This window comes from Leptosomus discolor, chromosome 12 (assembly GCF_034619465.1).
Source record: "Leptosomus discolor isolate bLepDis1 chromosome 12, bLepDis1.hap2, whole genome shotgun sequence".
In the NCBI taxonomy this organism is placed as follows: Eukaryota; Metazoa; Chordata; class Aves; order Leptosomiformes; family Leptosomidae; genus Leptosomus; species Leptosomus discolor.
The window spans coordinates 11,153,308-11,205,155 of record NC_141402.1 but is presented as its reverse complement, the minus strand read 5'-3'; the positions used below and the strand labels follow the sequence as shown (position 1 = coordinate 11,205,155).

The 51,848-nt window shown below is 49.6% G+C and overlaps 1 protein-coding gene across 1 annotated transcript; it reads right to left on the bottom strand.

Annotated features, from left to right (window-relative positions):
- Positions 1-14,877: 14,877 nt before the first annotated feature.
- CRACR2B (calcium release activated channel regulator 2B) lies at positions 14,878-41,671 on the bottom strand. The gene is made up of 17 exons (XM_009955470.2): positions 41,444-41,671; positions 39,834-39,945; positions 36,913-37,084; positions 34,323-34,469; positions 33,927-34,017; positions 33,695-33,787; positions 30,501-30,688; positions 29,753-29,824; positions 29,275-29,329; positions 25,002-25,081; positions 21,793-22,087; positions 21,471-21,612; positions 21,161-21,242; positions 18,559-18,673; positions 16,796-16,903; positions 15,978-16,054; positions 14,878-14,962 (listed from the first exon to the last, which is right to left on the bottom strand). The coding sequence occupies exons 1-17, from the start codon at positions 41,654-41,656 to the stop codon at positions 14,878-14,880; spliced, it is 2,127 nt and encodes a 708-aa protein (XP_009953772.1). The 5' UTR covers positions 41,657-41,671.
- Between the last annotated feature and the right edge of the window lie 10,177 nt (positions 41,672-51,848).

The window sequence follows — 51,848 nt, the reverse complement described above, 5'->3', positions numbered from 1 at the left end:
AGCGTTTGTACAAAACTTGTTTTGCTTTGAGTAGGCCGTTCCTGTTCGCACTTCATGTCGTGTAAACAAGCAAAAGTCTCTGGAGTCAGCCCACAGATCTCTCCCAGGCAGCCCGCCTCAGTTTCAACTCCACAAAGATCTTATTTTAAAAGCAGCTGAGAAGGGATGTGACAGTGGGAACTAAGGCTAATGGTCTTATTGCTTCAGCCGTATTGCTGATTAGCTCAGGACGGGTGCCAGCCATGCCAGAGAAAACCTCTCAGTGTGTCAGCGATAGAGCTGGTCCTAGGAACGGAGCAATGCACTCTGCAGAAAAGGGGACATCGTGCAGCCACAGAACGGGGCAACAGCAGCTCTCACCTCAGCATGGCAGCTAGAGAGACACTGGTGACATCTTCAGGAGCCTCCTCTCCTAGCCAGGACAGCCACCTCATGCGGGAACTCCCTCACACCTGGAATAACCCACTTCGCTAACAGCAGCACCAGGAACAGCCAAGAAGTCTCTTCTGACCATCGGTCCTTACATATCCCTGACGTACATGTCCCCGAGGGTGTTTTGGAGGGATCATCGAGTGCTTTGAGGAGTTATATTCCTCTCCAGAGCTAAAAACACTTTACTAGAGTCAGATCAAATATCAAGCACAGTCAAGGGCAAATTAAATGACATTTCATTTCCCAGAGCTGTAAGTCCAAGTCCATAGGAGCTATCCCTCTCCTGTTGCTATAGGAGCAATGCTGGAAACAATGCTCAATCCACGCTGCTTAAGGCGGCCTTGAAAAGGACCATTCTTCCGGTAAAAATCAAACAACCTTCAGCCAAAAATAAAACATTCCTCCCCCTTCCGCCTGGCTCTTGTGTAGCGGGTTTTAATGACTCCACCAAAACCATTTATGCAGCTGGTTTTAGACCAGCCGGCAAACTTGACAGGGAGGCACCAGCATGTGAATAAATAACAGGGAGGCAAGGGCTGTCCTCCAGGCAATTACTCACTGGCCCTTTGCCAAGGCTGGGGGCAGGGGAAAAGACAAAAAGAAGTCCCTGACCCCAAAGCACACGCCAACAAGCTCTGAAGAAACCCCCCACAGCCCCCCCAGGTCCCTGAAACACCTCCCTCCACCGGCCTGTACACAGAGCTACACGCAGAAGCGCTGGGAGCTGGGCCTGCTTGGGTCCTCTCCGCCGCTTCAAACAAACACGCAGGCCAAGAGCAGCTCTGCGGGAAGGGCACAGAGCTATCACCAGTACAGAAACTTTGGCAAGGCTGCCCCAGCCTACCATCCACTTCACTTAGAGCTGGCAGGAATATGTCACTGGAAAAGGGTTCCTCTAACAGATGCCAGCACAAACCAGCTGGACTTCAAACCAAGCTGCAGGGGATTTCTCCACCAACCCACCCGCCAGTTGCCCTAGCACTGTACGCACAAACTTCATCAAAGGAAAGCTAAAAGGAGTTTGAAACTTAATCCTCCCCGTGCCCTCACCCCCTATCTTGGAGGTCAATTTTCAAGTCAAGAGGGACCATATCGTCTCATCTGATCTCCTGTTATTTTAAAGGGTAAAACTAGTTTGTTCTACAAGCCTGGGACACCCTGCATTAACCCTCAAATACCAGAAAGACTCAAGAAGACTTCAGGAGATGAGAGAAACCACATTCTTTGCTCCCTCGGGAGCCTCTCCAACGTTACTGGCACATACTCAGCACTCAGACTACTTCTTTGAGCTCCGCAGAAAGCAGCAGAGCACTTTTCTCTGTGTGTAAGAGACAGGAACATGGCAAACAGCCGGCGTTGGGCAGATTCATTATCCATCTCTCGATGCACGCCATGCTATTAGCGAGCAGGAGGGGAAAAGCACTCCACAGCATGGGGCACTTGTAAGTTATTTAAGATGCTCAGTAAGTCCTTAAACATTAGAAGTAAAAAAATACTCAGACAAAATCCAGGAACGACACAGCCAAAAGCTTCTGAAGAAACTGTGTAACTCCCTTCACTTTGACCTGAGTTTCGGTCAGTACTAAAAGCCCACCATGAAAATGAGGTCCTTCTAGGATATCAAGGCATAGAGGAACCCAGAAAACAAAGGTCACTTCTTTCTTTTGAAGAATTTAGATAAAAATTCAGGCTGGAAGTAACCAGGGCAAACCTGGCACAGAAAATAATCCTCCTCTTACTGACCTCGGATGAAAGGGCGTATCAGCACTGACTGCTCTGGTGCCAGGGCCACCTTCCTGCCACTCCGAAGACTCCCTGCTGCAGTGGTAAATGCACATCCAGCAGCAGCATCTGACTCGATAACCACTACTGTGCACAGACACAGGAGAACAAAAAAGACTATTTGGTCAGGGTGATACATGGTGAGGGGACCTGGGCTGGCCAGACATGGCTATCAGTGTCAAAAACCTGGAGGATACTGCTGATCTGCAGCGGTTATGCCCTTCATACCAGCTTCTCACTTATACACTTTTCAATATACTGTTGATAAAAATTACACTGATATAACACCAATAATCTAATTTGGATACTCTCATTGCTCTCATCTAAGTTGGCTTCCCCCTCCCTTCTTTTTTTTTTCTAAAAACGTGTTAAAATTCCTGATGAAGCAGAAAACAATAAAACCCCTTTTTTCTACAAGGGGTTTTTCTTCCACGTGGAGACAGATGAGCCAAAGTAAAGCTCGTGACACCAGTGAAAGCAGAGTTTTTCCTCTGCAACCGTGTCTGCTCTTCCCTCCTTCCAGACTTCTTGCGGCACGCTAGTGAGCCAGGATCCACACTTCCCCAGTGCCCAACCAACTTGGAGGGCAAAAGGCCTGCTGAAGTCAGCAACCCGGATTTTTTCCTAGTGTAAGCACAGCGGTTTAAGTTCTTTTTTTTCTGACTTGGGACACATCACACACACCGGAGGCGAGCCCTGGAGAGCACACAATGGACAGAGTGGGCTTTTGTCAGGCTCTCCGGAGCCCACTGCCAAGGCTGAGCACAGCCTCACTCCCCACGTACAGCACAGGAGCTCAGCAGGACACTTACACTGTTTCCCCACTCAGAAGGGGGAAAAAACCAGCAAACTGGGACTCAAAGGCATAGAAACCAGCCTGACAGTTCCTCCTCCCCAAATAACAGAAAGAGGTCCTCCTGACAATGGGAAATTTGTCCTTCCAAAAACCCTGTGAACAGGCAAGGTGAATTGGAGACCACATCCAATCTCTCATCTCACCTCCAGCAGACCTCTCACCCACGCCCAGCCTCCCAACAAAGATGGAAGAGGGTGCAAAGATGCAAGGTGGAATCTGCAACTAACCACAGCTTCCAGCTCACTGGCAGCTCAACTCTTCAGCAAGTTGTACTTCCCCACGGGACTGGACTCGTCCCTTCTACACTGGAACAGCCAAACCCACAAGCACAAAGCCCAACACTTTCCCATACACACATCCCTTGCCCAGAGCACTCAACACAAGCACTCGAGACCCCTTCTTGCTCCAGAGCTGGCTGCTCCAAGGCAGTGTCTGTGTGCCCGTCTTCTACGCTCGCCGTACCCCACTGTGACAGCACACACAGCTCCTCACCACCTCCCTGGGAGCTCTGCATGCAGCTGACAGTGACCACAGAGAAAAATAACAACCACCTCTGTTTCCAGGGCAACACTGCAGGGACACACGGGATATGAATTCCCCCCTTCCGGATTCCACCAACCCTAGGAAGAAATTCCGACAAGCCATGACTCACGCCTGACTCCTCCAGCACTTCAGAACTCCTGCTCACTGACTGGCATGCCAGAAATGCCAGCATGGCTGGCATCTGCCAGCTGGCTGTGTTGGCATATAAATTTGACCAAAACCGTCCTTTCCCCTTATTTTCTTTATTGTTGCAGTGTGGTGGTCGCTGAGGATCAGAGCACTCCCTGAAAACACAACCACACAGGCATCGCGGCTGTTGCTCTGGCAGATAACAGGTCAGCAAGGCTCAAAACATGATCCACTTCACACAAACCAAAAACCTCCCCCCTAGAAATTCCTACCTCAAACCACTCTTGGTCCCAGTTTTAACTGGAGCTCATTAGTGAAAAAGCCAAAGAATCCACTGCTGGCAAGTCACACATTTGTATTTAAAGAGCTGCCAAGGATGCTTCCGTTAACCTCCGCAGAGTGTAATTCCTGGCTGTGCTTCCCTCTCCCACCAGAGCAGTATCCCACCCCCTCTAGCAGCTACTCATGCTTACATCCTTCTATAGGAGAGCCAGCTACGCTTTCAGGCCCACGCTGAGCTTATTGCAGCACCACCTGGAATGCACCTACCGAGGTGTACAGCACTTTCCCAGCTCGGACTGGAGAGCCATAACCACCCAACCAGCAAGAGAAACTTAGGCTGGAAACAGGGACCAAGCTGGTCATACCCAAATGTGGCCCAGACCCCAAAATACACCTCTTATTCTGCCATGCAATGCCAGGAGTGCAAACCAACAATGGTCTTTCTTCTGTCTGCTTCTCTACAAGTGTTCCAGTGCAAGGCATCAGACATGCTTTCACCTTACCCATTTGTACAGCACAGCCAGATCTTCCTCTCACGCCATCTCCAGAAGGTATTTGTTCCTCTCAACCTGTCCCTCTCCTACAGTGGCAAAGACATTTTGGAAACACGCTGCAGATTTCAGCCCAACTCCACAGCTTCTTAGGAGTGTGCACCTCCCGCTTTGCAGCTACAGGGACAACCTCCACCAAAGCACAGGCACTTAGAGCCTCACAACTCTTTCCACTGCCCCAGCTCCACACGGCTCTGTTTAAAACCAGCTCCCCATCGCTCTGTTTTCTCTCCTATAAAAGGAAGGAGAACCTGGGTTGGAAAAGTGAACTTTGCTCCTTTTGCCTTCAGATCTGCTACCACCAATAGATAAGAAATCAGGGCCAATGCCAAACGTTTTATGTCACCCACTTCTGGCTCTGTCTTTCCGTAGGAAGCCTCATTACCACTGCCAGGAACAACCCACGGGTCTGAGCAACATCCCCTCTCGCACCTCCCACACATCTCATTTCCACCTCGCGCAGGAGGCCATGCTGCCTCCCCCACCTCCGCACTCCCTCGCGCGGATGCACTCACCTCCAACACGCACGCTCAGTGGGCAGAAAAAGCGCGGCCGCCACAGCCTGCAGGGGCATAGGCCATGCACACCGTGCAACCCGCTGCACGACAAACACCGCCTTTGGTTGGCTGTACCCTGCCGCCAGCGCCTGCATGAATGTAAACAGCTGCCAAGACCCTGCCTTCACCTCCGCACCGTGTAACTCCTGATGTCCTGCCACATCCCACCAAACCAGTATCCTGCCTCCAATAGTGTCCAGCACATGACATACATGTATATAAGCATCAATAACTCCATGAAGACCCCAGCTGGCATGTCATGGCAGCTACTCATGCTTGCATCCTTCAGAGAAGCAAGCTACACTTCCAGGCCTGCATTGACCTTATTGCACCACTGCCTGAAATGCACCGACCGAGCTGTACAGCACTTTCCCAGCTTGGACTGGAGAGCCATAACCACCCAATCAGCAAGAGGAACTTAGGTGAGAAACAGGGACCAAGTGGTCATACCCAAATGTGGCCCAGACCCCAAAACACACCTCTTATTCTGCCATGTAATGCCAGGACTGCAAAAATCCTCCTGCTCATTCTGCCAAGAGTTTTATTACTGTGCAGCAGCCAGGACGCAGGACGGATAGGACTGATGGAATTCCCGGGATGCCAGGCTGTTGAGATCAGGAGCAGAGGAGTCTGGCAGGCGGACAGAGCAAGGCACCAGCAAGAGAGACGCCCATCAGCAGTGCTGCTATTACAGTGCTGATCCTTGCCAAGAGGGCCTGGCAGCGAACCGTTTTGTGCCATGGGGAGGGACGGTATGAGGCGCGCTCCGCAGAACTGACAAAACACCTCATCTTCATCCTGCAGCCCTGCCGGTCCTCATTTCTCCCTCCACACCCTGGCTTCAGGCATGGGGTGGAAGGGAAAAGCACATTTCTCAGTTTGGGAAGATGGTCACCGTCCTTGGGGAAAGCTCTGGAAAATGCATGTGCAAGAAAGAATGGGGGGGAAATGGGGCAATTTTACAAACAGTGACACTGTTCATTTCATTTTGGCTTTGCTGTGGCGAAAGGGAAATCATGTTCAGGGTCTGAAAGTCAGGACACGCAAGTGAGACAGAAAGGGAGCTGCTCTTCACCTTCAGGATCTTTTAAACAACCAGGGAGACTAAGGTTTCTGTTCCTCACAGCCAGGGAAGCTGAGACAAGCTGCAATTTCCAGCAGTCACCCTCCCTCAGGCTTTCCATGACCTCAGCTGTCAGTGCACATGCTCAGGGAGAAATCGAGATAACCCAGTGTCATGCCCAAGAGCAGAGAGTAGAGGTGGGAGTAGGAGAGCATCTTCTCAGGAAGTTCAAGAGCAAGACTGATGAGGCCACTGGGAATAGTGGTAGTAGACTGGGAATGAAAAAGCAAAGCTCCCCCTTTTTGTTTTTCAGAGTCAGTCCACCCACCTTTTATCTTTCTAAGCTTCTGCCTTAAACAGAAGGCACAAGAAAGACAGAGGGACAGCATGATTGCTTTATAAGTGACCAAATCCACTGGAAACGTCAGACAGGATGGTTTGCCACGTACAGGTGTATGTGGTGATAGAGATGTTGCGTGTACAAATACAAGTAAATACATTATTTTCCTCCTACGCATACCAAGTAGCCCAACGCATTCCTTAGGACAAAAGCCAAACTTTGTAGAAGCAACGAGTGAATATACCTGTGTGATGACCCAACTAGAGGAGACACAGCTCACCAGTCAACCCCTTCAGGGCTGTCTCAAGAGCAAGGGAGTTGTCGCCTGGCCTGTGTATGTGCAATGGGAACACACAGAGTTGTGCTAAAACTTTTATTAGCTGGGAATAATATAATATGCCTGCTGGACACTTCCTAATGGGGATAGATAGCTCTCCATCAGCCAATCCCACCTAGCATTTTTGCTTGACAAGGGAATACAAGCAGCTTTCTTCCACCCCCTTGCTGAAGAATCTCTCACACTCATCTACACAAGCTTTCAGAGGCTGCACTGAAATACCCTTCTCAAAGCCAAGACTTCATCTGTGTGTGCTTTACTATACTTGAAGAGAAGCCTCAGAGTCCTGCCCACTTCCAAACTGGTGTAAGACTTACTTCTGCAGAAGGGGGCCAGGGAGCTAAAGCATTGGAGAAAAATCTTCTTGGGTCAGTATTCCCTGCTTACTCAGAAGATGGCTTTTGTATTAGATCCAAGAGGAGAGCCACAGCCCCAATCGGCCTGTCAAAGTTCCTCTTACTTACAGCTCTGCTCTCTGCATGAAGAACAAACCCTCCTTTAACACACCTGCCTTGAGATGGGAGAATGAAAACTTGACTGTTAAGCTCCCATAAAACGTACCGCAGGACAGACCAACCACCTCAGATTCCAGAGTAAAGTGAGCTGTCACACATGGGACATTATCTCAAGCACATTGAAAAGGCATGTTCTTATTGTTTACTGGAGTCAACATACAGCAGGGACTGCCAGGACTCTTACCAGGCTACTGGTGGAGTCATTCTCCTTCACTGCAGGAGGACTCCACCAAGAAGGTAAGCCGTTATTTAAAAGAAGCCACAGGCCAATCAATATATGCAACAGTTTGGAATAAAACATGCTTTTTGCAGAAACACAACATATGAACAGAAAGACATCCAGGTTGGGAACTCAAAGACATCATCAGGAAACTACAGAGCAAGGATGTCATCTCAGGAGTTACATGGACGAGCTCAAAAGCTGCCAACTCCTCCGACTCACAACCCAAGCTTTCACCAAGGACACCTGACTCAATGTACTGGTACCTAAGAGTGGCTGTAGCAAGCCAGAACCCAGACCCACCTATGCAAACCAGCATTATACCTTTGACAGGGACCTGTCACCAGATGCCTCAGGTAAAGTATAAGTGATGCCACCCCAAACACCGCCTAGCTTCCAACAATTTGCAGATGGTGAACTGCTGTCCTAGGCACACAAACACCTCCAGAGAATCTAAGTACACTGAAACTTTCACATAGACTTTTTCTTGTCTCCATTGAGCTCAGCAACAGCTCAGAAGAGACTCTCGATCACAGGCAGTCATCTTTGGTAGTAGTGAGAGTCGCACAGCAGGACTGGGATGGATGTTTGTCTGACTGGTGACACACGACAAGACCCTTCAGCCTCAACACCACCAGGCAGGAGATACCCTGTCACACCAAAGGCTTCCCTAAGAACCTAGGCAATGGCCTCGCAGCTGGAAAAGGAAATGCCTTTTGGCAAAAGGGACTTGTTTCAAAACTGTTTTGACAAAATGGCCACCACTGGGCATCGCCTCTGATGGGTGATGCCATTTTAATTACTCCTTTTTCTAGCAGACACCATGAGAACTCTCAGAGCAAGCCAAGAAGTGCTGCAGGGGAACAAAGGAAGTGAAGAAGCATAATTTAAGGGATGCTACAGAGCAGCCTGAAATAAAGATATGTCATTGCCAAAATCTAACAGGATACTGCAACAGTTGATTACAAAAGCCCTCAGGAAGTCAAGATTTTTTCTAATTTACACCAGTTTACATTCTTCAGGAGATGACAAGGAGCAAAGGCTATTGGGAAAGATTCCTCATGGCAAGCAACACCGCGGTCCAACAATAATCCATCGCCACCAGCTTCCCGTCGGACTTGGCTTCCAGAAAATGAACGGAACGGAACGTCGCCTGAGTTTTGTGGTAAACAAGGGCTCGCTCCCCCCCTCCTCCGCCTCCAAGGGTCCTACAAGCCCAACATAAAGGCCAAGTCGTATTTGTACAACAGGGAGACTGAACAACAGGCAGAGGGAGGTAAATACAGTTTCCACACGATTATGGCAGCATTCAGAACACCTTTCCTAACGCGCGGGCACTGCGAAGGTTCTGACACCCCCACCGCCCGCCGCAACAAGTTTAAACAATTTTTTTTTAAAAAAAAAAAGGCAAAAGCCAAGCCGCTGTGAACCTGGGCGCTGCCGGGGAAGCACAGCAGCGCTGCGACAGCGCTGGCTTTCACCGCCGCCGGCAGGTACAGACCGGCCCCGCACGGCCCCAGCGGCGATCAGCGCGGCCCCGGGCAGCGCTCTGCTCCCCTCTCCCCGGCCGGGCTGTCAGCGGCCGCCCCCGCCGTCGCCCCGGCCTCCCCATGCCGCCCCCAGCCCCTTCTCCCACCCCGCTTCCCAACGGCAGCCCGCCCGCCCTCCCCGGGCGGCCGCCATTTCGGGGGCGCCCCGCCTCACCCCTCCGCAGCGAGCCGCGCCGTACCGGAGCGAGCCGCGCCGCCTCACGCCCCGACCTGCCGCGCTCTGAGGCAGGGAGGGAGGGAAGGAGGGAGGGAGGGAAGGAGGGAGGGCGGGAGGGCGGCGCGGCCAGCCCAGCCCGGGACGCCCAGCAGGAGCCACCGCCCCGACCCCACGGGGCGGTTCCTCGTCGGGGGGCGCCTCCCTCCGGCACCGGGCCCTCCCGCACGGCCCGGCCCGGCCCGGCCCGGGCTCGCCCGTTGTGCTGCTTCTCGTTTCCTGCCAAACAAAACGCCCCGGGATTCGGCGAGGTGCGAGGTCTGCGGGCCGGGGCGGCTGGTGCTGAGCCAGCCCGCCAAACCCTGCCTCTGGCGGCAGTGACCCTGGCGCTCGCGACCTGGGCCTGCCGCCGGCCTTTCCACTGCCGCTGGCCGCACATTGCAGCAAACTTGAGCCGGAGCTTCTTTCTCTTCTTTTTTCTTTCTTTCTTTCTTTTTTTTTTTTTTTTAAGGCGTCAGACCTGCTCGTTAAAGAGTTTTCCATGAAACGCCCTGTAACTCAAGATCAAGCCCTGACTGGCACATTGCCTCATCCTTCCATTACCTCATTTCAACTTCAGCCCAAATACCTCCATGCTAAGCAACAGCCCCGCAGAGAGACCCTCGGCGGCCTCCGGGGTTTGGTAGGTGTGGGTGCGAAAACAAGGGATCTGAGCCGGGAGGAAAGGAAAAGGGCAGTTTAGGGCCTCCTGGGTGGTTGTGTCAACGGCAACATGTCCCCTCCCCTGCCCACGTGCGCAACTCAAAATCACTTCATCCTTCCCCATGAGCAAACCAACTCCCCGCTTCTCCGCCCACCGGGATCCCACCCGAGCTGTAGCTGAGAGCCCGGTGACCACATCGAGCTTTGGGGGACCAGCTCACGCACGCCGAGAGGTTTCTTGCAAGGGGCGTGGGGCAGAGCCAGGAGGCAGCAAGAGCCCTCCGTGGCCCTGGGCAGCCAGCCGCACTGGGTGCTGCCTGCTTGCCGTGTCCAGAGGTTTCAGGTACAAACAGGAGAGAACGTAACCCCCCTGCACTGGCAGATTTGGGTCAGCCAGTGGGCATGATTAGGCACAACTGCTGCCAGCGTGGCACTGTGTGCTGGCAAAAACCTGCGGGTAAAGGTGGGAGACACCACAGGACCCCCCACCTCCCAGTCCTCAGCTTATTACTGGAGTTGTATATATTTACTGGAGATACATGTTTACCTTGAAAAAAAAGCTGGTTTTGCCTGGTCAGGTCTCCTGCAGACTAGTAATTCCAGAGACAGCGCACAGCTACGCTTGTGCTGTTTGCAGGAACGGGGCCTTATTAAACCACCTGGCTTGACAGGCCTATAAAGCGTGCCTTGCAGGGCTGAAGAGTGCGGAGCCAGGTTATTGTAGCTGCACCAACTGAAATTTCCCTGTGACACATAAACAGCCAGATAAGTAACGAGCAAATTGACGGTGGCTCAAAGAGGTAATGAAGCTCTGAACTGCAGGAATGTGGGTCAATTGGTGCTGAGCGGGAGATTTCCAAATAGAGCATTTAAAGGTGTGTAGCGTGAGCTACGAGATATGTTTATACCTGGAGCTTAAGTACTTGGTCAATATATATATGGACTAAGCAATTAACAAGTCAAAAAAGCATGAAAAGACACAGAAGAAGGTGGCAGGACAGAAAATAATGTGTGAAAGACTGCATGGTCCCCATAGCAGGAACTGATTAAATGCATGTAAATGGAAACTGTCCCTTGGAGTTCAGGCTGCTGGAATAAAAGGGGTAGAAGAAAACAACATCCCAAACCTTTGCAATTCCTGCATTTAACCTGAGGGAAACCCTTTAATAGTGTGTCTTAATGCTCTCTCTTCAGCTCTGTTTTGGCTTTTCAAAGAGATGCTGTCAGGCTAATCCTGTTATGCTTGTCCTTAGCATATCAGCAGGAAAGAGTCAAGCGAGAGTGGAGTCCGCGTGCAGAGCTTTGTGGGATCGCAGCTGCTTATCAGGGCAGCTGTTTTTTTCGCCTTTGCCCCTACATCCAATTGCGTACCCAGCCACACTGTGGTGTGTGCCAGGATAAGGCTTCCCAGGCTATGAGTACTTTCTTGTGATATGATTCCAAAATGCCCTACAGGTTATGTGCAAAAAAGTCACCTGTCCACTGAGAGACTGCAGCCAAGCCCCTGGGCAGAGTCTGTTTTGCATTCTCCCTCGGCTCACGCCACCTCAGGATATCCCCATTATTTGCTTTTTATTCACGCTGCAGTTTCCAGCAGTCCCTTGCTCCCAGGGCTTCTGTTCAGAGGCAGGAGAGATTCTGACAAAAACCAGGGGGCTGCAGTGAAATTAGCAATTTTGTGGAAAGTCTGGTCTAGTTTGGGGCTCGTCTCAGGTTTAAAGACTGTGTCTGGATCTTCCAACAGGCCAATTAAACATTGTGCAGAGAGACAACAAAAGACCACCCAGTAGCAAAAGCCACCCTGGTGCTTACTGTGATCCGAGCGCAACCTGCTCAAACTCTGTGCTGCTTTGTCGGGGTTGAAACAAAAGTCCACCCTGTTCCTGCTAAAAAAAGATGTTACCATGAGCTAGCTGTGCTATCAAGCTGTAGCAGGGGAAGTGAGTAATAATTTCTTTGGTCAAAGCTGCAGAGAGGTTAGTTCTGTAATGCACAAACATCCAGCTGGAGCCATGCCAGGGCACAGGGATTAAAAGCAAACAGATTGCTAACTCTAGTGAAAAGGGTGCGTGGGACATTATTGAAATAAATGTTTGGTTCTACAAATAGAGGGACAAGGTGAGAACATGCCCTCTCTGGAAGCACTACACTGCCCCCAGACACTGGGGAAGCAGCTCTCCTTTTTCTCCTTCCCTGATCAGCTGGACTCTGGCTGCTTGAAAGAAGTAAAAAAAAGAAGACTGGAGATGAGATGCTGCTGTGCTGCCTCCAAGACAGGGGTTCCTGATCAACTCTATCCCTACTGATAAACCTCCCGTTTGTATGCCATGGGGGACAGGCTCCTCAGCACTCCCTGCTCAGTGAGCCGGGGGGGCTGTGCTGCTCTCAGGGACTGAAGAAGAGAGGCTGGATCTCCTGTGGCACCTGAAAAAAAATCTCTCAACACAAGCATTTGTAAGACAGCATTTCTTTATTGCCTGTACTCCGCTTGCACACAAAGAAAACGTGCTTAAGGTTGTACATTAAAAAACCCCATGTGGTAGTTCTTGCCGTTGCAGTATGACAGCGCTGACAAAGGTGATACAAAGACTGGCCCGTGCCCATGTGTCAGCTGCGTTTCACACCTTTGTCTTTCACGTGCTCCGTACCCAGTCTGGGAGGCACACGTCCAGACCACGTTAGCAGGCTGGCTACCGCTCTCCTCCTTCTGCGGCACCTTCCCAAATCCTGCTGCTGCAGGTAAGTAAATGTTAGCATTCCTGATGTGTCTCAACCAAAGATGGCAGTTCTTAGTCAGCACTGCTCCTCATTAGCCTGCAACTGGAGCATGATGCAGAGGAATCATTGACAGCAGCTCCCCCAGGTCACGTAGTGGGTTTGACCTGTTCAGCAAGTGATAAGGTCTGTGCTTCTTGTCACCCACATTGGCTAGGAAGCCAGAAAGCCACGTCTGTGTTCAGATTACAGGTGCTTTCTGAAAACAGAGAGGATTTCCCTGCCCAAACATTGTGTCTTGCAAACACAAGCAGTTCCGCTGGCAGCGCTGCTGGTGTTACTCCAGACTCCACACCAGCAGCCCTGGTTCCTTCTGGACCTCTTTTAACTTTCTGATTCCCAGTCTCTGGAAGGCGTTACTGCAGTTAAACGCAGGGTGAAGCCCAGCCAGCCAGCAGCAAGGACTGAGCAGGAGCTTATTACTTTTAGCTATTCCTTTTACTCAGGAGTCCTGCTCTTCCGGAGGAAAACTTCCTTTTTCCTATCAGGAGTAAAGGGCACTGGGAGGAACCATGGAAATTCTTCGTAATGCTGACAGGCTGTCAGTGACTCAGAGCACTTTTCCTGCGTGGGATATTCCCAGAGAAATTTGTGCAAAAACCAGATATTCAGACTAATCGCCTCATCCCGAGAGGAAAGACAGCGGATGAATGGAGGCCTTCCCTCTGCTGCAGGGTTAGCTGACGGCTTCACACCTGCAGCGTCGCATCTTGCACCTGAAACGTCAGAGTCGCATATGGAAAGAGGCTCAAAAAAGAAAGGGAACAGGGCGTTACAGAAAAAGCTCACTCGGTCCCACAAGGCTTTAAGAGCAGCTCAGCTACAAAACAGAAACCATCACACCCCAGAGAACACTAGGCGCTTCAGGCCCAGGCACAGCAGCACCCATGCTGAGAGGCGCAAGTTTGGGGCCAGTTCCTACGCCAGCCCCCGCCACCCCTCGCCCTGCTTTGCCCCACTCCTTAATGACAAGAAGGCCCCTTCTCCATGAGAACAGGTTCAGTCCTGCTCTTTCTCAGGCCCCTCACCAGGAAGGTGAGGTTATTGCACGAGGCCACCACAAGAGAACAGCTTCACCAGGTACGTTTCACACAGGCAGCTGCCTCGTGCTTCCAGGCCAGGCACACTGGAAAGCACCATGGTCACGCTAGCAGGGTGGGCTCTTTCAGTGCTGCAGGTAACTAGTTGGGTCCTAGTTGCCAGATTCTTCAGGAAAAGGTCAGAGAATGGGAGGAAACAGGCAGCGTCCAGCCTTAGAACAGGCTTTCTATGGCCCCCCCAGTACGTGCAGCGCAGCTCCCGCAACGGGGTATGAAGTGGCAGCATGTGCCAGCGCCTGCAAGTCCCAGGCAACTGCTCTGTGTTCTGTAAACAGTAAGAGAGGGACAGTGACAGGGTCCATTAGGGTAACAAAGCGAAGAAAGCCATCAGGATGGCTCCTTTTATCAGTTCATACTACATCCACTTACAGAATCAGTTAACTACAATATTGGCAAGTCAAATCAAATTTCATAGTAAATACAGGGCCTGATCCAGATCTTACAGAAACTGATGGAGGTTTTCCTGCTTACCACAGCAGGCTTTCAGCTGGGCTTTGATGCTACAGAACCAAGAGGAGATGCTGCTCTGAGAGGACGGATCGCTACCTACAGCTAGCCCAAATTTAAAATTACTTCTTTATCTCTTACACTAAAATTCTATTTAACACAGCACCCACTGTGTCCTCCGCTCTGCTGCTAGGCCACTTCTCTGCTAGAAGGAAGAAGAACAAGACATCATCCTTCTACAGGGAAGCGACCTCTCCAGACAGAAGGCTCAGTTTGTGCTATTAGCCCAGAACAGCCGAATTCCCCCAAAGAAGCAGAGGCCTCCAGAGACCAGGGCTGCGTGCAGAGCCGGGAGATGGAACAGCGCAGATCGTGGGCACATTTGGGCCTGGTTTAGTGCCTTGAAATTGCCAGATGGGGAAAAGCTGCCGCTTCCCCAAGTCTCTGCAGAGCTGATAGCATCAGATTCGGCTTGCTCAAAGGGAACCTCAGCTTCACGGAACAGTGTTGGCACGTGTCTCTTGCTGACACATTGATGTGCCTTATGTGCAGCACCCTTTCCTCCTGCTGACATCTTCCAGCTGCAGGGCGTTCTCCCTCTGCCTGTCTTCTTGTGTTGTCAGCAACCTGGAACAAGCAGCACAGATCAAGAACGCAACCTGGTTACTGAGACCTTTCTGCCAAGGTATTTGGCTCTGCCCGTTGCTCCCCATCAGCCAGGGACACGTAGGACTGTAAAAAGGGACTGGCCCAAAGACTGGGCTTCTCTGGAATTTGAGCTAGATAAACCACACGCAGAAAATGAGCATGAATTTTTGGGGAACATGGTAAAAAGCTGGACACATACAAGAGGGGATAGCATGGCTTAATAGTCAGAACACCAGACCAGGGCATGACTGGTCTATGCCTTATCCCCAAGTTCCCACACTGATGGCAGAATCCCGGGCTGTTTGCTTCACCTGTCTGGGCCATCTTGGGCAGCAGCATGGTAATAAAGTGTGCTGAAGGCACATGCTACAGGAGACACACTACCTAGCTGGTTAATGAACAGCTAAGTCCTGCTGTGCATGGAACAGGAAAGATGCAGCAGGAGGTGAAGGGATAAAAGAAAACAAAAGGATACTTTTCTTGCAAGATTTCAAAGACTTTTTTCAAAACTACTTGCTTTTTTAAAAACTAACAATCTTAGAGCAAACTTCTTTCAGCCTTACAAAATGTCTTATCTCTCTTTAAAAATACTGCCACCAAAATACCACGTTCTGTATAACACTTAATACGATAAGGAAGAAAAAACCCTTAGAGATGCGTGCGGACTTCAAACTGAAAATGCCAACTTAAAATCCGTGACAGTGCACAAGGTTTTTGTGATGAAACATTCAAATTAAACTCCCAATCTTTCAGCAGCCAGCTCTGCCGGATGAAGCTCTGCACACGATAATGTCCAGCCTACACTTGGTGCTCTCCAGGCACAGAAGACAAGGACCTGGAGTCAGTGGAAACAGCATGTTGCTCCCGGTCTTTTTTGTGACAGGGCAGAAAGTCAGTCTCTGACAACCCCCTCTTCTCGCCCATTCCCCAGGAGAGCCCACACCAACCACCTACAGCTGGGGAAATACCCCAGGGTGATGTTCTCTTCACTGACCTGGCCATGTGCAGCATGGGCTCCATGATGTTATAGCCAGTCAGCGCGCTGCACTCGTAGAAGACAGCCTGGTATTCCTGCCGGAGAGCACAGCAAGCGCCCGCGTTGGCTGCCAGCTCTCCCCCACCATTCACCCCCACCCCTGGAAGTGGGCCTGCCCCTGCCACTGGGAACTCTGCTGAGAGCAGTTGGGACCAGGAGGGTGGCTGTTACCAGCCTGCTGGGGTGCAGACCCTGCTCACCAAACCAGGAAAACAAGATGCTTTTTCAGCATTGGGGGTCCAGCCAGAGTGTCCCAAAGGGAACACTGGGGGAGTTATTTGGGAAAACATCTGCCCAGGGTACTTGGATTCACTCACCTTTGTGTTGCGGAGTCCAGAAGGCGAGGAACACCTCTGAAACCCTGCCTCCCCCCACCCAGGGACCAAGGTACCGGCAGGCATGCAGACATAGGGAGCGAGGAAGGAGGCAGGATGATTTTGCAGAGCATTTTGCATTAGGGGAGTCCTCAAATGGGAAAACAGCCATGCATCCTCCCCTCAGAAAGACCGAGCATCACTGTAAGGATGCATCAAGCCTCAAAAGAAATACATGAGCATGCCTCAAGGGCCATTGCCTGCCACATGCTGGCCACCACCTCATCCTCCCTGGTACCAGAGGGACCTCAGTACATGTTTACATTGGAGAAAGGGGTGGGAGGGGAAAGGGAAGGTACCATACTGGGAAATGGCTCCAAGAAGGGCTTCCTGCCAGCCAGGCTTCCCTGCTCGCAGCTGGAGGGAGCAGAGCAGGTCAAGCAGCAGAGCACAGAGTCACACCTTTGCCAGCCTTTCCCCCTCCACCTTGGGCACATTCCGGGCGTCTCTCTGGGCAGCATCCATTTTATTTCCAAGCAGAAAGACCACAGCTCCATCCTCGATACCTTCCTACAAAAGAAACAGAGTAAAGCACCCTAGAGACTCAGCTGAGGGAGGGAAATATCTTGGAGCAGATCCTGTTCCAGCTCAGGCAAACAAGACCTTCGGTGGCAGCAGGATCAGACCCTTTAGCTCGTTAAAGGACCATTCCTCAAATAACCCCAGGGATTTGTGGAAAGAAGCTTAAACTATGGGAATGTATTTCAAATGTTTGGTATGTACAGCTGGGACACTGAGAGAGGGGAGATAGGACTTAAGTTCCTCTTTGGGAAATAACAAGCCTAAAGAAAAGCAGTTTGCTGCTTTTTGGGGAATTTAAGTTCAGGCAGAGCTTCTGAAGTTCAATAATTTTTGTGTGTACATGCAGTACTATTTGCCTGATATGCTGTCCCGAACTCAACAATCCCTTGCTGAAAATCCACTGGCGAAGCAAGCTAAGCACCTTTCAACTCTTGTACAGGGTCTCTGTAGGAACTGTTATTTCTAGGCAATTCCTGTAGCTCATTACCTTTGGTAAAACTCCCTCTAGTTCCAGTGGCTCACTAGAACAACACCAGAGTAAGGACTGCAGAACGGGGCTCGAACTTGTCTGCCCTGGATGACTTACAGTACCTGAACAGCTTCAAAGCAAGATAAATACTAAGGTGGGGAAAGGAAACAAAGAGAGATTATTCAAAGTTACAGATTTTGGGTGCTTTGATTTTCCGTGTGCTCAGTTTAACCTTCCTGAAAGAAGCTTGATTTTCAGAGGCTGGTTAGTTTTGAAAATCTTTTAGAGTCCAAAGAAATAGCTAAGTGGTGGTTTGAGGGTGGGTTGTTTCTTTTTTTCCAACAGGCCTGTGGAAGTTAATAATATTAGAAAGCTCCAACCTATGCTTACTCATTTCACTTAGATCTTGGTTTTTGAGACTCGCACAATCAAAACAAAATCACCCTTGACAATTTCCTGTCAGCTCTGAGTCATCTACACACAACTTATTTAAATTATACAGGTATATTTGTCTCCCCAAGCAAATGCAAGCCACAGATGAATGGGTTTATTGAGTTTGGAAATAAAAAGCAGGCGGGCAGACTACAGTATTAATACACAGTCACCAAATTAAAAAAAATAAAAAAGAAAAAAAATCAACTGTTGAAGCAAATGAGCTAAAAAAAAAAAAAAGCTGTTACTAATATTTCACTCTCATTTGGAAACCTCAAAGCAGAGTCTGGATGTGATCATGCAAAGCACTGTGCTTGCATGCTGCGGGTCTGAGCCGGAACACACCAGGGCCGTCTGTCTTTCCTGTGCGTAGGCTGGACACCAGGACGTCTCCTTACCCGAGCACAGGTGTGATGTGACCACGTTGAGGAGACGTTGCCAACACACGAGCTGCTTACAAACGCCTACCACTGGTTTGGCAGGTCCTGCCACCTTCTGCCATAGAAACAGCCATCCCTCGTTTAATGGGCTACCGCTGGCTTTGCTATCTTCATCAAGAAGCCCCTGGTCCCAGACTGACTACCACAGGCAGTACCCATAGCTTTGATAATTCATCCTCCTGAGGTCAATAGGGCCTCCTGGGGCCTCGGAGGACGTCGCTGCCAGACAGACCGTTGGAGCTGGTCTGGAGCAAGACAGCGGCAGCACCACCAGCATCGGAGAGCGGAGGCCCCGCTCTCACCTGGACACTGCTCATCCAGTTCCGCACCGCTGTGAAGGAGCACTCAGCCGTGATGTCGTACATCACCAGAATCCCATCCGCCTTCCGGAAGTACTGCTTGGTGATACTCCGAAACCTGGGCCCAAACAAAACCAAAGGCGCTCTCAGAACCACGGCTGTGTAGTGACAAGAAACAGAATGGGGTTGTCTGTCTTTTAGCAGATAAGCTGGCAGCCCCTGTGCATGAAGGGTGTCCCCTGGGGCTGGTGCATACAGACTGGTGACAGGCAGGTCAGGCAGCCATGGGGAGGCAGGAGTCTTTCCAAATGCACGGTGCTGAGAAAGCAGGAAGGAAGACCTTTGCAGGTCAGGAGGAAAGAAACAGAAGAATCTGATTAGGTGGTATAGGAAAAGGTAATTGCCTATAAAAAGGGAAATGGATGGAAAAACCATGACCTTTCTCTAGAGCCTGGGAGAACCTGCAGACTAAGCTGTGCCACAGTATAAACTAGGCGTACATAACGTCTGCACCAGTGCTGCCAAAAGAGCAATTCAGATCTCAGCATCAATACAGTCTGCTCCCAGTTTTGAATCTATAATGCAGTGCCATCATATGTAAAATCAGCAGTTAGACACAACTTTTGGGAAGAACTCCCACCAGACATCTACTTTTGTCCTATGGATACCAGTTAGAACCACAGACTTACATTTTCAGAATAAATTCCAACCAAAATACCACCCACCCACCCACCCCAAACCTTAAAATCTGTCAGCAGTTTGCGACAGGGCCATGATATAACCACATTGATTGCAAACTGGTGGAATGAAATGCAACACAAGTACTGAAATCTCACTGGAGAGCTGTGCATTTCAGCCCTGCACAGGACAACAAGCTCTCCTATTCTATTAAGAGCCAAGAAAACCTATGGATGACGGCCTGAAGCCTGTTCTGTCTCACTACAATAAGGGCACGACTTTCTGGCAAGTACCCGGCTGAGAAAGCACAGACGCTGTCTTTGGCAGTCAAGGTGCACCTCTGGAGCGACAGAGCAGGCTAGATGCTCTAGAAGAAACATCAGATGTAGCGTGCACCAGTCTCAGGGAAGTCACCAAGGAGTTCTCCTTTCACACTCCAAGGGGTTCCTCTATCTCTTCCATGGCATGTTCACAGTGGGACACCTCTGTGTAATTAAGAGGTAATTCACATTTCTCTAGAGGAAAGAAAAGCTTTTGCTTCTTCCCAGGTCTCCTATTCGTTATCAGCACTGAGCCAAGTTCTCTCTTGCAAGTACATGTCTAAGACCTGCTAATGGTGCACGGGCCTACCCTAAAGGTCCTTCTGCAGAGACAGGATCTTGAATTTGGCCTCTGATGCAATCTGGCCTCAGTAAAATGTCACATTTTGTGTCATAATAACTCCCCTTACTGCTCAGCCTCAGCACTGAAATAACCACAAGAGTCCCCTCAAAAATGATTATTTCTGCAGCATGAAGCTTGGTTTTGGAAGAAACTGTTTGCTTTTCAGTAGATACTCCTCCTTAGCCCGTTCCCACCAGGTCTGCACTGTCTAACTGACTGAGGTAGACAGCACCGTCACTCAGTTGGCACAGTTTAGGATTATACTATTCCCATGACCTCGTCTGCCTCCTGAAGGCCTGCCTCCATAACATATTTAGCCCAAAATACCCAGTACTTATTTTTGCCAGGCTTTTGAGGTTAACGGCCTCCTTGAAATAGCTTTTCATCTTCAGCTTCGAAGTGCGTCCTAAATAAAGTCTGATTTACACAAAGTAAGGGAGTGGTGGGCCTTCATCTCCAGTAGCAGAGGAGGGTCAAGTGTGTCCTCTACTGCTCTGATCCTCACCAGCGGGGCTGGTAACATCTAGCGATGGCCCGTGCTTTTGAAACTAGCCTTCAAATGGGGAACCTGTATTCGCTGTCGCAAAAACTACAGCGCCCCTCTACCAAGGATTATCACTCCCATGGCTCTATCAGCAGAAGGGACAGTGGAAGGGGCCAGTAACCTCACTGACAGAGTCCAGCAGGGTAGTTCAAATCACCTTCCCCACAGGTCAAGCTGATTCAGACGGCTTGGTCTGAATTGGATCTGGAAAGGTTCACTCACTCCTTTCCACCCTCTGGCCAGCCAGTGGTGGTGAGCAGCTGGGGACAGCAGGAACATGGCTGAATCTGAGACCAGGATGTCTACCCAGAGCCTTCGTCTCTGTCCTCATCTGCAGCCCTGTCCTGCAGCTTTTCCCAGAAGCAGGCTGATGCAGGAGAACTTTGAGGGCTAGAGGAACTTCAGACCCCACAGCGTACAGTGATGTATGGACAGACCACCTGAAGCCATATGCATGCAGGTCAGACACAGAGAAAATGACTTTTCCATCAGTCCTTAGAGTAATCTCCCCAGGCCCTGCTTTGCCGCCACAGCTCCTAGAAATCTCTGAAACAGACCTTTGCAGCAGGTTCAGCACCGAAATAGCTGCTGCGACCTCTCTGGCCCTTCTGAAGCCAGCAATTTCCCCTGAGCAAGAAACCAGGTGCACACACCCTTTCCCTTTCCTCCTGATTCCCACCCTTAGCCCGGCAGAAGGGCATCCTCACAGAAATCACTTACCTTTCTTGTCCAGCTGTATCCCACAGCTGTAAGGCAACCTGGGTGTTATCCACCATCAGACTCTTCACCTGATAATCAATACCTGTCAGGAAGGTAACAATGATCATGAGATACGATGTGGAGAGAACAGCTTGCCATTGCAATGGCCAAGATCAACACTATGTAGTTCAGGGAAACTGCAAGATTGATTCGAAACTGGGAGAGGGACCATCTTTACCTTTAGTTGGGCTAAAATACGGGCAAAAAGCAAGTGTCCAGGCTGACCTTCCCACCGTTCTTAGCCAGGTAAGTCAGGAACCCCATTACTTACCGATGGTTGCATTGAGCTCAGCCAAGAACCTGTCATGGCAGAAGCGGTGGATGAAGGAACTCTTCCCAACGCCGGAGTTCCCTACAAACACCACTTTGAAGATGTGGTCTGGGAAACAGCCGGCTGGTTCCAGTGCCTGGAGCTACAGCGGAAGAAAGGGACGCAGTTTTGAAAAGCCCCTCTGCAGACTTTTGGTTTGATTTAGGCATTGGACCCCTGCACTATAAACCTATGGAGCTGGAGTTAGATGGGAAGAGACTCAGAAACCCTTGAGTCCCTGGTGGCAGGCGTTTGAGGAAGAACCCCAAGTAATTAGACTTACCCTGGTTTCGGTGCCAACAGGCTGTTCTCTAGGAGGCAATGGAGCATCATCTAATCCATCTGCGTTTTTTCTACTGTCAGCATCACCCTTCAAAGTCATCTTCAACCACTCGGCATCTGCTGCCGATGACCACTTCTCCCTGTCTCTGCTCTTCTCTCCAAAGTTTGCACTGCCTCCGTCTCCTGTCTTCAGCCATGTCCTGTTGCCTGGGAAGTATTTACAGTTCTTTCTGCTGGGTTCTTCCACTGCCACATCCACCGGGAGGGTGAAGGGAAGGTCCGCAGAGGCCAGTTGTCTGTATTAAAACCCACAGGCACCACAAATAGGGTGGGAGAGTACGGCGTGAGGGGAAGAGGAGGAGGTTGCACATTCCCAAACCCACCAATGCGATCCAGTGCTTGCAGGAGCTCTACTTCACCCATATACTCCCCACACTCCCTGTGACTAAGGCAGCAGCGGCACCCCTAGGCAAAGACAGACAGCTCACCTGTGCTACGCTGTACTCATATGTGCATTAATTTTAATAAAAGTTCCCACCTTCTGGATTTTTCAAGGATTCTTTGCCTCCCACTTCCCCCAGTACTGAAAAACGAGGCAAAGCATACAAACGTGGCAAGAGGAAAAAACAAACAAACAAAAGAAAGCAGCAACAACCTCCCCCCCCTATTTTTGCTAACAAGTACAAAAGAAGGAACAGTTTTGAGGTTATTGGAAAGGACTTTGACCACAGGCAGTAGGGCAAGGCTGGCTGATCATCCTCGGGAGGCCACATGCAGCATGTCCGTGTGTCACTGCCCGCTGCTGAAGGTGCACAGCCGTGCCCCAGGAGCCCAGCCCAGCACTTCCAAATGCTGCTGTAGCAGCGTCTTACCCACTTCAGGTAGCAGGAACCAGCTGCAGGTGTGCAAACTGCAGTGACCGCGCTCACGCTGGGGTCACTTTGCCTGGTGTCGGCTCTGCTCTGACCTGCATCTGCGTCTGGCCCAAGGCAAGCGAGCCAGGACCCAAAAGACGTTTATTTTTAAAGCTTCCAACCAGCCACGCTGTGCTCTCAATGGCAAGAAATCCCCAGGACCCCTGCCCAAGCTGCGGTAATGGGGAATAGCTGTTGCACTGACTGTGCCTTCACAGGAGCAGGCTGATGGACTCTGTTCACTGGGGGTAGAGCTGACGTGTAAGTGGAGGAACAATCTTCAAAGGAACAGCTAGAATAACCCATTTAAACTACTGGAATCATTGCTGAGGAGCAAGGCAGCATCTTAGCTCTGCCTTGGCTTTCCACAGTTAATGAACTAGACAAAGAGAGTGAGAAGGTTTAGAAGTCAACTAAAGGGCTTTATCCACCACAGATATCTCTGCTGCCTTCATTGGCCAGCAGATTGCACTTGGAAGCAAATTAGAGAGACTAGAAGCTTACTACAGTCAACCTCTTCAGAGGCAGCACATCCCGCCTCTCTCTGAAAAATTCTTCTCTTGCTACTCGTGCAGGAATCAAGGCAACAACTCTCCTCTCTCACTTCCACAACTACACCTCATTGGGCTTCAAAATTAACCTGCTGCCATGCCTACACTTTTCCTGTGAAAGGGAGCTCACATTCCTGGTTCTCCTCCCTGGATCTGCCCCAAATGCCAGCTGGAACCTCTCCCCATTGAAAACAGACACAATCTCCTCCCAGGCTCAGGCTCTGGGGAATGGCCCCCATCTCCCAGGGCTGGCAGGAGTCACAGCAATGAGGGGCCGAGACTCAAAAGCCTCTTCAGGGCAGGCGGAAAAAGGGACAAACACAAAGCTTTCTGAACAACGACTCCAGATCTAATGGATTTTATTCATGGTTCTCAAGCAACGTGGTGTGACACAGCACTGGGACAGAGACAGGACCAACAAATATTGCTCCCCTTCTCACATCACCCTCACTGCCAGACTTCTCCACCTCTTAAGCCTTTCTGGTGGGTTTCTGCCAGCAGCAGCTAGCAGGATCTTTGCAAGAAATAGCTGGGGAGGAGGGTGGGAGAACTTGGTGGTGCAATCCCATGGATAGCACGTATGCCAGTCACACAGCCATGACAGAGCTCTGCCTCAGACCTATCCAAGCAACTTCCCAGCCCGGGCGCAAGAACCAGCCCTGCTCCACAGTTCACCCGGGTTTCCATCAGTCCATGAGCCCAGGAGCCCTCAGTTCTACCAGAATTGCAACCATTAAGGGCGAGTTGAAGCTGGAAGAAACCCTGAGCCTAGACCTATGTCTCTGGTGGGCACCAGGACAAACGGGGAAGCCGTGGAACCTTCTGCAGAGACCTGGTAGGAAACAGGGAAGCGTGCTGCCTTTAAAACGTGTTGGGGGCCAGAGTTGCAGGGGAGATCCAGCTCCAAGCCAGGTCACGGCTGGGCTGGCCTCCCCGAGGAACCAGGCTGTTGGGCAATACTGGTGTGCTGGTCACACAACTGGTTCGCAAGGGCTATGCTTAGTGCCAGCATAGTTCAGGCAAGCAGGCGCACCTGGGTGTTGAAGCCACTGTACAGTCTGCATGTGGAGGAGGGGGGAAGAAAAACAAAAAGGCCTTGGCCACACACATAAGTTTGCCTTTGGCCACACAGACATGTTTGCCTGCCCTGGCTGAAGGGGAGGCCTGGTGTGCCAGTGAGCATCTGCACAGGCATGGAGCGAGATGGGCAGGATGAACCCACCTGGAGGTGGACCCTCTCCTCAGGGCTTTCAGCTGCCAGAGAGCACACAAGCCTTGCACAACCCCTGCCCTCTCCCATGCCCCAGGGATATGGGCTTTGGCATGAGGCACCAGTGGACAGGATTTCTGCCCGAGGAGGGACCGGCACACCCAGGAGATGATCCAGTCATCCTAACGGCGCTGCCTGCCTCGCTCAGAGGCAGCCTTCGCGACTCCCATCCCCTGAACGCTCCCATAGCTTCTGATGGCATTTAGGTTTGCTCCCCCATTGCTGCATGGAGCAGCAGCCCAGAGGGGGGCTACCCCCTGTGGAAATTAGCTGGCAGCACCCTCAGCTTCACCCTGAGTCACCAGCACCTGATGCCAAAGGCAGCTAGAGCCGCAGTCCAGCTGCACCCCCACCACACTCCCAAAACCAGCCAGCACCCAGGTGGGAGAACTAGACACAGGACACAGCTTGACTGCCGGGGTAGTGCAGCGGGCACAGACCGACACCACGAACACAACACAGACACCCATCTAACCGTTTGACCGGCTTGTCGTCCAGCAGGTAACTGCCTAGCACCGACCCTGTCTTCAACAGGGGCTTTTTGCTCTGGGGCGCCTGGAAGGTGAAAAGAGAAGGGATGAAGAACGCGGTTAGGACCCAGGAACCTGACCAGCTCCAGTTCCACCACTCGCCACCTCAGCAGACCACTTCGGGGAGGCAAGGCTGGAGCCCCTGCAGCCCCGCACCACGCGGTGGTTGTGCCTCGGTGGCAGGCTTGGACCGAGGTGAGCACAGGGCTTGCTCCTCTCAGTTCTGCTCCTTGAACTTATGCAAGAAGGCATTGCTGTTGCTGCTCTCCCCTTTGTGACAAAATCCATCAAAAATGGTGGTGCCTCAAACTGAGCTCTTCCTGTAGCCAGCCACAGCTTTTAGTTCTGTGGCTTGTTCTCCACCTGGGTCTCACAGCTGAATCCCTCTTTCCCCACCTGCCTTTTTATTATACTGATGTTTTGTGGGACAGACCAATTGCCCCTTCCTCGGGAGGCATTAGTAACCCTCCTCCACCAGTACTCACCCAGAGCTGCACATGCACCACAGGAAAGGAAGAAGACCGCTCTGCAAAGGGCAACACACATGCTCTGCCTTACATGAACGTCCCTCTCTGTGTTTTCCTCCTACTTACCTCAGACTACGCGCTTCCTACAGCCAGTGTTTACCAGCTCCCCAGAGAAGGAGAAAGCATGACAACTCCTCTCATAACCCTCTTGCCCCCCATACAGCAGCTTTGTCATCCCCAGCAGAGTCAAAGATGAGCAACTTGCCTGAGATGACTCAGGAAAGCCTGTGGCACAGAGAGGATTGACCTGCCAGCTCCTCCAAACACTGTGCGAAAGCCCAGCCCCCCCTCACCTCCAAAGGGACTGGCTACCTGCTCTGGCTACACACACAAAACGCGAAGGGAGGGACAGCACGACAAAGTGCCCAACACCTCAGCGCCGGGCGAAAGGGAGATGCACTCGCTCTGTGAGTCTGGAGATTTCCAACACGTCCTTGCAAGTCATTTCTGTGGGGAAAGATGGGGAAAGAGGAGTTTGCAGCCTGCCAGATCTGCCTGTGGCAGCAGTTTTGACCGGACCGAACACCTGCAGGCAGCTCTGGACAGGCCTTCCTCCATGCTGCCCACAGCCCAGGGCAGAACTACGAAGATTATTTCTTCAACAACCCCTGGCTTATTTTAAAAGGCAAAAAATTACAAAGCTGCTTTGTTGGCCAGAACTCCCAGGACACCTTTACCACAATGCAGTCCAACAAAAGGAGACACTCTGGACTCCAGCATAGGGCCTCACCCAACTGGGAGCTTTGAGGGGGGGAAAAAAAAAAAAACCAAAATGTTTTTCACATATGAAACTGGTGTTCAAGAGAAGCCCCAGCCACAGAAACAATCCAGCACTGAGAGGCTCTCAACTGTGGAGCACACATCTTCCAAGACAAAGGACCCCAAGGGCGTAGCAACCCTTTGGTCAACAATGATACCAGGCTGTGGTTCAGCCAACCGGTGGTTCTCCAGTGGGGATGGAGGAGGAATTTTTCAGGGTTTAAGCAGGTTCACGCAAGGGCACTCTCTAGACACGCAGAAACAAGGAAATGGTGTTACAGCTCACTGGAGCCGAGTTGCAACCTTCGAGGCATCTGTGGAGCAAGGGGACTCCCAGTCAATCTGCTAGGGCACCACCCTACCTGGAGAGGAACCAGCCTGCGGAGTACATACCTGGGTAAGAAAGGAGAAACCACGGGGCATGTTCTGCCGTAAGTTCTGCCGTGCTTTATCGGCCTGCCAGGTTTGTGTGACGCTTGGCTTTTCACCGGGATGGTAAAGGGACAGACGGGACACCACAGTGGTACAACACACAATGGCAAGGATTCCACAACAACAACAGCATGTGAACAAGCATTTTGGATGGGAAAGGTTCTGGTTTATTAGTGGGATAGGACAAATTCTGGTTTATCAGTGAAGTACAAATACGTGTCCAATGTAGTCCAAGTCCCAAAACCCTCTTTGTGATGAGCAGACATGAAATTTGCTCTGTCCACATAAAGCGTGCAAGCATTAACTCCACAGACAGATGGGTCATGAGTGTGAAACTGAACGCGCAGCCTCTGGGTCTTCAAAGCACCCAGCAGTGGTTTGCACACAGGCAGAAATATCCACACGTTGCTCTCTGTGACCTAGCCCCTGGGGCAAAACAGTGCCCCACAGTGCAGCGGGGCCAGGGTCTGCCCACCCTGGCAAGGCCAGAAACTCTTATGAAGAGCAGGTATTAAGCTGGGCCGAGAGGCGCAGAGGAGCAGTGGCTGGGTTGCTATCAGCCATATACAGCCCAACTCCTCCTTCCAACCACTTCAGAATCTTTGCTATGAAAGAACCACTGTTCATCACCCCTTCATTTCACAGAAATAACACAACTCTTCCCAGCACTAACAGAGGGCATTAAGGCCTTGGGTTTCTTTTTAGCCTGTAAAAACATTGAGAGTCTCTGGCAGAGTGTCACACACTAGGGATCCCCATCAGAAGGCTGGACGCTTCCTTTCACCCCTGCAGGGAAGTATTGCTATTTTGTCTCCCCCTTACAGTGGGACAGACTGGCCAGCAGCTCTTCTGCAGGTGTATGATGATAAGCAGCACTTCTGCAATCCCTTGGAGCCCTGCTTTCCTGCAGACCGAAACGAGAGTGGCCAACAAGATGTCCTGGCTGACAAAGGAAAAACCCTTACTCCAGCACAGGCTTCATCTGCCCAGCAAGACCCAGCCTTGCCAGATGAGCAATGGTGGTAGGAGGAGTTCACCCTGCTGCCCCGTCCCTGCTGCCGGCGCAGGGAGGAGGGAGGAAGCAGCTCCTCTGTCCTACGACTCTGGCAGTCTCTCTCTTGGGTCCACCTGCACCTGTCCTGTTTCACAGCAGCCCTAAGCAGGTCCTAGTGGGAGAAAAGGAGAGGAGAAGAGAGGAGAAACAGACAAGCTTTGCACACAGAGGTACGTCCATACCTGAACCGTCATCTCCACGGGCCACCTGCCCCACCCACAGGAACGCAGAAGCTGGTGAAGCACTAGGCATGGAAAGAGGAGAACAAACCATTTTCTTTGCCTGCTTGCACTAGACTGCTACAGAGGGACTGTGTTCATTACTTCTCCAAGAAGGAGCAGGAAGCTTTGGGGCACATACACATACTTAGCAGCTTTAAAAAAGGAGGGGGGAAAAAGAAAAGAAAAAAACCTTTCAGATTTCAGAAGCGCACAAAGGCACGTGCACACACACCTCACCTCCATCCAAAACAGTTACTGAAGCTATTTTATACAGCTGCTGCTCCACTTGGAGAGGAACTCCAGCCTCCCCCCCAGCAGGGCATCTCGTCCCTTATCTGGGCACGATCCCTCTGCTTCCTTCTGTGTTCCCGTAAACACCAGCCAGAAAGTCTCTTGCAGCCTGCCACTGCCTGTCCTCACTGCGAGGCAGCTCCTTCCAGATCTTCAAGTGGGGCATGGTGGCAGAGCAGGCAAAGACACATGGTGGCAGGGATGGGCCCAAGAAGAGCACAGAGCAGCCTTGCCAGTCACATTTGGGAACACAAAGACTTTTCTCATGAAAAAATAGTAAGAATTAAATATAGAGCACATATTCGTACTTATCTTGGAGACCAGGAAAGGCCAGAGATGGAGTTGTGTCCCAGATGTCAAAGCAGCCCCCTGCTTTCTCCCAGCCCTCCGACACAAGGCTCCCTGCTGCACCTCCACCCCACCAGAGTTCACAGGAATGGGGACCTGCCCCAGAGGAACATCTGAAAACCTCTGCGACAGACTCAAGGGGTCAGAAAAACTCCAAAACCTTCCTGTGCCCCTCCACTCCCAGTCAGCCAGCAGCACATCTGGGAATCCATCTTCTTCCTCACCACCCAGCTCCTGGGATACATCTGGCTTCACTCCCCTCCTTGCATGTGCCCAGCGCCTGTCACGACGCACAGACCCCATGGGTGCAGCAGGCAGCACCCGCTGCAGCCCGGCATGGGGCTGCGTGACAGCCACAAGCCAACGCGCCTTGGGTTAAACCCGGGCCGTTGGCAACAGCAACCAGCAGAGCTTGTCCCCAGCGTGGGCAGAGAGGTGCTGTGAAGTCTGGTTTAGGCACCACACCAGGCCTTGTGAGCTCAGGTCATTGTCCCCCGTGGAACTGGCAGGCCCCCGAGCGGTGACAGCAACAGCAGCAGATGAAGGGAGGGCGGTTGGGAGTTAGGATTTTCTTTCTGAGACTAACCAGCTTCTTGGCTTCAAAAGCGTCTCGCTCGTCTCGTAGTTTCTTGTTCATCTCTCTGCTCCCGAGGAAGACACAGGAGAGACACAATGAAGCACTCATCAAAACCGGAGTAAAGACCAACATTTGAAAGCTATAACAGAAAGAGAGCTTGGGACACAGATAAAGACGTTATTCACTGCCAGACATGTTGGGATTTCCGTGTGTCCCAGCTCAGGTAATGGGCTCCACATGGTCCCCTTAGCCAGCAGGAAAGACTAAATTCCTTCAGTGGAGAGATTATTTGGTGAAATAACGCAGCCTGTACGCTGCCAGAGCTGGCCAGATCGCACAGTTCGCTCTGGGCCAAGACAAACAAGCAGTGCCTGAGCGCTGCTTGAGTAACTCCCACAGCTTTCTGTGGGAGAGACGAGCACAGGGCTGAAACCTCAGCCCCTCACGTGCACGAGAGCTCAGCATTTCCCCCCAGCCCTATTCTCACCTGAGGAGCTCCAGCTGCCGAAGAAGGCTTTGTTTCTCTTTCTGCATGTTCTTGGAGACTCTAAACACATCCCTGGGCAAAGGGGTTTTTAAAAGGGGACATAAGTTAAAGGGAGAGGAAATACAGACATCCCTTTCTCAGGGACACTCATGGTATTCTCAAAGTTAAGGGCCTGCCCTATGCTAGGAGGATTCGGGGGAAGCAGCACTGCGGTGGGAGCTGGGATGGCTGGGGTGTACCCCAGTTCTCCCGCTCTCCTCCAACGTGAGGGCGGGCAACCCATTTCCTCCGTTCACACTCCAGTTTCCTCAGCTGCTAGAGATGGGAAGGATGCTCGCTGCCATCTGGATCTGAAACATCCCAATGTTTTAGCTGTGTATTATTAGATTAAGCCCAGAAACAGGAACACAAGCGATTAGAAGAGGATCTGCAGGAACTTTATGGACCTGTAAAATACACGGAGGAGAAGCCTCCTTTAGGCTGAGGAACATCTGTATTTTTGACACAGATTTTCTAGCCAAATATCAGTGAACAGACTCATTTCCCACTAAAAGCAGGCAGGAGGTAGCCTAAACTCCCTGTTCAGGCCTGTAAGACTGGCTGTGGCTGTTACTTTTCCTCAAGACAGGCAATCTTCTGACGAGACCAAGGCTTCTAACTAGAGATCCTTATGCTTTAACTACTCGCTTGCCCTTCCCTCCTCTGCCCGGGTCCCTGCCCTGACACCCCCTCCCCTTCCCATTCCCACCTGTCCTTCTTCTCTTGCTCAAGCTGAGCCTCTTTCTGGAGCTTCTGTAACTGCCCTTTCACCGCCTCCAGCTCCCATTTGCTCTTCTCCAGCTCTTCCAGGAGGTTTTCATTCAGGTGCCGGAGCCTTTCATTCTGCACGCGGGTCTCCAGCTGCTCCGAGTTCAGCGACTGTAGCTGATGTTCCAGCTGCCACAGGGGAGGAGGAAGAGGGGTTAAACAGAGAAGAAGGGTTTTGGGCTACAATCATGCCTGTGAAAACAAGCTGAAAAAGCAGATGTACATAACGAGGCAAACACAACTTAGGTCTACAGGACCACCAGTGGCATGGAGAAGGTGAACTGGAAGCAATTATTTCTCATCACGCCAGCACTGTGGACCAAGCAATGCGATTAGTCAGGCACAGCTCAGGAAACGCTTCAGGCAGCGTGAGGAGCTTGCTGCTGTCAGGCACTGTGGAAATCAGAGTGCAGACAAGGGTCAAAGGAGGACTGGAAAAATTTGGGCGGAAGCAGGGGTGTGTCTGTCGGGACTTATTAAGCACAGTTGTTGAAATGCCTCCTCTGGTTTGGGGGCTTCCTGAGCCCATTGCAGCTGATGTATCGATGTGCTGGGGTTATATCACACTACATCTGGAAAATCAAGTGACTGGGTGGCCTTTACTGCTGCTGGAGACAGGACCTCAGGCTAGAGATGTTGTTTAAATGCCACTGGGGCACAGCTGCCCCCTAGGCAGCACAAGACCCCAGTACAACGAACAAGCCTGACTGGGGAAGTTCAAAGCCTGCTGTCGTGTACTCAGTGACATGATTCCTCACAAATGGTTGGCGTAGTCTGGGGAAGAATCAAAGACAGAAGCAGCAGTCCAATCTGCCCATCCCAGATGACAAGTAGGGCGTTCAAGAAGGGTCGTACTGACACTTCAATATCTAGCGAGCCACACCAGCTAACCAGGGCTCTCTGCTGAAGCTGGTGCTATGCAGAAATTGTGGTAATCATCTGAGAACTTACAGCCCCAAAATAAAATTATACAACACAGAACCACAGAATGGCAGGGGTTGGAAGGGACCTCCGGAGATCATCTAGTCCAACCCCCCTGCTGAAGCAGGTTCACCTAGAGCAGGTTGCCCAGGATCCAATCCATGCTTGCAACTAGAGAGGAGCACCAGGAAGCAGTTCTGACCAGTGTGTAGTGGGCGGCAGTGTCAGGCTCCACATTTATACCTTCAGCTTGCCTTTTCTCTCAGCCCACCTTCTCCCCCTCTTCTCAAAGGAAAAGTACAGCAGCACACTGTGGTGATCAGCACACAAGAGAAAGTGTTTTTTTCTTGCTACCCTGCTCTCTGCCAGCACACACGTACAACAGCTGTGAGCAGGAGTGAACAGGGCTGACTTTTTCGAGATTCCTTGAAACACAAGCCCCACATTTCCCCCCACTGAGGCTACAAGACCGTCACACCCAGCTTTGTCTGGAGACTTCCAGTCCTTTGGACATCAGGGAAAATTTGAGCACGACCACATCTGCTGAGCAGTGGAGCTGAGAGTGAGAAACAGCAACCCCTGCCCACGGCCTCTGGATCTTTCCATATGCCAGGGGACAGGCTTAAGTAAAGCACCTGCCCCTGCCTAAGAGATCTCTATCACACACAACTCTCCCGTTTATGTTGGCTGTACTGGGAAGCGACACCGTCCAACAGCACGATCACAATACTGCTCTTATGCCACAAGGGGGACCTGATTATCCACCCAGCTTAGTACAAGCCTCGGAGTTAAGAGCACCAGAAATGACCGTTCCAGTAAGTGTCCACGCAGCCCAGTACTCTGCAGTGACCCGTGGCCAGAGGAGATGCTACCTAGGAAGAGCATGGCTGGACACCTCACTATGGGCCCTTCCCCTCATACAGCCCCAGCATCTCTGCTCCCTGGACCATGGACATTAGAGGCCACATCCCTGACTATTCCTCCCTTTAACAAACATCTATGAGCCTGTTGTCCATTTGTTTGTCCATTCCATTTTTGAACTGCTGGTACTGCCTGCCTCCTGTGTCAAAAAATCCAACACTAATCTCTGTGTAAAGAAGTATTGCCTTCTAAATCAAATCCATACTGGTGTCACTGACTGTTCCTCACCTCTGCTGTGCCAGGATTTAGGGAATAACAGTTCTATGTGGAGCTTATCCACCATGTTCCCGAGTCCATATAGCTCATATACCTTCCCTCAGCCTCCTCCTCTCCAAAATCAAATCTAGAAATTTTCCTGGTTTCTCTTCCTAAGGCAGATGCTCTATTTCCTTAATCATATTCCTGCTCCGTACCTTCATACTCAAGAAGGCCACAGGGGAGGTAGAGGAGACCAGAAGTGCACGCACCAATTGAGGCACGTCACGGGTGTGGGCAGCAGGACAAATGCACCCTCTCTCTTATTCTCAATATCCTTCCTGAGGGCACCTAAGTTTTGCTGGCCTTTCCAGCTGCTGCACAATGAGCTGGTGATTTCAGAAGTGCTCTTTCATGCACATCACAGACAGGTATCCAACTTGGATACCCTCAGTCACCAGCATCTTACAGGTACCTCCGATGACTTGTTTCTGTGGGGGTCACATCTCAGTTCTTCAGACAAAAAAGGAAAAAGACATCCAGAATGGAGCACCCCATACAAACAGTCATGCCAGGGATGGCAGGCTAAAGGAAAGTTTCTGCTTTGATCTTTTCTCTGACTGATTCATTAGTACGTCACCAAGTGCTGAAATGCAAATACACAGTACAGACATCTCTAGGCATCACAGAACTGTTCACTCTGGGTTATTTCGGAGCAGCCAGAAAACACCAACTAGAGGAATGTCCATACACAGCTTTCTTACACACCACAAAAGGCTCCAAACTCACAACTTCCAAATTTCTACCCCGTCTTCCTTGGCAAATAGTTATTGTACAACTGATAGGAAGACTGTGCTGAGAGAAAACAAAGCAGATAACAAAATGTATGGACAAAACATTCACAGGAAGACACTACAGTTGAAGACAAACACATCACTTGACAAACCAGTCCAACACCTTGGAGACAGGAGAGAACTAGTACCAGATTAGCTAGTACCAGCCCTCAGCAGGTGAAAACCACTCTCAGTCAGAAAAGGACTTAGCAGAAAGACAGTAGAAAGGGACATGCTTCTTTAGAAAGGATTTGGGTCCTGTTACCTTCTTCTGGCGGTACAGGATTTTCTCCAGCTCCTGCTCTTTGCTGCGCAGTTCCTTCTGGAGCAGGTTACTCCTGTCGTGCCTCAGTGCTTCCTGCAGAGGTAGAGATACACAGCTGTGCACACAACACCCAGCTTGGTAGGAGCTGTTCCTCCTTCCTGAAGCAGAGGTGAGCCACCACCTCTGCTACAGACCAGAGAAAGTCTGACTTCAGCCAAGAGGGATGAGGTACCTGGCAGATCAGCCGCTCCCTTTCCGCTTTGATTTGTTGCTCCATTTCTTCATAAAGGCACCTGACTTCTCGGTCATGGTCTGTCTCCTTCCTACATATGGCAGGTGCACACCGGTCAGAAGAGAGAAAGAGGATACAGAAAGGAAACAGGAGAGGAGGGTGGAAACAGATTCCCGCTAACACCTGCATAGCATCGAGTGGGATTTTAACTGGGCCAAATGGCACGGGTGGGCACTCGTGCAAAACAGACCCGTGGGGATCGAATCAAGATAAAGAGTCATTTTATTACAGCAAGAAAAATCTCTGCGTCCTGTAAACCAGTCTCTTCTTGCATGTGAGGCAGCACCCAAGCCTCAGCTGGTTCCTGACTGCCAACGGCCGCGATGTTCTCCTTACCGCTTCAATGCCTGTTCCATAGACTCCTTCTCGTGGTTCACCTCCCTTATGTACGACGAGACGTGCAACAGAAACTCTTCAAAATTGGATAAGAGCTCCGGACGCTCCTTCCGCAGCCGAGCCCAGAGCTCCCGAATCTCACGCCGACTGAAGCAAGCATACAAGAGAGAAGGAAAGCGAATGAGTTTCTTTGTCATGACTATTATTGAACTCCAACATGCACTCAGGACAGAAAAACTGCCCATCTCCTGTGACGACCTCCATTACACTGTCATAGGGAAGTTAGACAGTTACCATGACGGTGGAGTGAGATCTGCCGTGAGGTTAAAATAAAGGAAGTCATCTGAAAGCACAAAAAAAAAGTCATCTAGGAAGCAAACCTGGAATGATTATTTCCAAGTATTCAGCAATAACACATTTGGTGTCTAAACCAAGACTCAAAGAAATGAACATTCAGGAAATTTGCTGTGAGCTACAGCCAAGCAGCAAACTGTCATAGCCCAGGGCCTGTAGCACCCATCACATAGGTGTTTGTCTCACACCAGGACAGTACTGGTGGATGCTACCACCCTTCTTTATTGATTTTACAGGTTTGGAAACTAAGGCACAAAAAAAGAAGCAAATTTGGTAAGGTGTCATCAGGATAATAATGGACCTCTCGGCGGATAAGGAATTGACTGGATGGTCACACTCAAGAGTTGTGGTCAATGGCTCAACGTCCAGGTGGAGACCAGTGACGGGTGGTGTTCCTCAGGGTCCAGTGTTGGGACTGGTGCTGTTTAACAGCTTTGTCAGGGACATGGACAGTGGGATCGAGGGCACCCTCAGCAAGTTTGCCGACAACACCGAGCTGAGTGCTGTGGTTGATACTCCAGAGGGAAGGGAGGCCACCCAGAGGGACCCTGACAGGCTGCAGAGGTGGGCCTGTGCAAACCTCAGGGAGTTCAACAAGGCCCTGGAAACAGAGTCTTATTTTTCTGAAACTCCAATACCGATTACACTGTTTTGGCATTTAATTCATCGGAACTTGAACACAGCACATATAAACTTACTCTTTCCCAAAGAGTCTTATAAGCCTGCAGACATCACTTCATGCTTCTGTTTAAGGAAGACCTTTGTGATTATATATTTTTTTTCAAATCCATGAAGTGCTTTGGAGGAACTGCCTTGAAATATACAGAATAATTATACCTCTAGAAATTATCCAAAGAGTCATTTTTCTTTGTGTACGTATTTGTCTCCCTTAACATTCTTTGTCAAAAACCAAACAAAAAACCCAACCAAAAAGCTCCTGATACCCCCTGCCACCACGGCAAGAGAGCCTCCTTCTTCTGTCCCAAGTTGAAAAAGTTACTAGTGCTTCATCAAAACTTTGTGTTTTAGATAAAAGGACATCTGGAGTCCCATTAATAAACAAAACCATTTCTTTCTAGCAAAAACAGTGAAGATAGTTCAGATTCCTGCTCTGACCCCAATTAGCTTCTGTTTCACATTACTTCTTTACAACAGCTGGCTTGGCACAAAGGTATGACACGAAGTAGCTACTGAACTCATTGCATAAAACTGCAAGTAATGGTCAAAATAAAACACAGGATAATCCCACTTTAAGGCTTGATGCTTCTCAAAGCAGAGTTATAAACAACAGAGACTGTTTTTCCACAACAGTAATATGGCCTTTCACAGTGTTGTCCCATTATTTGAGGCATAACAGCTTTCCAGATTTTTTCAGGACAGGAGAAGCATGTTTAGCATTTGCATCACAATGCAAATGAGACAAACACACACACACACACACACACCCTGTTTTGTGGCAGATGCAGCTCTGAAAGCAGCAAACTCCTGCACTCCCAGCTTCTGTCTCCAATCCTGTCCACCTCCTGCCCCTACCTGGGCTGCTCCCTGCAAATGGGCACCACGGTTGGACCATGATGCCTGGAAAAAAGGGCTGACACAGATGCAGTTGGGCACCCCAACCCCAGCAGAAGTGCATCAGTAAGATCTAGTTATGCCTAACACTTCACTTGGGAAGGCCATAAAAAAAAGGCTGGATGGCACTGGGGCCAGCAGACTCCACAAGGGCATTAGTATCAAGTTTCAAGGCTCAGGTGAGCATCCCTTGCCCAGTTTAGCCCTTCATACTCTTCAAGATCAGCCCAGTCCCAAGCAGCCCCTCGAGCACAGATCTTTCACTGAGACTTAGAACTAAGATTGTCTGAACATACATGAACAGTCACACACTATTTGGGAACCTTGTCTAACCTTCACATGATTCTTTCCATTTGCTGGCTGCAGATGGGCTTCCATGTCACCAACTGTCACATTCTACAGCTGTGGTATGAACTCTAGTTTGGGAAACTCTTTGTGAAAAGCACTGCACTAAGAGTAATGAATGACTGACGAGAAAACCCAGACTTCACTGCAGTTGTTACCAAGCACACAAAAACCCAAGACAGCAGTACAGAAAGCCCAAGCAGTGCTTCAGAGAGCAAGCAGCTCAGCTGACCTCTTTGGTCCTTGCTGGTACTTTGAAGTTTCGTTATTGCAAGATCAAAACAGGGTAGAAGGAATGCCATGCGACTCCCCTACTTACTCTTCAAACATTTGGGCTGCTCCGAGCTGCTCCATCATGGAACAGAATCGTTTCTCTTCGTCATCATCTGCTGGGTCCAAGTCATCTGACCAGCCTGACTCAAAGGTCTCCTCGTGTCCGGAGTGATCCATTCTCCCAGTCTCTTGACACAATTCAATCCCGATTAACTTTTCTGGTGGAAGCAGAAGTGAAGAAGGAGAAAAAAAGAAAGTCAAATCGGATGTCATTTAATAAGCTGCTATTTAAATGGCAGCCCGACAGAGCTCCACAAGAAGCTGCCTGCACACTGCTGATATAGAACACAGCTCCTGGTCAGTAAAGAGCCTCCGTTCTGACATCCTGAGTGAAGTCAGTGTCCAGTCTGCAAGGCTGGGACTGAACCTGGCTCCCAGTCCAACAACAGGCTGTTAAGGCTCTGCTCACATCTGCACGAAGATGATCTACCACCCACGGCCTTGGATTCTCAGCACACGGCATTAGGTCACTTCATTCCCATAGAGCAGTGCTGTGGCTTCAGCTGCCAATGATCCCAGAAGCTCCCTCTGGGGCCACAAGCCCGGCACTGAATAGCACCGTTCTTCAGCTCCCCAGCCTAAAAAAAGTGAGGAGGAGATCATTACCCCTCCCTCTTCACATGCTACATCTATTCTGATTCAAGTGCTATGGGACAAGGACCTAGGATTGTGTAGAGCAACTGAACAAAAAACTTACCCTCTGAGCACCCCAGCCTGCCCCATCCCACATACAGATGGCTTCCAGCTATCTGGATCTTGTTTCATGCTGAGACACTAGTGCCATGAGAACTTCATGCTATGCAAAGCATGTGACAAACACTGGTGCTGGGAACAAATTCTTCCCAAAGAAACAAATCAAGAAATCCTATCCAAAACGTGGGCCTCCATCCTGTATGGAGAGGTCAGACCTCCATCAGCAGCCACTCTTCCTTTCCAAAACATATCTGCTTGGTTCAAAAGGCAGAAGTGACATCCCAACTACAAGGCCAGCAGCCAAGGATGTTCAAGAGCACAGATGAGAACATGAAGTGCTCTAGGGGAAAAACATCCACTATTTGTGTATCTCAAGTGACTTAACTCCAGCATTTCTTAGCTCCATATGTCCAGAATCTAGCTGCTTTTCTCCCACTCTTAAAATGTGCTGTAAAAAAAACTTGTCGTGTGGAGATACAGGCCCTACTCAGTTTAAAGCCTGAGGCTCAGACAGTTAATTGAGGAGATGGGCTTAGATTAGGCACTTTGGACGTCTGCTTTAAAGAAAGAGTCATTATGTCCCATTATTGCTCTTTTACAGCCGGGAAAATTGAGGTAGAGAATGATCTGAAGGTTGTTTTGACATCCTAGAAGCATCTCTGATTGCTTTAAATTGAACAATTTAAATGTATGCTCTTTTGCCAGTTGTGCAGATGCAACCTGTAACTCTCAGAGGCCACGGAAGGAGCTCTCTCAAGAGGCAGACCTGATTGCAGCTTGAACCGCTTCCCTTGGCTTCCCCCCTGCACAAGGAAGACAGCAATAGGCCAGGCCAAACTCTTGAGTTAGGGGCAAAGTCTGAAAAGGATTTCAATAAAGCCAGACACAAAGAACAACCATAAGGAAAAGAAATGCAGAAATGAAGTGTTTTGCCTGGACTGGAGCAAGTCCCACAGAGCCAGGCTGCCAACGCAGGGCGGTACCTGACAACTGGTGGCTGACAGAGAAATCTTGCCTACCTCTACCAGCAATGGCACTGAGGCAGGTGCCCTCATGATGGCCATCTACAGCTATGGCTGGGACCAACGCCTCAAACAGTGAGATTTGGGAATAACCAAGCCATAATGCAGAGGGTACTGTGGAAGCCAAGGGGCTCAAATGGTGTCCATCCACCTTCTACACAGCGCTGGGCAGGAAAGCCCACACTCCCGAGCTGACTCTTGTTTTTGGCAAAGGCAGCAGAACCAGCCCACAAGGCTTCACCCCCACAGGCAGGGGCACGAGGCAGAAACAGACAGAGCCAGGAGGCACTCAATGGGTTAACACTTTCCCTGAACAGGCTGGCCCAAGACACAGCTTTCTGTGTTTATTCGGAGGATACCTTTACAGCTTCTCCTTTCAGGGGTGGCTGTTTCTGGACATTCGAACTGAAGCACCACAAAGGTGCCCCCTCCTCCAAGTGGTAATAAAGCCATGAGCAGACACAATCAGAGCAATCAGGACACTGCAACTCAGGAGCCTCCTCAATCAATTCTGAAAACGCTAGACCACGTGTGTTCATGTGCTTTGACCTGATCCAGCTAATACCTCCAGGTACCCAAGAGGCTCAGATTTTCTGAGAGCTTACAACCAGCTAAGGCAACTAAGCACCTACAATGGTTAGTAGTGCTATGGTCTTTCCTCCTGCTTAACATCTCTCGCACTGCTTGTGCTGCTGGATGACGACTCTGGTATAGGATTAGCATTCTCCTAGCGTCTGGAAAAGACAACAGTAAGAGGAAAACAAAAGCTCATTTGCCGGTGTGCTACCTACTAACAAGATTCCTATTAACGCCCTTGAACAGCACTGCTACCAGCTGGAGACAGTCGCCAAGAGGCGTATTTCTGTCCCCTCATCCAACGAGGGTCCCTATCCAACTGAACAACTGTGGATCATGTAGGCAGATGCAGGCTTCGGTAGGTACCATGTCCAGTTGATGTTCAGAAGCTGGTTCTACCAGGTAGCAGGTAACAGTTGTGGAAGAAGGCAACCACAAAGCCTCATGAAGGGGGATATTAGTATTGCACACACACCTTCTCCAGTGACAGTCACATCAGCATGGAGCGATGCTCTGCATAGCTGGTACAGCTTCAGCAGAACTTACTTTCTTACCAACGTAAAACATCATGTCACAGGCAGGCTTTTTCCTTCCTCTGCCTCTGTGCAGTCCTTACCTAGTCCCAGGCTGAACTCCACAGGCGTCAGGTATCCGTTATTGTTCTGTTCCAAGCTGTCAAAAACAGTCTCCAGTTGCTCAAGGGTTAGGGGCAGTTCACTCTGGAGCCTCTGCAAAGACAAAAGAATTCACAAAATTAAGGCATGACAAGCCTTCCCTGTGACTAGGTCCTGTCCCTGCCATCCTCAGCTTTGGCCCACCACAGCGATATGCCCTTCTAGTGCTGCATCCTGGCTGGGATGCAACAGTCTGCTCGTGCAGCTGAGCGACGACACAAATCCCTGTTTGGACCCACTGATATGGTGACCCTTTCCGTTACTGGATGATTCAACCAGGTCTACAGAGAGGGAACTTCAGGTTATTTTGTTTGGAGGGAGCTTAACCCTCTTCCTCCCCCACTTCAGAACCTCTAGACTCATGGCCTACCTCTCTCCACCCCTGCCAGAGGTGGCTGCCCCTGGGCACTGCCAGCTTGCTGTGACACCCCTGCTCCTGAGAGCTCTCTGTGGGCACATCAGGTACCAGCTCCATCTCTTTGGCCAGAGAGGAAAGACAGACTTGTGGGCGTCTGGATTCAGTTCCCAACTTCTGTGGGAATTCTGGCAGGTCATAACCAAAACACTCAGTTCATAACAGAGAGTCAGCTTTCTTCTGTCATCTTCTGCCTGTTAGGACCGTATCATTATTCCCACAACACAGACAAGGAGCAGAGAAATTTCCCTTCACAATACATGTGCAGAGCACCCAGTGTGAAGGGAGATCCAAAGAAGCTTCCAAATAAAAAGAGGAGTAGGCTAAACCCTCATTACTGCCTGTTAAACATGCAGCTTTAGAGAAAAGTTTAATAAATATTTATTAATATAACTATACAAAATTAAGCATCACACAACCCCAAACAAACTGAGTCCATAATTAAACCAGCATGGGCCTGCCAAGTGTTAATTATAGATGGAGGGAGAGATGGGACAGGAGAAAAACAACCCAACTCCTGATAAACCATTAAAACAAGCCTCACAAAGAACTGCAGAGATTCTGTTAACAAATGTGTTTTTAACAGAAAGCAGCAAAACACATTATTCTAGAGCAAAGTTATAGTTCAGCCCTAAAATGAGTTTTTGAGATCAGGTTTTAGCTATGACTGATACAAAAAAAGTTATACAGCATTTTTTGTTAAGAGGTTGGTGGATTTTTTTCATTTTTAATTGGGGGGAGGGGGGGGTTGTGGTTTGTTTTTTTTGTTTTTGTTTTGTTTTTTTTTTAAATAAACCAAATGTTTTTTCCCCCCAGATTTCCCATCCCATGCAAGAGTAATGTTTTGTGGGAACTGTTGCAATTTTTTTTATTTTATGCATTCCTAAAAAATTTGGAATGGCAGTCCCACTTGTCCCAGGAATTCCCTGGAGGTCCAAGGCCCTCCTGGGCTTTTTGGGTCCTAGCAGCTGGCTGTGGCAGAGTTTGGCTCCCAGAAATCTGAATGAGACGGAGCCCACGTGCACAGTCACCCTTGCCACAAGTAAAAACATGCCACGTTCTCGCCTCTTCTGCCATCCATGACTTTACACGGACTTTAGCTCCTCCCAGGAAAGGGCAAGGATTTTTTTCCCTCACCTGCATGTCCACCTTGGTGATAAAACCCTTCTCATCCTTGTCACACAGCTGGAAAAGCTCCCTCGCCTTCTCGAGCATCTCCACCTGCACATCTTCCAGTTTGCTCATTTGGCTGGAAGGAGAAGCTCCAGAAGCCACCCCATCCTCCTCATCCCCTTCCTCTTCTCCTTCCCAGTGGACGCATCCCAAGAGCACTCCCCTCTGGTTCTCCATCTTCTTAAAGTCTTCTCCTCCAGGACAGAGGCAAACGGAAGAGCTGTGGGGCAGGAAACAGAGACACCCCAGTCAGACATGACCCTCCACTTCCACCTCCCACACCATCTAGTTACACACCTTGTTGGTTTGAGAGAACAATATTCAGCATCTGTACCTGGACTAGATGACCTCTGAAGGGCCCTTCCAACCCCAACTATTCCATTACCTGTTACTGAGGGGAGGGTGGGGATTGGTGTCCGAGGTACACCCCACACATAGGTACACGCTGTACAGACCACGGGCATAGACAAGCCTACGACAGCTGTAACCCTCCATACTGATGGGCTCCAGACCCAAGGATGCTCCTTTGCCATCTCTGCTGGCTCAGGCGTGCAGGGCTGACAGAGCTCTCTGCTGGTGAAAGCCAGGTGCCAAGAGAAGGTTTCAGTGGAGATGAGAGGATGGGAAGGGAATATTAAAGCATGCAGGCAAAGCTGCATGGGAGCATGGTAATAATCCCACGTTGGCTGAGCCTGGGGGCTTGGACACCATCAGCAGGGCCAGCTCCCAGCTCTTGCACAACTCCCTGGATACCCTGACCGAGATGCCGCTCCCTGGTCTGGGTTCATCTGGTAATAACATGTGCTTTTCCTCCTTGTGTTGCTTTTCTGCACCGCCTTTGAACAGCAAACCTGCATCACAGCTGCAAGAACCCAGACTGGGATGAAGGCAGATAGGAGGAAGATCTGTGCAAGTGATGGAGGAAAGAGAAGGAATGTCTATCCCAGCCCTCTCCCACCCAGCTCCCTTGCTGGCCTTCCACCTCTGACATTTGATTGTTAACGCTTCCCAAATAGTAACTTTCATGTTATTGCAGCACAAAGAAAGGTCAGACAATTCCTACACTGGGAAAAATTTAATAAGCTGGGCACTCCTGCCCCACTTGCCTTCCAGCCTCTGTTTTGAGAGTTCACAAACCGCCAAACAGAATTTTAATCTGAAATGTCCACCTTTATAGGAAGGAAACCACATGACTACGGAGACATTTCAGAAGCCAAAGAAAATAATTCCCACTATTTACAAGTACCTAAACCAAAAAGTCCGGGAATGAGAGCACCCCTTTAAGCACAGCACTGTGATTGTAAAGATTCGTACGACACATCCCCTCCCCACCCCACCTTCTGACTTACTGATGCCACGTAACACCCTCCAGACAGCTTTTCTTCAGCAACACCACCACATTTTTTTAAGCCTTGTTGCACTGATTGCTTCAGACTTCTTCTGCAGATCTGTGTTCTGCATTGCAGGGCAGAAGTGAGCTGTGCAAGCAGACTGAGAGCAGATTTAAACAGCGCTAGACAAAGAGGGCTTGAGGGTTGGTGGTTTGTTGGTTTTTTTAATCTCCAAGAAATTAAAAGCTACGTACAGATGCCATGATAACAAACAAATTAATTCTGTTTGCACTCTTAGTACAATGGGAGGATAAAGAGCATGATGGCCAGGAAGAATGTCACATGCGAGAACTATATGAAGCTGACACAAAAGGAGAAGGCAATTATGTACCACGCTGTTTGACTCCATTTATTACTGCTGGTTCATGAGCCAGAGGGTGGTTCTGCTTCAAAGAACAAGGAGAACACTTCGCTCCCCCTTTCAAATCAGTGTTGTTTCAGGGCACCTCCATTTAGTGTCACTTGAGAAGATATTTATTTGAAACTCTGCAGAAAACTACCTATAAACAAACGGGTACTGTTGCATGTTTCTAGTCAGGTAGACATCCCTGTCAAGCAATGGGCACAGAGCTGGACCCAAGCTTTGGGGCATACTGCAGAGGAAAGGAGGGAAGAAAGCATGAAAAGCAAGAGGGCAGGCGGCGTCTTTCTCTCTTGCTCTTTTTTAAACAAACCCTCCTATCAAGCTTCTTTTTTTGTGTGTGTGTTATGGAACCAACACAGCAAAATTTGGAGACTAAATCTTGATTCTATCCGTTAGACAGGCAGTCAACTTGCTCCTGATGGCAAGTCTGTATGTGTTAGTAGTAAAGAACCACCCCAGCTTGCTTTTCACATTCAAGTAAAAGTTGCAAAGTTGGCCTTGAAAGAAAAAAGAAAAAAAAAAACACCAAATATCATATGCCACATAGATTTTACAGGTGATTACAGCAAGGAATCACATAGCCACACTGATGAATGGTAATTGCTGGCTGCTACAGGCCACCTTACTGAAGCTTTTTGCCAGACCCATCCCTTTCATGAAGACACAGTGTCAACCCAAGCAGCATCCTGTACCAGATGGTGAGCGCAGGCAGCAGCAGTGGAGGAAATGAAACAGAAGTTCAAAGCAAGAGCCATGACAGTGTTACAGAAAACAGCCAGAACACGAAAAAGCACAAATAAGAAATACGTTTTTTGAGACATCCCTCTAGCTGCCTGAGACACTGAGGTCCCCAGAAGCAAAGAAGATCATACCAGCTTCATCATTTCTGTTTCAAAAGCCAGAGCAGCCCATGCAGATGATGTCTCCCTAGCTCTGCTGCAGCAAACAAAAAGTTGCCCAGGGATGTGCTGGTCTCTCTCTGAGATGTATTTGCAAGCTGAAATAGGATCCATTACATCCCTACCTCCAGCATCTCCTTGTTTTATCAAAAGCCCAACTGTACTGTAGGTCCCAAACAGTGGCTGAGCTAAAAGTCTTTTAATTAGAGGAGCTGGGAGCCTGACATGGACAAGAGTCTGAAAGGATCTCACTCACATGTAGAGGACCAAGCCCATTCATTCAACGTTCGGAGTGCAGTCTCTTGTTCAAGCTGTTTCAAGTGACTTCAAGCCAAGTGTGGCTCTTTTGATGGTGAGGCAGCACTTGTAGAAGAACAAAGCAGCAAACGAGCACCCCAGTAAGCAAAATACACTGCAGCTCTGATGGACTTCTCTCCCAGAGGCCTTTGACTGAGCAGCTCTTTGTCTCCATCCCCATTCATAAGAGCATTGCATGGTATAAATGCAGATGAAGCACAAAGCAAATCTCAGACTCACAAGTGCTGTCATACCTTCCCCAGTTACAGATCACCACTGCAAACTACTGGGGAAACAGCTTCATCAGCAAGATGCAGAACATCACTGAAGGACAACTTCAAAAGAGGCTGAGGTCACTAGAGTACTAGAACTGTGGACTGGTACCCAAAAGCGAGGCCAGCAGAGCTGGCTTGGGTGCAGAGAGATCAGCTTGGGAAGAGCCATGCTTGCCTGATACAAGTGGAGAAGGCAGAGAAGATAGATAAGGGCAGGTTAATGCTTTCTGCCAGGCTTCCCCAGTGAGATGTAGCCAAGCCACCTCCAGTGATGAAGCCAGGGGTTGTTACCAAGTCTTCCTGACAGGATTGATTTTTCCAGGTCTTTTCTAGCAGGAGAAGGTAGTCATTGAGTCAGCACCAGCTAAGAATTGATTTCCACACCTAGGCTGGAGTCAGGACAATCTCTATATCTTGAACGGTTGATGTCCATCATAAGAACATCCACAGTGGGTCACAGCAGAGTTCATCTAGCCTGGCATCTTGCCCTCAACGGTGGCCATGAATGGCTGGTGGTGAGCGAAGAGTAACAGCAGGGCAAGCACAGTGAAGGCTTCCCTGAAGACATCTGCCAGCTTCTAGCCACTGTCGGTCTGGGGCAATCCCTGAGCCACATGGTTCCTCCCTTGTCTTCCAAGACACTTGTCCAGCCTCCCTTTGAATCCGTATGAAAACATTTACTGTTCACACGAACATGCTGATAGAAGTGGGGTGCCTGCTGCAATCAGGGGGTGCGGACAAAGCTTCACAGGACTATTCCAGTTTTCTGGGTACACGGTTTGACCAGGACCCACTCCACAAGAGACAGTCTCAGCTCCAGCTCAAACAAGCGCTTCCTGCCACTTTCACATCTGGGAACCGTGGCAGGGACTAATCCCAGCACCTGGGCGATCTTCCAGGAAGACGGAAGTACCAGGGACAGGGAGGCACCAACTGGCTCCAATCACTCCAGCCAGCCTTGGTGTGCAATGTTCTTCTGCAGCCCCCTCTTCCCCCACCCCAGGGGTTTGGCTGCCCATGCTTGAGGTCAGCTCTGATATCACACAGTCCAGATTTGGGTAGTGTCCAGCATCTGAACAACCCAATACAGAGGTCGAGAGAAAGACCAGATATCTCCTGCCATGGTGCGTGCTGGGGCCCAGCAAGCAAAAATTCACCTGCTCCTGCAAGACAACTTTCCTGGAGTCCAGAAAGCAAACATAGATCTTCTCAGACACAGCACAGAAAGGGAAGTTCAACTGCCAGTAGAGGCAGCTAACAGGAGGCCTTGTATTTCTACACAGAACAGAGGTAACTCAGATCAGTCTTACGTGCATATCTTAACCACCTGGAGTATAAACTGCTGTTTGTCCCGTGCAAAGCTGTGCCAGAAAGTCAGCTGGATCCCATGGGCATGGCATTCTTGGGGGAAATCATAAGACCTGAATTTTAATCCTGACTCAGCTTGCCATATGGCCCTGGGTAAGTCACGTCACCTGCCTATGCTTATAGATTGTCAGCTCCTCCAATTTGGTTCTGATGCTTATGACAGCTGGCACTTTATTTTAAGACTCAGTTCCTGGAGACTGATAATTACATGTGAAACTCAAGCATCAAAATAGTTTCAAAGACTCGAAGGTGAAGAATTAAAAACTTGAACACGGAACTTGAAGAAACTGCAAATTTCAACAAACAGAAGAACAGACCCAGGGTGCTTCTCCTGGAAAGGGGAGATACTACTTTCAAGGCAGCATTATAGGGTCATAGTTTCCAATTTATTGTCTTGGAAAGCTTCTTGTTGTAGCAGTAAGCCGTGTTAAAGAGGTAAAGAAACATCATGGCTAAAATGCTATCAACAGCCAAGCCCTTATCTATGTGACCGTGACCACCATGTGCACCCGACGCCTTTGGGGTGTTTTTTTTCCACAGCCCAACGACAAGGAGGAAAGGAGAGTGGAGCCAAATTTTCCACAGCTGGTCCTTAGGTGACCCCAGTCACCACGGGGCATTGTGCCTGCACTGAACACACAGCATTCCTAGCAGTCCTGCCCCAACGCAAGACAATGAATCAACAGTTAAGGAAGGAGGAAAAAACTAAGCACATGGGCTAAGTGGCTTACCCAGGATTAGAGAGCAAGTCCCACGTTTGGGTCCTGCAGAGCTGTAAGGGAAAGCAGGTTTTTGCTTTCCTGTACCACTGGATTTTTGGTGACATGGTGGTGGAAGGGAACATTAAAGAAGAATCATTATAGTACACAGTAGGTGTCCAAGGTGTATCACAAACTAAAGTACTCAGATACTTGCTGGGAAGTTTCCCAAAAGACATCCTCCTGTATTTCTGCCTAAGACAATATTGTCAGAAACAACAAGGGCAATAAAAGCTTCACTGGTCCTTACTCTACTTTACATCAAACATACACCATTTGCTCTGTTTGTTCTACCCTCCTTTCCCTCCCAACGTTTTGAAAGCAAATAATTACTATAAAAAGTGCTCGTTGCAGGACACAGTCACATCTACACACCCAAAATTTTAGAGTACTGTGAGATTCAGTGATCAAATACACACATTTACGATTATTATCCTAGTTGCATGCAAAAAGCATGTATTCTACACGCACTGAAAAAATTACAGCCGTACAAATCGGGCCAGGTGAAGCTGGAGCAAAGGTCTCGCCAGGGAATGACACTGTCCCCTATGTCAAACTGGCTTCCATACAGGATGGATCTCCAAAGGCGACTCAAAGGAACTGGGCACCCATATGGTGGAAACCGTTTTAAAAGGCTCTGACATGGTGCCTGAAAAGGCTGGGGGGAGAGAAGAAAGAACAGAGTTATTTCTCTGTGTATTTTGTCCAAAATTAATTTTACTCTTTCCCTTCTCTAGGAAATTTGTTTCCATTGTTTGGAAATTGTTTGGGTGGTTGTTGGGTTCTCCCTTCCCAAAGAGAACGGCAGGAAAAGAAATACACTGAAAAATTAGAAAAACATCAATTGTTTTGCAAGGGTTTTTTTCTTTAAAAAGACCTAAGAAACCCATACACACCCTGGGCAGAGAGCCTGAAATCGGTGTAATATCTAGAGCTACACTTCACTCTCTCTTTTAATTGCCTGCACTTGATTGTATCCCTTTAAGGAAAAGGAATGAATCCAGGAACCTTTGCGTTGTTTACTCAGCAGGAGATTAGCCCAGCATGATAGCCCTGGGCTAACCCATGCTGCAATATCGATGGATGACTTCATCATGGGGTATGCCAGCACGATATAGAGGTATAGCCCATAAACACAGACAGCTCCAAGGGGCTCCATCATTCTGAAGAGCATCTTCAAAAAGGTGCTCTGCTGCAATTCACCATTTCCCTCACTGAAGTTCAGCAAAGAAGAACACTTCTTTATGCCTTATCATAGCAACTTCTTGATCTTTGCTAAAAAACTTTGCCATGGGGAAACTTATTTGATGCTCTAGACTCTACACTCCTATCTGCAAGCAACTTGAGATAGGTAACAGTTCTCTGTTTTTATTTCAAGAGGTGAACAAACAAGCTTCTTAAAACTGCACTCGCTGATGCTTCCTGATTCAACAGCACCACAGAAACCAACAACACATGCCAAGAACCATCAATCTAAAAAGTCTTCAACACAGATAGGTATCCACAACATGTCAAAACAATATTCTTTTCCCCAGAAGTTGCCACAAATCCTCCATCACACCCACACACTGTGCCCATCGTGAGCCAGTGACACTTTGCAGCCCTCTCACACTGGCACAGTGTCACAGCGCCAGCACTGCAAACACTGAGGGCGCGTGTTTGCACTGGAACCACTCCTACTGATCGGGGCTTTGGCTTCGCTGGGTTGTTTTGCTTGGGGAGTGAAGAGAGAAAGCATCAGTTTTTCCTTTAACAATATTTGGGCCAAGAGTTAATTCGCAACAACTAAAACCAAAATCCAAACCATGTTTTTTCCATCAAGTGCTAATGCTCTTGGATCTGTCAATATAACTAGCACACAGCTGATTTTTCAGAAAATAAAGAGCATGCCTGCAATAGGACATGACAAACAGCAACAGCTAGATTAAAACCAACTAATTTTCACAAATCCCTTAACTTTATAAAGGCTTACAGGTTTCCTGAAACTTTTTTTTTTTTTCCTAAAGAGACAGAACAGAACATTGCAACACCTCACACAATGCAACATACGGTTTCATCTTATATACCACAGCAGCAGGGGAATGGAAAAACCAGCAATATTGTACCCTTTGGCTTCAAGAAAATATTTCATTGTTTTTCACAGGCTGGAGATCATGCTGCACATCCACAAAGGACACTGTTAGCCAGCAGTAAGTAAGCATCATTCACTCAGTCAAGTAGAAAAGGCTCTGGGCAGTATCAAGTTTCCCACTGATGCCACTGCCGTTAATGTTCTACCACAAATATGCGGTTGTTAGAGGACAGAGACGATCAGCTCAAGAACATAATTGAGAAAGACAGGATATTTTAGCTGTGAAGAGATAATACAGCCTCTATTGACACTAGCTGAACACTGCTAACAGTGTTGTGAAGCTGGAGGTAGATGCTGCTTTGAGTTCAGCAACCAGCAGGCAGATTACGCCGGCGGAACACCAAACGAGCCGACTGCAGAGCAAGTGCTGGCGATACCCATGGGCCAGGCAGGTAGGCAGAAGGCAAACAAGCTTTCTGCCAGATCAGATGTGGGAAAAGGACAAGAGAAGACAGAGGACTCGGCACTTGACATCAGACACGCTGGATCATTTTTGATTCAAAGTAAAAACTGGGCGCTGGGAGCTCAAGCAAAGGAGATCCCTGCTCTCTTCCACTCCTCTTTTCCAAGAACTGGTGTGGCAGGCAGGAACACCCCATAAGGAAGACAAGCTCCAGACCTAAGCTGGCATTTAAAGATCCTCAAATTGTCTTCACAGGAAATCACATAAAACCAGGGCAGCTCCTCATCTTGTTTAATTGAACATTGCTGGCAATTTCCTCCTGCCTTACCTGCCCCTTGAGCAAAGGGAGCACTTGTGCCCAGAGCAGGTTGTACCAGAGACAACGAGCAGAAGTCAGTGCACTTCTGCTGGGCTCAGGCCGCCGGGTAACGAACAGCTAAGATGTCATTCGGGAAAACTCAACGCATGAGGAGCACCACCTTGGCTGCTGCAGCTCAGCAAGGACACAGCAGCAGAAATGCTGCTGTGGAGACTCCTCTCACACCCATTCACACCCTGAGAGCAGCAGAGGCACTCGTACACAAGGTTCTTCCCCAGCCTTCAGGAACGCAACCACACTTGGAGAGCTGCAGGGAAAATTCAGGCTGAAAAGAGCCATACTTTAGTCCTGGTGGAGAGCTAAATGCACTGGTCAGTGTCCTTGAAGTACTTCAAGGTCAAAATTACATTATGCAGAAACAGTCTTCTGTTGAGTAAGTGGATAAAAGTTTCTAACGGATACACAAAGCTCCACATGCAAAAACTTGGGTTTTGTGGAGTTGCCTGTGTAAGCAATTCCCAAATGGCAGAGATGGTGAGGAATTTTCCCCAGTCACTGCCTTCTTTAAGAAGAGAATCCAGGAGCCTCAGATAAAACTGGGTAGTGGCAGCTGCACATCAAACAGGAGGAAGCACTACTCTGCAAACCATTAAAGCGTGGGACTCACTGACACAGGGTGCTGAGGATGTCACAGGATTTATGGGCTGCAGAAGTGGCTGGTTTTTTCTTCCCCGAGTTTGTCAATGAATGTCTATTACACAAAATACCTGTTTTGGTGAAAATTTTCTGAGCCACAAAGAGCCAAAAAGTGTACTAGCAAAGTATTGTTACACATTTATGAAGCGTATCTGCCATTAGCTGCTGTTGGAGACACAGTGCTGGTTCAGCCTGGCTGTTCCTCAGCATGAATAGAGGCTGCTTTCTCATAAGCAGGAGCCACCTTCAAAAAACACCGAGCCTCTGTCAAAAGGACCACAGCATTTGCTGCGTTGTCACCAAGGACGGTCCTATGAACCAGACTTGGTACTCCAACAGCCAAAGGTCAGGCTTCTCCCCACAGCTATCACTGCCATCAGACCCACAACTTGGGTGCTGAACTCCACTCAGACCTCCCTCTGAGTCCTCAGGTTCTAGCTGTCTATGTAATAACAGAACAAACATTTCCGTTCCGACAAGAAGCTGAACCTCTCTCTGACAGCCACATAACTTGTCTGACCTCAGCAGGAACCCTCCTGGGCTGCTGTTACCCATGCACACTTGTCCAGCAGTCACTGTTTAAGTCAATCACTCTCTCTAGGCATCTAGTTCTCACCTCTGTTGTAAGAAAGAGAAACAGTTGGTGTTAGCTTCACGGAGGATGACCTTACTGCCACCCAGCCTCGGGATGCTGAACGAGAAAGGTGTTGATTGCTGCCTCTAGTTGGCTCCTCATCTTGTTGTCACTTCTTCATGACATTTCCCAACAACCACCCACTGTCCTGAGCTCAAGCCCCTCCTGGCCAGCGGCAAATCTCCCTCAGCTGCTTCAGCGCCCTCTTTGCGCAGAGGCTACAAATTCTGTGACAATCCCATCTCACCTGGAGTACCAGACGTGCAAGCTCACAGAAGTGGACAAGAGCCTTATCTTTTTTGATCAAGATCCTTGATCTTGAAATCGGCCTCATACAAACAGAAATTCATAGCCTTATGTTGTCCTCAGATAGCTCCCCTGCCATGCGCACGCACAGATAAAATATCAAACCAGAATATCAGACCATCCAATCCCCTTTCCAAAGAGAAACTTCTTTTCGGGAAAGCACCCACTCACACCACTTACTGAATGCATGTGATAGACAGTGATCTCTTCTCCAGCTCAGCTGGCAAGTTCTCTGCAGCGTTTGAAACCTCCTCATCCAGATGGCTACAACTGCAGGGGGGATGCAGGAAGTTCTAGCATCTTTTCCTCGTCCCAGGAAATTCACGTCCCGTCTCGTGAGAACTGGACCCAGTGGTCTCACCCCCACAATCTTTTCTGGGTTGCATGTTAGCAATGGGACCAGGGGGAGAAGCTTTACCTTGTTGCTCTGAACCCGCAAGATGCACTTAAAAGACAAAAACTGTTTGCAAAGCTTAATGAGTAGGAATGGGTACAGAGAGGATTCCTAGACACCGCAGCTCCCTGGAG

Coding starts and splice junctions, on each gene's coding strand:
- CRACR2B (XM_009955470.2), bottom strand. CDS start 41,656: ATGGAGAACCAGAGGGGAGTGCTCTTGGGATGCGTCCACTGGGAAGGA. Junction 37,085..39,833: donor GGAGTTCAGCCTGGGACTAG/GTAAGGACTGCA, acceptor TGCTTCCACCAG/AAAAGTTAATCGGGATTGAA. Junction 34,470..36,912: donor GCAGCCCAAATGTTTGAAGA/GTAAGTAGGGGA, acceptor TGCTTGCTTCAG/TCGGCGTGAGATTCGGGAGC.